This window comes from Balaenoptera ricei, chromosome 6 (assembly GCF_028023285.1).
Source record: "Balaenoptera ricei isolate mBalRic1 chromosome 6, mBalRic1.hap2, whole genome shotgun sequence".
NCBI classification, from domain to species: domain Eukaryota; kingdom Metazoa; phylum Chordata; class Mammalia; order Artiodactyla; family Balaenopteridae; genus Balaenoptera; species Balaenoptera ricei.
The window spans coordinates 24,535,255-24,607,343 of record NC_082644.1 but is presented as its reverse complement, the minus strand read 5'-3'; the positions used below and the strand labels follow the sequence as shown (position 1 = coordinate 24,607,343).

Genomic DNA, 72,089 nt, shown 5'->3' with positions numbered 1-72,089 from the left:
AAATTGGACCCTTATCATACACCAATCACAAAAACTAACTCAAAGTGGATTAAAGACTTAAACATAAGACCTGAAACCACAAAACTCCTAGAAGAAAGCATAGAGAAAAAGTTGCTAATACTGGTCGAGCTTCTGCACAGGAAAAGAAACATTCCAAAAATGAAAAGGCAACCTATGGAATGGAAGAAAATATTTTCAAATCATATATCTGTTAAGGAGTTAATATCCCAAAGTATGTAGACAACCCATACAATTCAATTGCAAACAAACAAACAAACAAAAAAACAATGAAAAAAATGGGCAGAGAAACTGAATAGAAAATTTTCCAAAGAAGACATCTGAATGGTCAACAGGTACAATGAAAAAGTGCTCTACATCACTAATCATTAGGGAAATAAAAATAAAACCACAATGGGATATCACCTCACACCTGTTAGAATGGCTATCATTAAGAAGACAAGAGATAGTATTGTAAAGATGTGAAAAAAAGACCCCTTGTACACTGTTAGTGGGAATATAAATTGGTACAGTCACTATGGAAAACAGTATGGAGGTTACTCAAAAAATTAAAAATAGAACTACTGTACAATCCAGTAATTCTTCTTCTGGGTATATACCCAGAGGAATTTCAAGTAGGAGTCCAGAGAGATATATGCACTCCCACGTTTATTGCAGCACTATTCATAATAGCCAAGATTTGGAAACAACCTAAGTGTCCATTGATGGATAAGGGGGTAAAGGAGATGTGGTATATATACATATATATTTTTTATATATATAAATATATATTATATATATAAAATATACAAATACATAAATATATACAAATTTATATATTTTATATATATATATTATAGATATATATATGTAATTATTCAGCTGTGAGCAAAAATGAAATTCAGTCGTTTGGGTCAACATGAATTGACCTTGAGGACATTATGCTATGTGAAATGTCAGACAGAAAAAAGAAAATATTGTATTATATCACTTATATGTGTAATCTACCAAAGCAAAAGCATAGAAACAGAGTATAAAGTTGGTTACCAGGGGCTGGGGGGTGGGAGAATATTTGTCAAAGCATATAAACTTCCAGTTATGAGTAAGTTCTGGGGATCAAATATCCCCAGATATAATCTCCTGGTGAATATAGTTAATAATAGTGTATTACATATATGAAAGTTGGTAAGAGAGCAGATCTTAAATGTTCTCACCACACAAAAGAAATTGTAATCATGTGACATGATAATGGTATTAGTTATGGCTCTGGTGGGAATCATTTTGTAATATATAAGTATATCAAATCAACACACTGCACATGTTAAATTCACATAATAGTATATGTCAATTATATCTCAATAAAACTGAAAAATAATAAAAAGTAAATGTTGTGCCTTAAAAAAACTAAAAACACAAATTTACTTAGCCCCTACTGTGTGCAGGAATAGGCCTGGGACTAAATGTAAATATAAGAATATGTTTGTAGTCTAGAAGAAGAGAAAGAAAAATAGGAAAAGTGCTGTGAGAACTGTAAGGACAGTTGTACTTACTTAAAGCAGATGGGAAAGATGACCTAATTCAAATGCAAAAGTGATGAAAAAGGAAGTGGGTTTCTAAAGGCTCCCATCTTGGGGTCCTGGCTAAGCTTCCTGCATACAGTGGCCCCTTGAGTCCTAACTGGGACTTTATGTGTAAAATGTCTGCAGAATTGGACTAACGATTACAAGCATGTTATGTAAGAGACACGTTTATATAAGTGCAGCCAAAGTGTTTTCACACTTCAGTCATGTGAATGCTGGGGCAAGGCTCTCTGTGGTCCAAGGAATGAAGCCAAGTCAGTTACTCTCCACCCACAACCCCATTCCCTCAGTTCTCCACGCAGGCTTTAGTTGAAATGACAACATGGGAAGCAAAACACTTGTTGAAAATGCGGTATGCTGAAATGAAGACAAAGCTGGTCCTTATTTTCCTCCAGCATGTCAAGTCCTCACAATACTCATCATACTCAATCAGACCTTCACAAATTCATGAAAGTAGAAATGGGTGAAGGGGAAGGAAGAAAAGAAGAGAAAGGTGTTGGGGTAAGATATGTAGACTTAGCTGTAAAGGTGGGAGCAGTAAAACAAGAGCTAAACCAGATAAAAGAGCTGGAATGCCTGCTTCCTTCCATGACAGGGGTAACTGCTGCATTTCTGGATCCCAGGCAAGACCTTGGATTGTGAAGCTGCTGCTTTACTTAGTTGGTCACAGCATTAGGTACCCCTACAGTTTCTCCACAGTCTGCTATGATATAGTGAATATGATCTCAGGTGGCCTCAGCCTGCAGCAGCTTGAAGGAGGGTTTTGGTTCCCTGGCCAGAGACTGAAGTCAGGCCGTGGCAGTGAGAGCGCTGAATCCCAGCCACTAGACCACCAGGGACCAGGGCCAGTGACAAGGCCCTGGCCCATCAACTTTGTAGAAATAAATTTCCACAAAGAGACAGAAAGAAGTGAAACAAGTAGAGTGTTTATTAGAAGGAAAAATAGTACCTGTAATAGACACACAGGTGGGCTCAGAGAGAGTCGCACCCTTGTGGTAGTTTGAATCACTTATGTGGGACATTTCTGGGTTTCCTCTGGCCAGTCATCTTGCTTTGCCCGGCCCTCCCATGTGTGTATGCACATCTCTTAGCCAAGATGGAGTCTAGCGAAGAGACCTATGGGTAGGTTGACACTCCCTTTTTTACTTCCAAGGACCCTCTCTGCGCATGTATAGTCGGGAAGGTCTCCTTGACCTTGAAAGTGAGAAATATGTGGTCGCTATCTCAGGGCTCAGCCTCTCCTATTATCCTCCTGCTATTGTCTTCATCTTGGAGTATCTGTCCACAGGGGACAAACTCCAGCTGCTCAACCTGAGGCTCATCTATCTTCTGCCTCAAAAAGAGTAGCAAAATGAGAATCAAAAGACCTGATGTTTAGCATCATACAGTCACTACCTAGGCAAGTGTGTATCATAATTGGGGCTCCATTTCCAGATGTGTAAAATGAGGTACTTGGAGCAGACAATACTCAAGAGCCACTCTGGCCACATAAGTTGTGATTTCATCAGGATGGTATACTTCAATCAACAGAGACTTTTTGTAATGAATAAACCACCATTTCCTACTTGTGTGGTTTTGTACAAGTTACTAAACTTTTCTGAGCCCTAGTTTCTTCAGAGTAAAATGTGATTAACGGTGCCTGTCCGGGTGTCGGAAGGATTAAATGAGATAATGCATATACTGCACTAGCATAGCACTAGTAGCATAAAAGAGGACAGTTCCCTTCCCCTCACTGGGGTCCTTTGGTGGATGCCTCTATGAGAGTTTCTATTCAATCCTATCAGAACTTTCATAGGGGGCGTTGCACAGAGGAGCCACAGTGAAAGAAGGAATGGGGCTCTAGTCCAGCTGCCCAGCACGACCTCAAGCAGGTCCTGAGCATCAGTGAGCTTCATTTTCCTCTTGTGCAAGATGAAGGTATGACTACTTGTCCTGCCTACCTCTTGAGGCTATTGTGAGATGAAAGAGGATAAATATGGAATGTTTTATGAACTCTGAAACACCATTCCAATGTCAGTGTGAGAGGAGAGCAGGCGATAAGAATCTGCACCACCAAATGCCTAGCTGGTGTTAGGGAAAACTCAGGGCTCATGCATCCTCTAATCCACTTAAGAATTTGGATACTGAGCTTTATTCTTTAATGCTTAGCTTATGAGACTTCTAAGAGGGGACAGTCTCTCACAGTGTTAACTCTAGGGGGATTTACATCAATACTGTCTTCCTTTTGCCCAGGCAAGTAGGAGAGTTAAGCATGATGTATCACCTTTATATCATGTCTTTAACAGACTCTGTTCCTCTGCACAGAAATTTTAAATTATTACATTATAGAAAGTAGGGGTACATACAACTGTAGTATCAAGGCTAAAGAAGATTCTTTTACATTATTCTGTTTCTCTGCTTCCTTTCTTTTCTGAAGCACTAACTGTGCTTCTAACATGAAAAGTGTGTTCTAAGAAAACACATGGAAAGGAGTCCCAAGTTTGCCCCTTCATGATCTCCAGATCTTAATTCCACCCATTATTAATTTTCCTCACCAGTCTCAATTCCATGGCTTCTCAGGAAAGTGCCAATATATTCTCCATGCATGACCCTAGGAAAAAGTTACTCCTTTTAAATGACAAATCACAAAAGAAGAGCAAAGGAAGCCATCATGTGTACTTTCCATCATTAGTTCAAATTTTTTGTTCCTTTTAGGTACCAGGATGAAGGAGATTTGCAGTTAGGCAGCAGGAATATAAGCAAATGTTCAAAAGGATTTTGAATCTTCAAAAATGGTGGCTGTCTCCTCAGATATGTTCTTAGTCAAATAGGGCAGGGAAATAAGCACCTGGTAAAGTAATTGGATCTCTAGGATGGCATAAAGAGGACTGACTACTCATAAAAATAAACCTAGAGCTCAATCAGAATTGATGCATTTACTTGACTGCCTTCTGGTTATTTTGACATTTCCTTCATATATACATATGCATATATTTAAACTTCAGTGGAAATTATGTAATGATGATATAAATAGTGTCAAAGTGTATAAAGAAAACATAGTGTCTAAGGTTGAAGTGATGTAAAATTAAAGATGTATGATGACATGTCTGTATTATGCAATGAATCATCATCATACAGCAGGATTCTAATATTGGATTCATACACAGCACTACATGTCTACACTGAAAACTGGAAAAAAAATTACCAAGCTATTGGTAGGTTTGCAAATATCTAGATATTTGTTATCATATAACCAACCTATCTGAAAAACTTCTATATACTCTTGATGTAATAAAAACAAACTAGAAATCATAAAGTGTTACACTACTACAGAATTCTTTTAATTCCCAATTGCAAAACCAAACTAATACCAAAAAAAATAATATCTATGCTTACTGATAACTGGGCAGTCAAATATATTACACAAGAACAGGTATTCTTTACATCTTTCCACAGCACGTCTTTGCAAAACAGGGGCTGATCTTCATTGGGATGTAGCAAATTATAGGGACCACACAAGATCATTTATCCAGTCCCCTATCTTAAGTCACCACATGATAGGTTGTTAGCAGATTTTTAGATTAAAAATTTCAACCATTAAAAAAAAATCAACCCAAATTTGTAGCATTTAGGAAAATAAATTTTATTTGATTAAATCTCCAAGGACAAACATTTTTACAATGAAATATTTCAAAACACAGAATGATTCCGTAGGCACAGCAAAAACAGGCACCAAATATAGAGCTCTTTGAAAAACTCAAACAACAGAAAATCAAAACCAAAACCCAAAACAATAACCAAAAAATCTTACGGCCTCTCTAAACAAATCTACAAATTTATATTCAATGCAAACTCTGTTTTATAAAAACAAAACAAAAAAACTTGAAAATACATTGTTTCCATCTAATACAGTTATTTTTCACTTCTTAAAAATAAAGCCATATTTATAATGGAGAAAAACATTAAAATAGAAAAAAAATAATTCTTCCTCTACAATCATGTTCTCTCTCTTGTTTAAGATGACTGAGGAACTTCCCTTGTGGTCCAGTGGTTAAGGGTCCATGCTCCCACTGCAGGGGGCATAGGTTCGATCCTTGGTCTGGGAACTAAGATCCTGCGTGATGAATGGTGAGGCCAAAACCAAAACAAAACAAAGCAAAAAAAGATGACTGAGATTTTTAGTTTTAGAAGATAAACAAGCACCCAACAAGAACCTATGAGACTGAGAAATAAGAGATTAGATTTGGGAATAGAGTACAGTCCTGGTCGCTACATAAACCTCCCAGCTGTGATCTCCTTGTTGAGAATTCAAATTCTAGGAATTTACAATTTGGATTATTTGTATTCACTAGTTAGTTTGTAAGGGAAAGCAAAAGAGGAAGGAGGAGCAATTCTGGGACATGTACAGTCACAGCCTTCATGACTACAGTGTCCTGGTATAGGACAGTCTTACTTAGATCCAGAACACTGAGCATTGGAAGTTGAACTGCCAAAAATGTGAAGAGACAAAGGTGAGTGGTCACCAACTGGCTGCCACATCCTTCCAAAGTCTTCACATTGTCAAATATCATCCAAGCAGATGCCTTCAGAACAACTTAAAGAAAATATAAATGGGAAGCTAAGGCATCAGTTGGGCTTGCCTCCTGATCAACTCTTCTAAGATGACACCACAGTGTCAGAGCACAAGACACAGCACTACAAAACTTCAGGTTCCGGGAAATTCACAAGCACAGAAATCACTCAAGGACCGTGGAGTGATAGATGCTGAACACACATGAGGTATTGTCTCCCACATTTTTACTAGTAAATCCCCATACAGAGAAGTGGCCCTGCACTCTGGGTTCCAAAGCCATTTCCTGGCACACTTCTTAGAACTGTGACTTCTGAAGGGTAAAATTCTAAGCATTAAGGAAAGCTTTTACTTGTTACCAGAGTACAAACCGAGCCAGAACAATTCTGAGGGGAATTCACTTTCCACTCAGACATCAGCACAGTTTCAGAAACACTATCAGGTTGAGTAAGCATAATGTGAAACATTTCTTTTTATTATTTTTAATTATTAGCTTTGAAAGTTTACTTTTGCGGAGCAATATAACATTTCAAAATGCTGCTATATCATACCTTAGAAGGAAGCAATATCAAGAAGCTACAAATAATCCCTAAACCTCAGCATGTGTATAACACTCTTCATTTTACCAAGCCCTTTGAAAATTGACCTCATTTGATTTCAAACGCCTCCTATGAGGGAGCCAGGGCAAATACTATTATCCCATTTTTACAGATGAAGAATCTAAGACGCTCAGACTGGTTAGGTAAATTGCCAATCCCCAGCCCACATTATAAATAGAAAAACAAGGACTTGAACTTCACCTGCACAACAGCATGGAATAGTAATGGTTCACTGTATCTCATCTTCCTTAACAAAATAATAGTAATAGTAATAATAATAACAAAACTTCTCTCCTTGACCTCTGGTGACTTTCAGTTCTCACAAACCACAACTAATTTCAAAGTACATCTACATACAGGCAAATTATAACATTTTTCTTTAATTTCTATTCTAATATTGCACAGAAAAAATGTTATCAACAAATGTTTATCGAAGGCTTGTGATGGCATCAGTGTTTATGACAATAAGATGAAAATTTACATTTTACTTACATAGCACTGAATATTCATATATATCAAACTGTGTAAAATGTTTGATACATTTATATGCATATGTTTAATACATTTATATACATTGGTGACTGCATTTTTCACTTTTCATCTAAATATTTTGGCATTTTATCATAGAAAAATCAAAGGATAGAAGGAGGAAAAAAGCTGCTATTCTGAATCCTCTACTCTTCCACGGGGAACATTGGCTTAATAAAAAGAGTTTTATACTTCCAGGAAGGAGATGCATATAATAATATTAGATTCATCCTAATAAATGTTTTTAGGAGATTCATTTAGTTCCTCAACCTCTGAATCTGGTAAAAGTAAATATGGGCTCTTATCCAGAGGACAAATAGGCTCAACAATCTTTAAAAAAGAAACTAAAATGAGGAAAGTTTTAATGGTGAAAAGTCAATTGGAAGATGGAGGAAATTTGCAAGTGAAAAATTTAAAAATAATATTAAGTGGGTCTTGAGGCTGCATGGGTGCTTGGGGGCATAGGAGGGAGGCAGGGGAGATCAGGAGAGGCAGGTGAGAGGAGCAGGAGACAAGAGGAGGGCATTTGCTCCGCCCACTCGAGTCCAGGAAGCCTTCTGGGCTCCCAGATGAGGTCCCTTGTCCTCTGAGACCAGGGGTAGGGGGCACGCCTGGGCCCCTTCTGTTCCTTGAGCCTAAGCCCCACCCCTCACAGTCCCCGGGGCCTTTTCCAGCCCTGTGGGTCCTGAACATTGGCCCTGCCCACTGCCCAAATCTTGCCCTTGCATAGGCCCTGCCCTCCACAGCCAAGGCCTTCCCCCCCCCCAACTTTTTTTTCTTTCTTTTCCCTCCTCCTCTTTTTTGCTATTGTGGTACTGATGTACCTTACAGTTGTTGATTGATCTATATTTTTATTTATATATTCTTTCTAACATATCTGTTAGTTTCCCAGTTTAATTTTATTTTTTAATTTGTTATTGATTTTTTTTTTCTTTTTTATTGCCACCCCATGTGGCTTGCGTGATCTTGGTTCATGAGCCCTGGGTCAGGTTGAAGCTCTTGTAGTGGGAACTCCAAGTCCGAACCACTGGACTAACAGAGAACCTCAGACCCCAGGTAATATTCATTGAAGTGAGGTCTCACAGGGTTCCTCATCTCAGCACCAAGACCCAGCTCTACCAAATACCCTACAAACTCCAGTGTTGGAAACCTCAGGTCAAACAACCAGTAAGACAGGAACACAATCCCACTCATAAAAAATAATTCAAAGTAATGATAGTAAAGATGATCCAGAATCTCGGAAATAGAATGGAATCACGGATGGAGAAAATACAAGAAATGTTTAACAAAGATCTAGAAGAACTAAAGAACAAACAAACAGAGATGAACAACACAATAACTGACATGAAAAATACACTAGAAGGAATCAATAACACAATAACTGAGGCAGAAGAACGAATAAGTGAGCTGGAAGACAAAATGGTGGAAATAACTGCCAAAGAGCAGAATAAAGAAAAAAGAATGAAAAGAATTGAACACAACCTCAGAGACCTCTGGGACAACACTAAACTCACCAACATTTGAATTATAGGGGTCCCAGAAGAAGAAGAGAAAAAGAAATTGTCTGAGAAAATATTTGAAGAGATTATAGTCAAAAACTTCCCTAACATGGAAAAGGAAATAGTCACCCAAGTCCAGGAAGCACAGAGAGTCCCATACAGGATCAACCCTAGGAAAAACACACAAAGACACATATTAATCAAACTAACAAAAATTATTTTCAAAGAAAAAATATTAAAAACAGCAAGGGAAAAACAAAAAATAACATACAAAGGAATTCCCATAAGGTTATCAGCTGATTTTCAGCAGACACTCTACAGGCCAGAAGGGAGTAGCAGGATATACTTAAAGTGATGAAAGAGAAAAACCTACAACCAAGATTACTCTACCCAGCAAGGATCTCATTCAGATTCAATGAAGAAGTCAAAAGCTTTTCAGACAAGCAAAAGCTAAGAGAATTCAGCACCACCAAACCAGCTTTACAACAAATGCTAAAGAAACTTCTCTAAGCGGGAAACACAAGAGAAGAAAATGACCAACAAAAGCAAACCCAAAACAATTAAGAAAATGGTAATAGGAACATACATATCAATAATTACCTTAAATGTGAATAGGTTAAATGCTCCAACCAAAAGACATAGACTGGCTGAATGGATACCAAAACAAGACCCATATATATGCTGTCTACAAGAGACCCACTTCAGACCTAGGGACACATACAGACTGAAAGTGAGGGGATGGAAAAAGATATTCCATGCAAATGGACATCAAAAGAAAGCTGGAGTAGCAATACTTGTATCAGATAAAATAGACTTTAAAATAAAGACTGTTACAAGAGATAATGAGGGACACTACATAATGATCAAAGGATCAATCCAAGAAGATGTAACAATTATAAATGTTTGTGCACCCAACATAGGAGCACTTCACTACATAAGGCAAATGATAACAACCATGAAAGGAGAAATTGACAGTAACAGAATAATAGTGCCTAAATGAACATGGGAGCACAGATATATCTTCAAATGCCTAATTTCAGTTCAATAGGATGAAATAGGATTTTAGGATCATGGTAGCTCAATTCTAATTTTTGAGGAAGCACTGTAGTGTTTTCTTAATTGCTGTACCAAGTTACATTCCCATCAACAGTGTATATGGGTTCCCTTTTCTCCATATCCTTGCCAATCCTTCTTACCTCATGTTTTTTTGATGATAGTCATCCTGACAGGTACAAGGTGATATGTCATTGTGGTTTTGCTCTGCATTTACCTGATCATTTGTGATGTTAAGCATCTTTTCATATGATGGTAACAATTTGTACATCTTTTTGTAAAATGTCTATTCAAGTCCTCTGCCCATTATTTACTTGGGTTATTTTGGGTGGGTTTGTTGTTTATTTGTTTTGGGTTTTTGCTGTTCAGTTGTGTGAGTTCCTTATATATTTTGGATATTAACCCTTTATCAGATATCTGGCTTGCAAATATTTTCTTCCAATTTATAGGTTGCATTTTCATTTTGTTAATTGTTTTCTTTGTGTGCAGAAGCTTTTTGGTTTGATAAACACAACTTATTTTGGCTTTGTTGCTTGTACTTTTCGTGTCATATCCAAAAAAAGTCATTGCTAAAAACCAATGTCAAGGAACTTTTTCTCTATGTTTTCTTCTGGAAGGTTAATAGTTTCAAGCCTTACATTTAGTCTTCAATTCATTTTGAGTTGATTGTGTGTGTGTGTGTGTGTGTGTGTGTGTGTGTGTGTGATCTAAGATAAGGGTCAAATTTCATTCTCTTGCATGTGGGTATCCAGTTTTCCCAGTGCTGTTTATTAAAGAGGTTATTCTTTCCCCATTGTGTATTCTTGGTGCCCTTGTTGAAAATTATTGGCTGTAAATGCTTGGGTTTATTTCTGGGCTCTATAATCTATTCCGTTGGTCTATGTGATTATTTTTATGCCAGTTCCATACTGCTTTGATTACTACAGTTTTGTAATGTAATTTGAAATTAGAAGTATGTTGCTTACAACTTTGTTCTTCTTTCTCAAGATTGATTTGGCTATTTGGGTTCTTTTGTTGTTTCATATTAATTTTAGGTTGTTAATCTATATCTGTGAAAAATGTCATTGGAATTTTGATATAGACTGTATTAATTTATATATTGCTTTGGGTTGTATGGCCATTTGAACAATATTAACTCTTCCAATCCATGAACATGTGATATCTTTCCATTTATTTCTATCCTATTCTATTTCATTCATAAATGTTTTATTGTTACTAGTGTACAGATTTTTATCTTCATGGTTAAACTTATTCCTAAGTATTTTATAGTTGTTGATGCTATTATAAATGGGATAGTTCTCTTGATTTTCTTTTCAGATAGATTATTGTTATTGTAGAGAAATGCAACAGGTTTTTGTACATTGATTTTTGTATCCTGCAAGTTTATTAGATTAGTTATTAGTTCTAACATTGTTATGGAGTCTTTAGGGTTTTCTACATATAGAATCATATTATCTGAAAACAGGGACCATTTTATTTCTTTCTTTTAAATTTGATTGTACTTTATTTCTTCTTCTTGTCTGATTGCTCTTGCTAGTATTCCCAGTAGTATGTTGAATAAAAGTGGTGAGAGTGGGCATCCTTGCTTTGTACGGGATCTTACAGCAAAAGCATTTAGTTTTCCCACATTGATTATGATATTAGCTGTGGACTTTCTCTAAATGGTTTTTATTGTATTAGGTAAGTTCATTTACACTTATTTTGTTGAGAGTTTATATTATGTATTGAAGTTGAACTTTGTCAAAAGGCTTTTCTGCATCTATTGAGATGATCATGTGGTTTTCAACTTTTATTCTGTTAACACAATTTATAACATTGATTGACTTGCATATGTTCAACCAGCCTTGCATCCTGGTATAAATCCCACTTGGTCATGCTGTATAATCTTCTTGATGTATGGTTGAATTGGGTTTGCTAGTATTGAGGGCTTTTGTATCTATGTTCATCAGAGATATTGGCCTATAGTTTTTTTCTTGTGGTGTCCTTTTCTGGCTTTGGTATCAGGGTGATGTTAACCTCATAGAATGAATTTGAATGTGTTCTTTTCTATTCAGTTTTTAGAAGGGTTTGAGAAGAATCAATATTAATTTTTTGAATATTTTGTACATGTACCAGTGAGCCATCTGATTATGGGTTCTTCTGTGTTGGGATGTTTTTGATCACTTCTCCAATTTCCTTATTTGTTATTGATCTATTCATGCTTCCTAGTTCTTGCCAACTTTCTATCCCAGGGACACATGGGATTTCCAACTACCCCATGGGTCCAGTCCAAACAGCACAAATATGGTGGTCTCACCTTGTCAGTGGTTTTATTATCATAACAACAGCATGACTATTTCAAGGACTGCTCTGGCCAGAAAAAAAAAAAAATTAGTGAAGCTGGGGGCACAGAGGTGGGGAAGGTATAGGTGAAGGAAAATGGATCTGGAGTGGCACATGAGCTGGGTTCAGTACATTTAACCTATATTTCCACACTTAAAATGTAAATCCCAATCCTCTAACGGTCAACCAGCTTACTTTTGTCTTTTCTTTCATTCATCTATGTATACCTGCTTCCTTGCTTGCTTGCTTCCTTCCTCCCTGTCTTCCTTCCTTCCTCCCTCCCTCCCTACCTCCCTTCCTTTCTCCTTCTTCTTTCTAGTATTTATTCACGTCTCCATTTAATTAGTAAGCAGCTTGATAAGCGATTACAGTGATTCCCACTCCCAGCCCCTTCCAACATGACACTTTGCTAAGTGTAAAAGTTTATTCAAAGTTTAAGTACCTTGCTAGTCACTAGTAGATGGTCAACAAATAGTGACTAATTTTCATAGTCACTTATTGATTACAAAAACATGTGACTATATAGGCTTTTGTTGTACTCATCCTGTGTACAAGCTCAATGGGGAAAAAAGAGTGAGAGAAAAGACAAAACTATCTAATTGTGGGAAGACTACTGTCATAGCCTTTATTTGAAAGAAATGACTGCTTAAACTATTACCAAGACTGAACATTAATGAGTCCTATTAAATTTATTGCAACTAAGAAAAATGTTTATGGTAAAACACAAATAGAAGAGTCTAAGAAATTAACTAGAAAAATGATGAAGGAGAGCTGTTATCTTCCAGAAATCTATTATTCAAGTAGATACAGAGTAAGAATTAGACGATAAGAGATAAATTTTTAAATACCATAATTAAATGGAATGTAATAAATCAACTAAAACTTAAAGAATTTTGTTCTTCGAAGCTCCTTTTTTATAATTCACTGTACTTTTCCTTCATATCAAGTACCACAAGTGGAGGTTTCAGTTCAAAATTGACAAGTCCATTTTGAAAGGGCCACAGAATAAATATTTTAGGCTTTTCAGGCCACATACAGTCTCTATCACATGTTCTTATTGGTGCATTTCCTTATAGCCCTTTAAAATGTAAAAAACAAACAAACAAATAAAAAAAAACTCTATCTCACTGAGTAGTACAATAATAGGTTGCAGGTCAGATTTGGCCAATGGACATTGTTTGCCAAACCCTACTTTTTAGTCCATTAAGATTTAATATAATATACTTAGGGTTAAGTCTTTTAGTTTGATATTTATTTTCCATTTGACTCATCTGTTCTTTATTTCTTTATTCCTCCTTCCCTGACTTCTTTTGCATTAATAGAGTATTTTTAAAATATTTATTTATTTACTTTTTTGACTGCCTCAGGTCTTAGCTGTGGCACATGGGATCTTCGTTGCCACATCTTTTTAGTTGCAGCATGTGGGATCTAGTTCCCTGACCAGGGACTGAACTTGGGCCCCTTGCATTGGGAGCGTGGACTCTTAGCCACTGGACCACCAGGGAAGTCCCAAGTATTTTTTTTTACCATTCTATTTTATCTCCTCTATTTAGATTTTTAGCTATATATTTCAATGTTTTTCTTTTAGTGGTTTTCTTATAAATTTCAATATGCATCCTTGACTTTTTGTCACCCTCTTAAATTAGTGTTTTTACAACTTCTTGAACAATGTGCTACTTTTAATGCTGTTTTTGGTCATTTAAAAACTTCTATTAAATCATATGTTATCTCTAAAATATATTATTATTTTAAGCAGTCAGTATTTTTTTTTTCTATTTGCTCACATAGATTTACCTTTTCTTGTGCCCTTCCTTTCTTCCTACAGTTCTGTAATTCCATCCAGGATCAATTTCCTTCAGCCTAAGGAAGTTCCCTTAATATTTCTTGCTAATACGGGTCTACTAATATAAATTCGCTCAGCTTTTATTTGTTTGAAAATATCTTTAGTTTATCCTCATTTTCAAAGTCTTTTTTGCTCAGCATTCCAGGTTGTAGGCTTGCCTTTCCTCTTCTCTTTCTTCCTTCCTTCCTTCTTTCCTTTCTTCCTTCCTTTTTCAACACTTTAAATATATCTTCAATTTTCTTCTGTATTCCATAATTTCTCTTGAAAATTCAGCCTTTAGTCCTATGGTTGATTTTTTTGCTGATAATGTGTCTTTTTCTTACCCCTCTAGCTGCATTTAAGATTTCCTTTTTGCATTATTTTTTAGCAATTGGACTGTGATATGCCTACATGTGAGTTTCTTTATATTAACCTGCTTCAGAATTCTCAAACTTCTTGAATCTGTAGTGTTTTAAAATGTAGATTTTATTATTCAGATATGTTGAGGCCAACAGATAAAGGAATGATTGTTATTGAAAAGACAGTTTGTTACTCATAGTTCCCAAGAGGAGGAGACATGCCATGCCATGCAGGGGCCACATGGGAAAACATCAGGGTTGGTCAGGAGGCAAATGAAATGAGGGAAAAATATGGACAAGAGCTTTTATTGTGATTTCCATAGGAAGGAATAGGCAAGGTAGGGTAAGAAGAATTAGGACTAGCTGGTTGAAATAATTTCAGTGGGCTCTATCTCAAAGAGATATCTGCACTATCATGTTTACTGCATCATTATTCACAATAGCCAAGATATGGAAACAACCTAAGTGCTCCATTGATGGATGAATGGATAAAGAAAATGTGGTGTTTATATATACAATGGAATAGTATTCAGCCTTTAAAATGAAGATTCTGCCAGTTGCAACATGAATAAACTTATAAGATATTATGCTAAGTGAAATAAGCTAAACATAGAAAGAAAAATACTGTATGACTTCAGTTATATATGGAATCTTAAAAAGTTGAACACATAAAAGCAGAGAGTAGAATGATGGTTACCAGGGGCTGGAGGGTAGGGATAATGGGGAGCTATTGTTTAAAGATGACAAAGTTTCAGGATAAATAAGTTCTGGATATCTGATGTACAGCATGGTGACTATAGTTAATACTGCATTGTATACTTAGAGTTTTCTCAGAGAATAGATCATAAGTGTTTTCAACACACACACACACACACAATTGTAACTATTAAAAGGGATGGTTATATTAATTAGTTTGATTGTAGTAAGCATTTCATAATGTATACGTATATTAAAACATCATTTTGTATATCTTAAATACACATAATTTTTATTTGTCAATTATACCTCAAAAAAGCTGGAAAGAAATAATAATGAGTTTGCCATAAGTATTTTTTAATGTAAAAATCATACTTAGCTCACCAGGCTATACAAAAACTTATCTTTTATAATCTGATCTGTTGTTCCTATTCTTTTTCCTCTGTGTGCTTCAGCTTTGATATTTTCTATTGTTCTTTTTTTTCAAATTTACTAATTCTGTCATCTGCTTCATCTGAGCTGCTGTTAAATCCATCCAATGAATTCTTAATTTCATACATTTTATTTTAAGTTCTAGAATGTATATTTGACTTTTTTTATAGTTTACAGTCCTCTGTTAAAATTCTCCATTTCTTCCATTTATTTTGTCCATCTTTTCCCACTGTTCTCTTTAACATTATTTATAAAGGAAGTTAAAGTCCTTATCTGCCAACACCAACATCTGGATCATCTTTGAGTCTGTACTTATATTGCATGTTTTTATTTCTTCCTTGTTGGTCACATTTTGCTGGCCATTGGGATTCTCATAAATTGTTTTTATGTACAGGACATGTTTACAAGACAGCCATAGAAATTGAAGATAATGTTAAGCATCCCTGAGAGGGTTTACCTTTCCTCTGTTAAATGGATCCTAATAAAGAATTGAGTTGAGTTGGTGTAGGGTATATTTTTAGTTAGATGCAGTGTCCACTACTTTGTGCATGCTCCTTAGACATTGCTCTTTCAAGTTCTTAATTAAGAGTCTGGCAGATATCTGTCTCTGCAGAAGAGTGCAGGTGATTCTTGTTCTGTCCTTTGGAGATTTAAGCTTAATTCTTTAAAATCCTACCCAGGCAGCTTCAAAATCCAGCAGATGCCATGTGGGGGAGATTAGCCACATGGGTAATGCAAGACCCTTCTTTCTAGTACTGGAACAAGACAAGAAATTGTCTTCAAAATACTGGTAGACCATGGAGGATTTCACCTTGCCTTTCCACCTCAGTCTTCTCCCAGAGCATGGCATCCCTCCACATTTGATTGAGAATCTGACAGATCTTTTACAACCTCAGTTCCTTAAGTTTTGCCCATCAGGGGTTTTGTGCTTATTTTTCTTGTCTTTCAGCTCAAAAAATTCAAAATATGGCAAATATCTTAAGGTGAGGACCTCTTGGGTTCTGTTGAAAGATTTTCTGTAGTAAGACTTTGTCTCCTAAGCACCATGAGACTTCAGAAGATACTGCTTATTCCCAAGCTCCCCAGCCTCCTTGACCCCTCCAGTTCTTATGAAATGTCTCATTTGGAGAAGAGGTCTTGAGTTTGAGATTTTAGTCTGTCACACTAGCTCCCTAGCCACCAAAAGTTCTCTTGGTTTTTATTTCACACAAGAAAGGCCCTGATGAATATTGTCTCCTTGACCAAACTCTAGCCTAGCCAGGTTCCTCTGAGCTCTATTTTAGCATCATTGTGAAACCACTAGGTGGCGTCTTGGAGGGCTCTGAGGAGCTCTGGTCCTTTATGTCTCAGTGCAGAAAGAATTCAGTGAGAGGCAAAGTGATAGATAAGAAGTGATTTATTAGAATAGGATGCTTGGGAGGTTTACAAGCTGGTGGGTGAGAAGATGCCATGCCCTGAGAACTTAGCTACAGGCTTAAAATCAAAGGAAAAGTGGGGAGAGGGAAAGGCCAACTTCCTCCTCATTCTTGAGTAGACATCACACTTCCATCATCAGCTCCTCCTCCAGGTTGGACAGGGGAATTTTCTTGTCCTTACTTAGTCAAGCCAGGACTGTCATGGCACTATGGAAAACTTATTTCAGGTCTCAGTACAATGAGGGTCTTTCACTTTGAAAATTCACCTTTCCATAAATCATTGTTTTTTATGTGTGCAGAGAGCATTTCCTAGGGGTCATTAACTTACTGAACTCACTGGGCAGGATGTGGGTCTCATGCCACTATTGTTTGATTGTTTTGAGGCATGTCTCATGCTTCTGCTGCATGATTTTGTTGCTAAGCAAGCCTGCTTGCTTTTGTGGTTAAGCAAACCTACTTTCTTAAGTGATTATTAACTTACTGTGGTCTCCCAAAGCCCCCTAAAGCTCCCTCTCTATCTACAATTCCCTAATGGGATTTCTGAGCTATATGATTATTCTACTCTGTCCCTATCAATTGGGCATGTTCTCTACAGCACAATTTTAGCAAGAATCCTGCTAAGTCAGTTCATCCAGGATCCCCCACCCTCAATATCTGATCACCCTCAATATATAATTAGGTTCTTCACTCTTACCATCCTCAGGTAATGTTTGATTACCCTGACCTACCTTCAGCAAAGATCTCATTAGGTCAGTTTATGTTTCCTTTTAGTAATTTTCCATCCACTGACCTGCACTCTGCTTCTTGGCTATAAATTCCCACTGTTCCTTGTCATATTCTGAATTGAACCCAATCTCTGTCCCCTAATGCAAAACTCCACAACAGTAATCCCTATATCCATTGTCAACTTTTTAAAAAGTGCACAACCTAAAAGTTGAGAACTATGTTTTATTCAGTGGACTTTCTGAGGACCTTAAGCCCAGGGGCAGCTTCTCAGGTAGCTCTGAGGGACTGCTCCAAAGAAGTAAGGGAGGAGCCAGGATATATAGGGGTTTTTGCAACAAAGGCCAGGTAGTCAGAATATCAAAAGATTACTGTTAATTAAAGAAAACCAGATATCTTAAGAAATTTAGTGCTTATCTATGTATAGGAAGATGCAAGAGTCTGGGCTCATTGAAATCATTCCTTTGATATACAGCTTAGCTATCTACGGCCAGTATCCTGTTTTTTCCCCTCCTTAGTCCCCTCAGGGTGCACTGTTGGGGGTGGCTGTAGTGGCTGAGGGCTTGGCAGTGGGCAGGCCCTTTGTCTCCATCCTTAGTTCCCTCAGGGCTCACTGTTAGGGGTGGCTGCAGTGGCTTGATGGTTGCAACATCCTTTGTTTACTGATATGGCAGGCAACATTTTTCATTCACACTATCATGACAGTCCCTCTGAATAAAGTATATCTTACCATTCTTTAACACATGTTTGAATACTTTTAACAGTCCTTTGTCTATATCAAGCCTCATATAGTTATAGAGACTTCGTATGTACATGATTAAATTTTATTTTTTCCTGTTACTCTGTCTCATATCAATTTAGTTCTTAGACCAGCCAGAAGACCCTAGAAGAGTGGAGGAAATATTTTTTCTCCCACACTTTATTGAAAATCTATTTAAATGTTCATCTGTGAGGTAGATGTGAAGTAAATAGAATTATAAATCAGAATTGTTGTCTTCAGAAAGGGTAAAATCTGATTTTGCCCACATGATTAATACACAGAAATGATATGGTATAGAATAGTATGTAGTCTACCGTAATATCATATTAAATAGTTTGTCATGCTTGAAGAGTTTATTGAGGGCTAGAAATGTGAAGGAATGTTACATGAAGAAGGTAACAGTTATCTAAGTCTGTAGTCTATTGTCCAATAGAAACTGTGAATTAATATTTAGCATGTTGAAGATAACAAAAAGAAATTGTCGCACTAGGGGTTTAGTCAGTGCCTTGGGGGGTATCTGAAACCAATAGATATTGCTAATAAAAGGTACCATTTATTGAGAACTTTTCCCTGGGACATAAAATCTTGCAGGGGAGGGAGGGAGAGGAACACTGAACAATGGGACAATTCAAAATATTGGTATCTGTTGTTGAGAAGACAAATGACTCTACTCTGCATAAAATATCATTCCAGTCCTTTGTTTTCTAAAAAAAGAAAAAAATGTAGAAGGACAAAATTCAGTTGTAAGCAAATGTTTCTTAAAAATTATTTTTAATGGTAGACCAGTACATAATGTTTGCATGTAACTACAGAATAATTCTAAGAACAGAGTAACATTATTATTACAAATTTTTCTCCATTTCTACCAATTTATTTACATGAAAAAGGATCCCCAATGCTTACACATATAAAATAAAAATAAAAGTAAAATTGAAGGTGAACCCTGAATCACTCTAGCAATAACTAACTCATATATATGTAGATTAAATTTGAAAACACCAATCCATTCACTAAAAACTGCTTTTCCAATGAAATTTTATTTTTACATTTTACTGTTTATTAACATTTGTAATATATTTGCTTAACTCTGTAATTATAATTATACCTCAATTCAAAATAAAATTTTATCCTGTGGAGTTTTATTTTCACTAGCAGTTAAGAAAAATTTAATTTCAAAAAATATATGTATTTCACAGAAAATTTTTTATGAAATGTGATCAATAAAATATATAAATCTCTTTCAGAATCCTTTGCTGACTTCTGATTGCACATGCATGAACCAAGATTCCAAACAACCCAGAGATGATAGCTGGTAGGCATAAAACAGCTATGTAAAAACAGACCCACAGATAATCCAGATGTTGGAATAAGCAGATGAAGACTTTCAAGTAACTATGAAAAACATGTTTAAAAATCTACAGAGAAAGATGGATATATGAGAAAAGAGTAAGGAGTATCAGGGAGACAGGATAACTGTAATAAAGAACTAAATGAAAATTTTAGATCTGAAAAGTTCAGTCTCTTATATAAAAAAATTGATTGGATGAGATTAATAAAAGATTTTATATAAAGAAGAAAGGATAAGTGAACTTGAAAATGAAATAGTCAAGATCATCCAAAATAAAGCACAGGGAGAAAAGTGATTTAAACTATTTGAGGACTTCCTTGGTGGTCCAGTGGTTAAGGCTCCATGCTTCCAGCACAGGGAGTGAGGGTTCAACCTCTGGTCAGGGAACTAAGATCTCACATACCATGCAGCCAAAAAATAAAAAGATAAATAAAATATTTGAAATATCTCAGGGGATAGTATCAAGTAGTCTAAAGTAAGTATAAATGGAGTCAAAGAGGAAACATGAGTGAAAACAAACAGAAAAAAGTATTTGAATATTAATCAAAATTTTTCTAAATTTGATTAATAGAGAAACTCACATATGTAGAAATTCCAACAAACCCCAAGAAGAATAAATACTAACAAAGAAATTGTACCTTGGAACATCATATTCAAACTGCTGAAAACTAAAGATAAAGAAAAAAGATATGCTACATGCACAAGAACAGTGTAATAATGACAGCTTGTTTCTCATCAGAAAGAGTGGAGATGAGGAGAGGGGAAGAGGAATAATATCTTGAAAATTTTGGAAGAAAATCATCAACTTAGAATCCAACAAAAATATCCTTTAAAATAAAGGCAAAATAAAGACCTTTTAAGATAAACAAGAACAGAGACAATTTGTTGCCAGCAGACATACACTGCAAAACATTGCAAAAAGCAGTTATTCAGATTAAAGAGAAATATTAACAGATGAAAATTCAGACCTATGAAAACTAATAAAGAGCACTGAAAAGAATGATCAATAAAACTTAAAAAAAAACGGAAATGGGCTTTACTAAATTTAAAAACTTGTACTCTGGGACTTCCATGGTGGCGCAGTGGTTAAGAGTCTGCCTGCCAATGCAGGGGACACGGGTTTGATCCATGGTCTGGGAAGATCCCACATGCCGCAGAGAAACTAGGTCCATGTGCCACGACTACCGAGCCTGTGCTCTAGAGCCCACGAGCCACAACTACTGAAGCTCATGTGCCTAGAGCCCATGCTCTGCAACAAGAGAAGACACTGCAATGAGAAGTCCACACATAGCAACGAAGAGTAGCCCCCTTTTGCCACAACTAGAGAAAGCCCGTGCTTAGCAACAAAGACAAAATGCAGCCAAAAAAAAAAAAAAACAAACCAAACAAAAAAAACTTGTACTCTTAGAAAGACATGGTTAAGTAAATGAAAAATCATATACTGGAAGAAAACATTTGCTAACACATATCTGTAAAGTTTGTTTCTAGAATAATATAAAGATTTATTAAAACAATAATCAGAAAACAAATGAAATTTGCTTTGACAAATGGTGTTGAGAAAACTGGACAATCACACTTACCAAAATGAACACAAGATAAAATAGAAAATCTTAATAGCTTCATGTCTACTAAAGAAAGTTAATTCCTATTTAGGAGAGAAATTATACTAATCTTATACAAATTCTCTTAGAATATAGAAAATGGAACACTCTGGGACTTCCTTGGCGGCCCAGTGGTTAAGACTCTCCACTTCCACTGCAGGGGGTGTGGTTCCATCCCTGGTCGGGAAACTAAGATCCCACATGCCACATGGCGCAGCCAAAACAAACAAACAAAAAACAGAAAATGGAACACTTCACAATTCATTCTATCGATATAAGAAAAGAGTACCCTGATAGCAAAATCTGAAAAGAACTTTACAAGGAAATAAAATTACAGAACAACACTGGTCATAAATATAACTGCAAAAAACACTTTTAAAAATATTATAGCCCAAATGCAACAACATAAAAAAAATTACATTATTATTAAGTGAGGTTCATTCCCACAAAGCAAGGTTGCTTCAACATTTGAAAATCAATGTAATTGCTTACATTAAAAGAACAAAGGATAACAGTTTTTAAATTATTTCAGTAAGGTAGAAAAAGCATTTGACAAAATTTAACACCTAGTTTATAAAATATTAACATACTAGGAATAGAAAGGAAGTTTATCAATGTGATAAAGGCATCTGTGAAAAATCACAGCTAAAATTATACTTAATGGTGAAATATTGAACGCTTTTCTCCAAAGACTGGAAATCAAAGATGTTAGTTCTGTATTGAACATTTATATTCCACATTTTACTAGACAGCCTAGCCAATGAGATAAGAAAATCAATAGAAATAAAATGTATGCAAATTTAAAAGCAAAAAGTACAGTTACCTTTACATGGAAAACCATAGGCAATCTCCAAAAAATTTAGCAAGATTACAAGATACCAGAGTAATACACAAAAGTAAATAAATAAATTTATTAGCTTCTACATCGTGAGAAACAATTGGAAAATGAACATTTTAAATACCATTTACAATAGCTTCAGAACATAAAATTCCTAAAAATATATGTTTAAATGTTTAAAATTGCCACATTTATTACACAGACAGAAATTTAAAAAAATAAAACTAAATGAATACAGATATATCATGTTCATGGATTCAAAGATTTGATATTATTAAGATGTAAGTTTTCCCAAGCTAATGAATATATTCAATATCATACAAGTAAAAATCCCAATATGTTCTTTTGTAGAAATTGACAAGGTAATTCAAGAATTTATAAGGAAAAGCAAAGGACATATAGTAACAAAAACAATTTCATAAAAGAAAAACAAAAGGCAACAAAAGCAAAAATAGATAAGTAAGACTACATCAAACTAAAAATCTTCTGCACAGCAAAGAAATCATCAACAAAATAAAAGGGCAGCCTACCAAATGGGAGAAAATATTTGCAAATTATATATCTGATAAGGGGTTAATATCCAAATATATAAAGAACTCATTCAAATCAATAGCAAAAACAATCTGATTTTAAAAATGGGCAGAGGATATGAATAAACATTTTTTCCAAAGAAGACATACTGATAGCCAACAGGTACATGAAAAGGTGCTCAACATCACTAATCATTCAGGAAATGGAAATCAAAACCACAATGAGAAACCAACTCACACCTGTTAGGATGGCTATTATCAAAAAGACAAGAAATAACAAGTGTTGTTATTTGTGAATGTGGAGTAAAAGAAAGCTTGTACACTGTTGTGAGAGTGTTAATTAGTATAACTATTATGGAAAGCAGTATGAACAAATTAAAAATAGAACTACTGTACATTCCAGCAATTCCACTTCTGGGTGGAAATCAGAACACTAACTCAAAAAGATATATGTACCCATATGTTCATTACAGCATTACTTACAGTAGCTAAGCCATGGAAGCAACCTAAATGTCCATCAATGGATGAATAGATAAAAAAGATGTGGTATATAAATATACAATGGAATATTACTCAGCCATGAAAAAAATAATGAAATATTGTTATTTGCAGCAACATAGATGGACCTAGAGAATATCATACTAAGTGAGGTAAGTCATACAGAGAAAGACAAATATCATATGATATCACTTATATGTGGAATCTAAAAAGGTGATATAAAGGTACTTATTTACAAAACAAAAATAGACTCATAGACGTAGAAAACAAACTTATCGTTACCAAAGTGGAAACTGGGAGAGGGATAAATTGAGTATGGAATTAATAGATACACACCACGATACACACCACGATATACAAAATAGACAAACAACAGGATTTTCTGTATAGCACAGGGAACTCTATTCAGTATCTTGTACTAATCTATAATGAAAAAGAATCTGAAAAACATATACATATAACTGAATCACTTGGCTGTACACATCAAATTAACACAATATTGTAAATCAACTATACTTTAATAAAAAAATTTTTTTTAAAACTCAGTTTATCAGGGAACAAAAGGCAAAAGCTTCTAGTTATAAAATAAATAATCATGGGGATATAATGTACAGCATGATGATTATAGTAAATAATAGTTTATAATATTTGAACATTGCTAAGAGAGTAAATCTTAAAAGTTCTTATCACAAGAAAAAATTTATATGTAGTGATGGATGTTAACTAGAATTATTGTGGTGATCATTTCACAATACATACAAATATTGAATCCTTATACTGTACACCTGAAAGTAAAATAATGGCATATGTCAATTATATCTCAGTTTAAAAAAATCTTTTAAAAACCAAAAAGTAAAACGAAAAGTGGGGGGGAATGTGGTTAAAAATGGTCTGACAGAAACAGAATTGAAGAAGGAAAAATACAGATAGAGACAAGGTAAAAGGGGATTCTAGGGGAAACATAGAGGTTATGGAGATAAGTTTTAAAATAAGGAGAAAAAAATAAAATAAACAAAATAAGGAGAAAATAGGAATGAGACATAAGAAAGTGTTGAAGAAGGAAAAAAGACAAAACTGGGTTATAGAAATTGATGAGACAGAGAGAGAGGAACAGAGGGAATACAGATTAAAAGCTTAAATGCAGGGGGGGAAATCAGAAGAATTAAAAGGCTGAAAATACTAAGTATGTTAGGAGATAGAGAAAAATGTTGAAGAAAAAAGATATCTGGAAAAAATGGGGCTTGGAAATAGAAAATTCAGAAATACATTTATTTTTTAAATTAAACATATCATGTCTTGTAAGAAGAGTAAAAAAGGCTTTTTGCTGTTATTAAAAAATAATTAGCAAAGCATTGAGGCTTTGAGTCTTAGCTCTGACATGAATAAGTTCTGTGGCTACTGCTTGGTGGCTTGGTTTCCTCATTCATAAAGTGGAAGAGAATATTGGTCTTTTAAGGTCCTTTTAACACCAAAATTCAACGAAATAAAACAATGAAGCAGAATTTTTAAAAATATGTAAAATTAGTGTTTGGAGTTCATTAAGTTTCTTTTACTGGAATTTAGAGGATGTTTGAAAAACATTTCAAGAATATGCTCACAGATGCCATTTACAGACTACACAGCTAGTGTGGTGATCCATGCAGACACACCCATAGACTTGCACATATAATTAAATTTTCTGGCACTGTTCTCTCATTGTACTGTGTATATTCCAATCTCTAAAGAGTCACATTTTCTCGCTGGCTATATGCAGAGGATCAAGAAAAACTTTTGGGTTATTTCTGGGTTTTTTTGTCCATGCCGTGGGGCATGCAAGATCTCAGTTCCCTGACCAGGGATTGAACCCATGTCCCTTGCAGTGGAAGCTCAGAATCTTAACCACTGGACTGCCAGTGAAGTCCCTTTGGGTCATTTCTAAGTTCAGAGTTGGGAATGGGGAATGTAACATATAGAAATGCATGGTTTCTTAACTGGAGATAATCGCAAACTGGGGGTAAGTAAAAGATTGATAAAGAGCCAGGAAGAACAAAGAAGAGACACAAGTTGAAGGAGTCATGGCTGCCCCTGAGTGCATATTTGCAAGTCTTCCAAGAACTTGACCAGCTCCTAAAATAATGGACATCTTTTTCAATTAAAAAAAGTTAGCTTTATCTTTTTCTTTGTTATTATCAATGCCTTTATAGTCAATTGCTCTTGAAATATGGTTTGAGGTAGACTCAGCAGGAAAAGTCAAAAGCATTACCTAAAAACAAACAAAACAAAAAAACAAACAAAAAAACCCAAATCTTAAATGTCATGATTTCAAGGCTTACTGTAAAGTTACAGTAAAGACAATGTAGTCCTGGCTTTTCTAGATAAATACATTTAAGAAATATATGGAGAATCCAGACATATATGGTCAGTTGATTTGCAACAAAGATGCCAGGGTAATTAAATAATGACAGGATACATGATGCTAAACAATGTAATATGCATATGGGAACACTAAAACTTGACCCTTACCTCATAAAATTTAGAGATCATAAACCTTAATAAAAAAGCAAAAACTATAAAACTTCTAGGAGAATACATAGTAGAATATCATGGTAAACTTCCAACTGGCAAAAGAGTTCCTCAAGAAAGAATTACAAAGAAAAAAAAAAATAAATTGAACTTCATTGAAATGAAAACATCTGCTCTTCAAAAAAGACCGTTATGAAAATAAAAAGGCACATCACAAAATGAGAAGAAATATTTGTAGTAAGTATATCTGAAAATACATACCCAGAAGTCAATAATAATATCAACAATATGATTTTAAAATAGGCAAAATACGTGAGCAAAAGATATACCTATCATCAATAAGCATGTGAAAAACATGTTCAAAATCATAAATCACCAGAGAATCCTAAAGATGCTACCAGAAAACTACTAGAGCTAATGAATGAATTTGGTAAATTTGCAGGATACAAAATTAATGCACAGAAATCTCTTGCATTCCTATACACTAATGATGAAAAATCTGAAAGAGAAATTAAGGAAACACTCCCATTTACCATTGCAACAAAAAGAATAAAATACCTAGGAATAAACCTACCTAAGGAGACAAAAGACCTGTCTGCAGAAAACTATAAGACACTGATGAAAGAAATTAAAGATGATACAAACAGATGGAGAGATATACCATGTTCTTGAATTGGAAGAATCAACATTGTGAAAATGACTATACTACCCAAAGTAATCTACAGGTTCAATACAATCCCTATCAAACTACCAAAGGCATTTTTCACAGAACTAGAACAAAAACTTTCACAATTTGTATGGAAACACAAAAGACCCCTAATAGCCAAAGCAATCTTGAGAAAGAAAAACGGAGCTGGAGGAATCAGCCTCCCTGACTTCAGACTACACTACAAAGCTACAGTAATCAAGACAGTATGGTACTGGTACAAAAACAGAAATATAGATTAATGGAACAGGATAGAAAGCCCAGAGATAAATCCATGCACATATGGTCACCTTATCTTTGATAAAGGAGGCAAGAATATACAATGGAGAAAAGACAGCCTCTTCAATAAGTTGTGCTGGGAAAACTGGACAGCTACATGGAAAAGAATGAAATTAGAACACTCCCTAACACCATACACAAAAATAAACTCAAAATGGATTAAACACCTAAATGTAAGGCCAGACACTATAAAACTCTTAGAGGAAAATATAGGCAGAACACTCTATGACATAAATCACAACAAGATCCTTTTGGACCCATCTCCTAGAGAAATGGAAATAAAAACAAAAATAATTAAATGGGACCTAATGAAACTTCAAAGATTTTGCACAACAAAGGAAACCATAAACAGGACCAAAAGACAACCCTCAGAATAGGAGAAAATATTTGCAAATGAAGCAACTGACAAAGGATTAATCTCCAAAATATACAAGCAGCTCATGCAGCTCAATATAAAAAAAACACACAATCCAATCCAAAAATGGGCAGTAGACCTAAATAGACATTTCTCCAAAGAAGATATACATGTGACCAACAAACACATGAAAGGATGCTCAACATCACTAATCATTAGAGAAATGCAAATCAAAACTACAATGAAGTATAACCTCACACCGGTCAGAATGGCCATCATCAAAAAATCTACAAACAATAAATGCTGGAGAGGGTGTGGAGAAAAGGAAACCCTCTTGCACTGTTGGTGGAAATGTAAATTGATACAGCCACTATGCAGAACAGTATGGAGGTTCCTTAAAAAACTAAAAATGGAACTACCATACGACCCAGCAATCCTGCTACTGGGCATATGCCCTGAGAAAACCGTAATTCAAAAAGAGTCATGTACCACAATGTTCATTGCAGCTCTATTTACAATAGCCAGGACATGGAAGCAATCTAAGTGCCCATCGACAGTTGAAAGGATAAAGAAGATGTGGCACATATATACAATAGACTATTACTCAACCATAAAACGAAACAAAATTGAGTTACTTGTAGTGAGGCGGATGGACCTGGAGTCTGTCATACAGAGTGAAGTAAGTCAGAAAGAGAAAAACAAATACCATATGCTAACACATATATATGGAATCTAAAAAAAAAAAAAAAGGCTCTGAAGAACCTAGGGGCAGGACAGGAATAAAGACACAAACGTAGAGAATGGACTTGAGGACACGGGGAGGGGGAAGGGTAAGTTGGGACGAAGTGAGAGAGTGGCATGGACATATATACACTACCAAAGGTAAAATAGATAGCTAGTGGGAAGCAGCTGCATAGCACAGGGAGATCAGCTCGGTGCTTTGTGTCCACCTAGAGAGGTGGGATAGGGAGGGTGGGAGGGAGATGCAAGAGGGAGGAGATATGGGGATATATGTATATGTACAGCTGATTCACCTTGTTATATAGCAGAAACTAAGACACCATTGTAAAGCAATTATATTCCAATAAAGATGTTTTAAAAAAAATCATAAATCACCAAAAAGTACAAAATACTACAATTATGTGGTATCACCATGGACACTTGACCATCTAAAACTGAAAAGACTGACAATATCAAGTGTAGATGAGGATATAGAAGAACTGGAATTCTCATAACTACCTGCTGGGAGTGCAAAATGGTACAACCATATTCAAAACCAGTTTGGCACTTTCTTATAAACATACAACTTCCCTATGATCTAGCTCTTCTACTTCTAGGCATTTACCCAAGAGAAATTAAAATATACATACACAAAATGACTTACTTATACAAGAACATTCATAAAAACTTTATGTGTAATAACAAAAAACTGGAAACAATCCAAATGTCTATCAACAGGTGATTAGATAAACAAACTGACTCATATTTATACAATGAAATATTACTCAGCAATAACAAGGAATACATTACTAATATGCAAAACAACATGCATAAATCTCAAAAATATTAGGTTGATTGAAAGAGGTATGAAAGAATGCATACTGTTTGATTTCCTTTATATAAAATTCTACAACAGGCAAAATTAAGCTATAGTGATATAAACGTGAACATTTATTCCCTGGTCTGGGAAGGAGGAATGAGGAAACTTTCTAGTGTGATGGAAATATTCTATGTCTTGATTATGGTGGTCAAAACTCATTGGTGAGGAGTGACATCAGCAAAATGGCAGACTAGGAAGCTCTAAGTCTTTGCTCCCCCATGGAGTCATCAATATATAATTAAAACTTTGCTAAAATAAACTTACAGGGGCCCTGGAAAAAGATAAAAAATCTATAGCAATCAAGGAATATTGCCTCCTGGGGTGGACAGGCCAGATCAAGGAGGTATGAATTTGGATTGGTTGGTCTGCATTATCAAAGGCATGCTCCCAGTGGTGTCCATTGCTGTTTCTAAGAATTGGCTAGCCCAAGGAAGGGCAGTCTCTTCCCAGCCAGAAAGGTTTTTTCAGATGTCAAATAACATAATATGTAGAAAATTTAAAATATATATGATACAGACATCTACTGAACATTTCACCCAATGATTATAAGAATATTCATTCTTCTTAAGTGCACATGGACGATACTACAAGGTAGACCATATGCTGGACCATAAAACAAGCCTCACTAAATTTAAAAGGATTTAAAGTATACAAAATATGTACTCTGACCACAATGGAATGAAATTAGAAATCAATAACATATGGAGATTCAATGGATCCAGAATAACCAATCCAATGTTAAAAGAACTGGAATGTTCCTTTAACTAATGTTAAAAGAACAAAGAGAACCCACATTTCCTGATCTCAAACTTACTACAAAATTATGGTAATCAAGACAATGTGGTACGGGCACAAGGATAGAGATATAATTGGTGGAATAGAATCAATAATCCAGAAATAAATCTTCACACTTAAGGTCAATTGATTTTTGACAAGGTTGGGGAAAGTCCAGTCTTTTCAACAAATGGTGCTGGGACACTGGATATCCATGGGCAGAAGAATAAACTTGGACCCCTGTGTATCACAGCATACTTAAAAGTAAATTCAAAATGGATTACAGATCTAAATGTAAGCTCTGGGACTTCCCTGGTGGTCCAGTGGTTAAGACTCTGCGCTTCCACTGAGGGGACGTGGTTTTGATCTCTCGTCGAGGAACTAAGATCCTGCATGTCATGCTGCACAGCCAAAATGAAAAAAAAAAAAAAAAAAAAGAATGTTAAGAAAAAAATTTTAAAAAAAAATGTAAACACAAACTATAAAACTCTTAAAAGGATACAGGGGTAGAACTTCATGACCTTGAAGTAGGCAATGGTGTCTTAGATATGCTACTAAAGGCACACATTATAAAAGAAAATATACATAAATTGGACTTCAACGAAATGCAAAAAAAAAAGCTTTATGCATCAAAGAACACAATCAAGAATGTGAGGAGACAATCCATAGAACTGGGGAAAAAATGTGTAAAAGAATACAGAAAAAACTTTTACAACTCAATAATAAAAGACAAATAACCCAACTAAAAAATGGACACTAGATCTGAATACACATTTCTCCAAAGAAGATATACAAATGGCCCATACACACACAAAAAAAGATGCTCAATATCATCAGCTATTAGGTGAACGTAAATCAAAAGTACAATGGGATATCACTTTGCACCAAATAGGATGCCTATAATCAGAAAGAGAGATAATAAAAAGTGTTTGTGAGTATGTGGAGAAATTGGAATCCTCATACATTATTGATAGGAATACAAAATTGTGCAGCTAGCTTGGAAAACAGCCCAGCAGTTCCTCAAATGATTAGACATAGGGTGACCATAGGACTCAGTTATTCTACTCCTAGGTAAAAACATATATCCACACAAAAATCTGTATCCACGAATGTTCATAGCAGAATTATCCAAAATAGCCCAAAAGTGAGAACAACCCAATTGTCCATCGACTGATAAATAGATAAATAAAATGTGGCACATCCACACAATGGGATATTATTTGTCATTAAAAGGAATGAAATACTGACATATGATTCAACATGATTACAAAAGACCACATATTATATAATTCTATTTATATGAAATATTCAGAACAGCAAATCTATACAAACAGAAAGTAAATTAGTGGCTGCCTAGGGCTGGGGAGCTTAGGGGAAATTGGGGTCGACTGGTTATAGGTTTAGGGTTTGTCTGTGAGGTAATGAAAATGTTCTAAAACTGATTGTGGTGATGGTTGCAGAACCCTATGAGTATACTAAAAGCCGATTGTACACTTTAAATGGGCGAATTGTATGACATGTGAATAATATCTCAATAAAGCAGTTTTTTTAAAAGAAGGTAGTTGGATAGGTGGGTAGGGGTTGGTTGAATGTAGCAGAATGTCACTGGAATAGGTAGAAAGAGCAATCATTGGAAGGTGGGTAGTACTCCAATATGAGTAGATACAGGCAACAACAGTTCAGGTGTCAAGTGCCTGTAACACTAATTTTTAATACATGAGCGTTAGCAATGGTTGTAAGGTGATCATGTGAGCATTTTAATGGGGAAAGAGAGTACTTATAGGGATATTCTGGTCAGTTCTGCTACTAGAAATCCATTTTAGTCTTAATGAATATTGGCTATCAGGAAGCTTTACTTCCTCAAGGTTTACAACAAGGTTTCTCAACCTCAAAATTATTGACATTTGGGGCTGGATAATTCTCTGTTATGTAGGGTTCTATTAAGATGTTTAGCAGCATCGCCAGCTTCTACCCACTAGATGACAGTAGCAACTCTCCCCTCCTCCCACTTATGACAATCAAAAATGTCTCCAGACATTGCCAAATGTCACCTGTGGGCAAAAATCAATCCTGGGTGAGAACCACTGATTTATATGTAGTTTGTTATAGGGTAGGGATAAATGGTATACTGGTAAATATGTAACAGCCAGCTCTCTTGAGGGAAAAGCCTTAGTTTGTACTGTTTGCCAATTTTCATGCTGTAAATACTCCCTCAGTGGCTTATTTCAAGCTACAAATGTTATCAATCTACCTGCAAGATTCCTAAAGATAATCAGCTTTAGTGAGCTGATATAAGCCAGCTTTAGCACTTTACAGATAAGGATCTATAGTGCTTAAGTGAACAGAGTATTCCATCTCAACATATCTGAAACTGCTGATGTCAATGTGATCCCTGGGGCCAGGGTCCTAACAACCAGGAATAGGCCCAGAACTCCAACTTTTGTGGTCGCCTCCCCTTTCAGTGTGGATCTTGCCACCTATTCTGTCTTTTAATCTTGATTAGGATCAAATTCTAATGAGTTTTACTTTCCTTGGAGAAGCTGCCAGAGATGAAGTTTGAGGTGGAAAAGCCTTCCTTATTCAGGCAAGACTGAACTGATGAGATTGCTTGTTTTTTCCTGGCCAGTCAAGCAGACATTGGTTTCAAGACCTCTAGAGAAAGCTGTTAATAATGTAGACTCAAGGTCTTGGCAGATTTATTACATTACTATTAGGTAATAAGTCAACTGAGTTGACTTTCTATAGCCTGAAAAGAATGCATCTAGGGTAGGGTATGTGCAGTAGGCTTGAGATGGCTGTGTAGAAATTTACACAAGGCTCAATCAAATTTCTGTGTAGTGATAGGAAATATAGTAATTGATGTGTGAAGTCAGAGAGCAGAGTTTTTAGAAATAGTCCTGAAGATCAGTTTATGTGCTGGTTTTCCCAGGTGGTTCTTTGAGAATCAGGCTAGATCCAGGCAAATTCTCAATTCTGAGTATAATGCCTTAGCCTTTACAAGTGTGAAGACTGTTCATATGTGACACTTTATACTATTATTAGCCTATTTAAATATCTTGAATGAAAGGTATTGGACAATATACAAATTTTTTTGATAAAATAGTACTCTAACTTTATCATTGATGACAAAATATTCATGAAAACGGCCATTAGTTTTACACTAAAATATCCATTCAAGTAGGAGAAAAAAATCGTCTCTATAAAATTATATAAGTTTCTATGACATATCTAAGTCATATAATAATAGTAAGAAAGCATGACCATATAATCACAAATGTTTATGACAGTGCAAGCTGAGATCTGTATCCTCTTGATTTGGTTCTGATTTCCTGCATTTACCTTTACTTCATTTGTGAATATCCCACACCACCATATTCAATTCATACATAAACTTCTTTAAGACTTAAGGTTTCAATTGATCCTTTTAATTCTGGCTCTTTTATTTAACTATTTTGCCAAGGAAAATAGAAAATAAGTTTTGAGATAAATGTAAACACATTGCAGTATATGCCAATTTTCACCTTTTAAACTTTTCCTTTCTTCTCTATTCAATCATTTGTTCACATGAATGTTTGAGTACCTACTCTGGTACCCAGTTCTACCCTTGGTAATAAGGAGATGGAGGGTATGAATAAGATTTCATCCCCAACTATGCAAGACCACAATCTCATGCAATAGACAGACAGTAAATAATATCCTATTTTATATATATATAAATATATATAATATGTAATAATCAAGAAATGAACACTATTTTGCAACACAAGGAAGTGGCAACAAACCCTCAGAGAGAAATCTGGAAACTCTATGAAGAAAGAGGTACTTAATAGTCTGGCAGTTCCTCAGAGACTTAAACACAGAGTTAGTTACCATATGGCCCAGCAATCCTACACCTCCAGGTATGTCTAAGAGAATTAAAAACATATTGTTCACACAAAAACTTGTACACAAATATTCATAGAAGCAAAAAGTGAGAACAGCCCAAATATACATCAACTGATATATGGATAAATAAACTGGGTTACATTCATACAATGGAATATTATTTGGCAATAAAAAGGAATGAAATATTGACTCATGCTTCAACATAGCTAAACCTTGAAAACATTATGTTAAGTGAGGAAAGCTGGTCACAAAAACCACATATTATATGATTCCATATACATGAGATGTGTAGAATAGGTAAATCTATGGAGACAGAAAGTAATCTAGGGCTGGCTCTGGGTGAGGGTGGGGAGGGGAGTGACAGCTAATGGGTACATAGCTTCTTTGAGTACGATTAAAATGTTCTAAAATTGATTATGTGTACACAACTCTGAACATACTAAAACACAATGTAATTGTACAGCTTAAATGGATGTATTGTATGATATGTGACATATATTAATAAAGCTACTGTAATATATTATGTTTGTAATATACAATATTAACTATTACACACAGCAAGTGCTATATGAGAGTTAGCTGATATTATTATTTTTTATTTTGGGGCGTGCAGCATGGCTTGTGGGATCTGGGATGGAACCCATGCCCCTTGCAGTGGAAGTGCAATCTTAATCACTGGACTGCCAGGGAATTCCCGATTATTATTTTAAATGACAATTAAAACAAGACACCATTTTCCACTTTGTGGTTGCTAGAGATTAAATAGTTCAATAATACACAGCAATGACCAGAATATCCACAATCACCCAACTCTCCTACACTGTAGGTAGGAATGTAAATTTGTGCAATTTCATTAGAGAACAAATATCTTTACTTATTAAGATAATAAATAGCCATACTTTTTGACTCAATATTTTCAAAGAATTTGTCTTTGTTCATTACAACCTGGTTTATATTACCAAAAGACCCAAATAACTATTAATAGATGTCTGGTTTAATAAATGATGGTACAACTTACATGGCCATAAAAAGAAAGAAAAAAAGGGGGGGCCTTCATCTCTAAGTCACATCATTAGGTGAAAGAATAAATTGTAGAAAAGTGCTTACAGTGTGTTGACATTACTGCAAAAAAGCAAGTTTTGCATGTGTGGATGAATATACACACACATGTACACGCATTTACAGACACATTTATGCAGGCAAATACATAGACTTTTCTAGAAAGATACACATAAAAGGAAACTAGTTGCTCCTGGAGAGAGAGTAGAGGCTTGGAAATTTGAGGTCAGAGAAAGACTTTTGTTTGACTGCACACACTTTCGAAGTGCTTGAAATTTTGTCTTTTGTGGTTGTATTTTGATCAAGAGTATATTACATTTTTAACTAAAGAGCTAATTAAAAGGAAGAAGAGAAATATATGAGGCCAGCAAAAAGTTCCAGTCAAATGAAGTTATCCTCCATTTCTCTAACCCAGATAGATTTGGCCTAACTAGATTATAGCAAGGAGGATGTGTGTGGGTGTGCGTGTGTGTGTGTGCACGTGTGTCAAGTTTCCTAATTACTAAATCAAGTGGAAATTTGAAATAAAAAAATATCCTGCTTTCTCCCCTATTTAGCACTAGATAATCTTTTACTCAGTGTTATTAATTCACCCAACAACTATTGACTAAGAGCTTCCTAACTTCCCTGCACAGTTTGACGCTGTGGGAAGTACCACAGAGGTGAAAAGAGCAATAGCTTCCTGCACCTTACATATAATTTAACAAAAGAAACAAGAAAACCCCAAATAACAATACAAGAGCTTAAAGTTAAGTCAATTCCAAGTCAAACCTCTTAAAATGGCTTTTTTGAAACGTTACAGTATCACCAGGAAGTCAGCAGGGGGCACTTCAAACATGTCTGCTCTAAGTCAAGCTCAGCTCATTTCCATCTAGGGATTTGATGCTTTGTCTGAAGGTCAATGTGAAGCCCTCTGCATAAAACATTTGTGGTCTTCCATATTCAAATCTCATAGAAAGTCTCCTTTGATTTCCTACACGGACTTAAGTTTTTAAGTTTGGGTTTTTGTTTTTTTTTTTTTCGGAAAAGGGAAAATAAAAACTACTTATAAACAAATATGGATTATAAATCTGTGGGTTATGTATGTGACATTCTTTTTAGTTTTCATGAGCTGTCTTCTAGGGAAGACCTATATCCTTCTCTGCCCCCACCCCGACCTGTTGTAGTTCCTCTGTGACAGAATCTGTCTCTCTGGCGTGTTCTGATGTGCCCCCCTCACTGTAAAGCCTTATTCTAGGACATGCCATTGCAATGCATTATCTTTTTCTTTTTCATTTAGTCTCTCTTTTTAAAAAAATTGACGCTGTTGGAAGGACCACAGAGGTGAAAAGAGCAATACCTTCCTTCACCTTACATACAATCTACGTAATCTTTATTTTCTTTCTTATTTAATCTTTTATTTATCTTATGTATCTTTTATTTCTCTTCTTAACTTTATTTAGACAAAACTTATTTTATTTATTTATTTTAAAATAAATTTTTATTTATTTTTGGCTGCATTGGGTCTGCATTGCTGCGCATGGGTTTTCTCTAGTTGCAGCGAGCAGGGGCTACTGTTCGTTGTGGTGCATAGGCTTCTCATTGCAGTGGCTTCTTTTGCTGTGGAGCATGGGCTCTAGGCGATCAGGCTTCAGTAGTTGTAGCACACGGGCTCACTAGTTGTGGCTCATGGGATCTAGAGCACAGGCTCAGTAGTTGTGGCGCACAGGCTTAGTTGCTCTGCAGCATGTGGTATCTTCCTGGACCAGGGCTCGAACCCGTGTCTCCTGCATGGGCAGGCGGATTCTTAACCATTGTGCCACCAGGGAAGTCCCTAGACAAATCTTTTAATGTTGATATTACCACATGATTTTTTTCTTTCTCTTCATTTTTTTTGTTTGTTTTCTTGTGTGTTTGGAAGAGGGGAGGAGATGAATACCTCCAACTCAAGAAAACTAAAATCCTTAAAATGTATCTGGCTTATTTAACACCATACTTTTGTCATCTGAAGCAGTTCTCCCCACACCCCACAATTTCTTTGCCTCCAAAGCAAAGAAAGTAACCTGCTCCCTTTACTTAAACCTGGTGGAGGAAGGAGACAGTAGCAAATTGGTAAAATATAATATTTATTTGTACTTTAACTTTTTTAGAACATAACACCCAACTTTACCAGTGGAGAACTATATTCTGTCTGAGTTTAATCTTCCCTTGAACTGCTACTTGGAATTTCTTCAACATAGCTTTGCTGGGTAATGAGTAAAAGAAGAGGTCTGCAAGACCAACATCTCCACTTATCAACTGCCTCAGTCCCCAGATTCCAGAGCTACAACCTCAACCTCATCCTCACCCTCACTGTCATATCATCTCTGTTCAGATACAGATTGGGCTCCTCCCTCCCTTTTAATGCTGGGATATAGGTGGGTAGCAGCAGAAAAGACTTTTATGGCAATATTTAGTAAACATTTTGGTTTTGCTTTTATTAAGGTCAATAGATTTAAATTTTTTATAATTATGATTTTGTATTTATAAATTTTATTTGTATTAGCCATGCTTTTTTCTACATTAAATATAATTTTTGCGATAGAGACCATATTCACTTCAGTACTGATGCTCTTTTAGAGCCCACTTAGACATTTCATCAGACTTATTGAGCAAACCAGCCACAAAATAAAATCTGCACTTAACTATGCATGTAGAAAAAATATCTGCTTCCCAGCCTTTTCTGGTTTGCAATTACAGCAACATTAAAATATCACACATCAAATACATTTTTTGTTCTTCCTTTGGATCTCCAAAAAAAAAACAAACCATACTTCATGATTTGTGGTTACCGTTGTTTAATCTTCCTTGAGTTTCATATTCCCTCATCTGTACAGTGGGAATATCATTAAGTTTTGAAATGATTAAATGCAAAAAGGGATGAAAAGCGCCCAGCATGTGCAAATAGCAGGCCCTCAATTTAAATGACAGAAGATAGACAAGAAAGAAAGGAAGAAAGGAAGGAAGGAAGGAAGGAAAGAAGGAAGGAAGGAAGGAAGGAAGGAAGGAAGGAAGGAAGGAAGAAAGAAAAACTTTCTTACATGTGGAGTTCTGGAGTTTCTGGTCGTTTCTTCAGGTATGCCCATTTACTTACAGTTTTAAGCTTATAACAGGAGCAAATAAGAGTACTTGTTTGTTAAACGTTTATACAAAGCTTAGTATCTTTTAACCTGAAGCTTTTTAAGTCTGTTACAAGGGAAATGTCAATCATGGAAAAAGTCAAGGCTCACACTATTGGTGATAAATAACCTTGCTGAAGTTTGGGCAAGGAACTTCTCTAACACACATGCAAGTCTGTACTTGGAGATCATGTGAGCCTCTGCAAGAGAACGCAGGCACCTGATGCTCTGAGAGCAGCCAATCAAGAGAGTGCCTTGCCGCCACTCCCAGCTGCCCACTGCTTGTCCCCGGGATTGGAGCCAATCTGTCTGCTTTTCTACCACTCTGAGCTGCTATGAGTGAATTCTTCCTGGAAATCTCTGCAACTCTGATGGATATGCAGTGTAACAGTACAGACCACTCCAAAATCTGTTTCATATTAAAAAGAAAAAATTACTGTAACTCTTGACTGCTCTGATTTTGTGTCTGTTAACCCGGAAAATCATTTTAAACATATATTGTAAGCATCACACTTCCCTTTAGCAATTACATAAAATCTTCTTGCAGTTCTCTGAAAGGCATAGCAGTGCAGATTGGTTTGGTTGTCTTAACAAATGATATTTATGTGTGAAAATAGACTGCTTGTGTATTCTATATAAGGTAGTAGACATTTTTGCACTTTTGTTTATATGTTATTTATACCTTGAGCACAGGCAATGCAAATGTACTCACCTTGTGTCATGTTTTAAAATTAGGATTTACTATAGAATTTTTGGAGGACTGCCACATCATAATTATTCATCTGCTGCTTGGTCTGTTCTGCTACTTCTGAAGCTCTTCTGAGGGTTTAATTCTTGGAACATTTCAACATTCCTTTACATGTATTGTAGTATAGACTGCATGTGCACGATGTATTGTTTAATAATTGCAATACAAGACAAATTGTGCTGTGACATTTAACACAGTAGCTTAAAGATAGAACGCTATTCTGTAGAATAACAAACTGAATTATTTGGGCAATATCAGGTATTTTGTTTTTGAGAAAAACTGAAAATATGAGCCTAGTTTAAATTGTATGGCCTTTCATCTTTCTAACATACAAATGTAGATTGTGTGTGTGTCTGTGAGAGAGGAGAGGCAGAGAGAGAGGGAAGGAAGGAAGGATGAGTAGAAGGAAGCATTGAAGGTATTCAGAGAAATAATCCAATAAAGACAGTGAATTGGAGGTTTTGGTTTATGAGCCCATTACTCAGATGTAAAGTGGAGAGTATAGAGTTAATTATCCCTCCTGGCTAATTCAAATTCTTTACATTTAAAAAGATATTTGAAAGTATTCTCAGCATTTTGGACAAAAAATGCAATATCCAAAGTGATTTTATTATTCTTATTATTTTACTTGCATACCTCAATACATCTTTTTAATAGCTTTATTAAGATATAATTTACATACCATAAAGTTTGCCCATTTAAAGTGTACAAGTTAATTTTTTTCATTTATCTACCCAGTTGTACAACCATCACCATAATGTAATTTTAGAACATTTTCATCACCATCCCCCCCAAAAAATCTCCATTTTCCTCCCTCCCTTATTCCCCAGCACTAGGCAACCACTAATCTACTTTAAGATTTGCCTACTTGTGGATATTTTAAATGAACGGAATCATAGGATATGTGTCTTTTGTGACTGGCTTCTTTCACTTAGCATAACAATACAGTTTTAGACTATTTGGCCTCAATATTCTGCCTCTGAGGATAAAATGTAATCTTTGCATTCCTTGATGAGTTTGAGGACTGGGTATAATTTTCATGAGGCAAAAATTAGAAACTAGTTAGAGCAAGAGGACTTTCCACAACCACTTGCCATTTTGCCAATGTTAAAATACCAGATTGTGCAAGTTCAAGCTGCGGAACAACGTGTGTTCATGGGTCCTTACATTGACATTGTCCAGGAGAATTTGGGGGGGGGGGAATAAACAAAAAACAAAACAAACAAACAAAAAACCACTGCAAGTTACAAACGGGATCCATCAAAAGAGGAGTGGGTTTCAGTATTGACCAAATGTAGTTTAACAACTTAACTTCCTTTCCTTGGAAAACTGGTGATTCCAGAGTATTTCACATAAACCTGTGTTTGGTGCTTGTGCCAGGGACCCAGAAGAGCCAGACGCCTTAGGAAAAGCAAATAGGCCTCATAGAGAAATTAAAATTTCCTTTCTGCCCTTTCCCCCTTTTCTTGCTGGCAGGGTTGATCCTCATTACAACTTGCTCAAATATTTGGAAGTGAATTTAGGACCCTCCCCCCAACTTATGATTTTATAGCCAATAGGTGATGAGGTTTATTTGCATATTTCCAATCACATAAGCAGCCGTGGAGTGGAAACAGTGTCAGACTCAATTTCTCCTCCTCCTCCTCCTCCTCCTCCGAGGAAACCTGCCACTTCTAGCTGCCCTGCCTCCTCTTTAAAGGGTGACTTGCCCTGCGCCAGACCGCTGCTCCAGCCTGCTCCCGCCTCAGGCTCAGCCGGTCCATCCGTCTGTCCCTGCTCCAGCCGGGTGCCCTGTAACTCGCACAGAGGGACGCGACCCGAGATGGAGAGCAAAGCCCTGCTTCTGGTGGCTCTGAGCGTGTGGCTTCAGAGTCTGACCGTCTCCCGCGGAGGGGTGGCCACCGCCGACAGTAAGTTTTGCGCGCAGACTCCCCTCCACTTGCAGAATCTGCTCAGCGGCCACTTGCGCACGTCGTGAAGATGGGAAGGAGAAAGTAGGAAGGGGTTGCGATGTGTGCCGGGGACTCTCCTAGCCCGAGCGCTTGCCCCAAAAAGGGTCGCCGGGGTGGGATCTGGAAGGGCCACGGAGGGAATTTTTCCTCCGGTCTCTCTGGGGCGGCTCCCACTTCTCCTTTCTCTCTTTCCCGCGTTCCCGCGCTGTCCCCTCCACTCTGGCTGAGGCTGAGTTCCTGGCCGCCTGGGCTCAGCAGGGAAGGGAGCGGGGAGAGAGTGTGAGGGGCGGGACCAGGGGGGCGGGAGGAAGGGCTCAGATGGCGGTGACCCGCAGCAACCTTTTCGCTCGGCGGGGCCCTGGAATGAAAGGCAAGGGAGCCAGGGTGACCCTGGCTTGGCCTTGGCCGCGGCTCAGTCCCCGTCATTGAGAGCACGGTTAGAAAGTGGCCCCTTCTGGAGAAGCTGGCCCGTGGCCGGGGGTGGGGCGGGGGGGTTGACCGTCACTTAGGAGTACAGGACATTCTTGCTCTGCACGTGGAGGTGGGAGAAGAGGACACGGGACGCGGAGTCCTGGGGACGCAGCGTCCTGCAAGGGTTGGGGCTCCGGGGAAGCTGTTTAGCTTCGACTCTTGTACGCTCGGCTTTTTTTTTAGCGGCCAGCAAACCTAGCGAAGAGTTGACCCTCCTGAAAAACGTGGCAGAGCGACCAGCAGTCTGTGGCTGCTGACTTGGGGGTTGCCAGGTTTGCACTTGGCTACCCTTACTGTCCTGCGAGCTGAGCTCGGCTCCGGGCGCCCTGCCCCGCGGTGCGGTGGCGAGCACTTGGGGTTTCTTGGGCGCCGCCGGGAGGCCACTGGCTGAACCCCAGTTACCTCTCACCAGGGTTGAGGCATCGAGGCCGGATGTGCATTTCTTTATTGCAGGGAAGATGAGTTCCCAGCCCGAGACCTGCCACAGTAGAGGCAGCCTGTGTAACTTGAACCTTGGTTCAGTTAACACACAGCAGCAACTGAAAAGGCAACTGAAGCAAGTCACGAAAGGAGGCAACATTTTCTTTTCTCTTCCTTGGTGGACTTGCAGTTAGGGCGGTGTCCTTTGGTTGTGCTTTCAGGGGGCGCAGTCTGCAGTAGTTCAAGTAATAGTCTAGTTTGTCTCTGACTTTGGTTGCTGCTAAAGGCTTGTTTTATTTCAGCACTAAGTTGTGAAATAACATTTTTGATAGATTAAAAAAAGAAAGTAGATTCCATCAAAGCTGATAAGAAAAGTATCTTTAATGTCAGATCAGTTTGGGAACAATGGGGGTTCAATTAGAAAGTCTTAAACATGAAGTAGCACGTGCGGCTGGATAGTGTTTTACACGGTCCAAGAAAATGGTTGGAACAAACTCCAAATTCTTATTTCAGAAAGTACACCACAGAGTAATGTTACTTAGACTAGAAAACACACACAAATAAGTGTCATCCACAAATTGAGTTTTTTCTAGACTCCCTGAGAGATTCAGGACCCTAAATTCCTGGGCTAGTCAGTGGTCATCTCTCTGGGTTTTGCTTCCTCAACTCTAAAATGAGGAGTTTGGACCAGACTCAAAATTCTCTTAGACCCCTCCAGATGTAGAGAACAAACTTATGGATACCAAGGGGGGAAGGGGGGATGGGATGAATTGGGAGATTGGGATTGACATATATACACTACTATGTATAAAATAGATAACCTATGAGAACCTACTGTATAGCACAAGGAAGTCTGCTCAATGCTCTGTGGTGACCTAGATGGAAGAGAAATCTAAAAAAGGGGGATATATGTATACATATAACTGATTGTCTTTGCTGTACAGCAGAGACTAACACAACAGTGTAAAGCAATTATACTCAAAGAAAAAATTCTAAAAAAAGTTCTCTTAGACCCCTCTAATTCTTTACTCTTTGATGTAAATGGATACAAGTGATTAATGAATTAAATTGGATTTTAATCAACACATGCTTTTCATGGCTGTAAATGCTTTGTAAGGGAGGAATCATTTTGAAGTGGACTTGAAATTAATCCTTCTCATCCTTCCCTCCCACTCTCACTCTACTGCCCCACTCCCCCCCCCCCCCGCCTTTATATTGTGCCTCTCCCAACACAGCAAATTTCTGCCCCCTTTATCCTCCAAATGAATTTAGGTAGGAATGTAAGAAATTCAGAGTAGAAAGGTACCAGTGTGAGGGAATGGCAAGCAGCACCCTCTCTGGGCTCTGACTTTACTTATTCATTCTCGATTTCTAGGGAAAATATGAGGATACAGGCACTGCCCTCAGCTCTTTGATCTTGGAGGCACCACAGTCTCTGCGTGGCCCCATTAGGAAATTTGAAGAGCTCAGTAGCTGCAGTTCTATTTGACTGGCAATAATGAATTTCTAGGCTAACATCTGAGTTAAACATGTTGGGTGATGACAGCAAAGTAGCAGGTACCACCTGCAAAGGGAGCAGAGCTCAGCAAGAGAGTGATTGATTAATAGCTGTGTGGAAAGGTGGGAGTCAGGCACTGGGGAAGACTGACAATGGGAAATTTTCACTTTCTTTCAGGCAGTGTATTTTTAGCTCAGTCCTCCTTTTTTGCTTTATTCTGGGAAGAGAAATTGGGCTGCGCATTTTACGGCCACTATTTTAGCAAACACTTTTTTTCTATAAAAATGAAAAGTAAATCGGCTTGTTAGGTAAGTCAAGCATATTGTTTACATTGGAATATCTGAAAACCTCAATTAATTCAGTCAGATAACAGCACTGATTCCCCCCGCCCACGCCCCGCCTATTGTTTTTTTTTTTTCACTTGTTTTTTGGCATTCTACAGAAGCTGAGCCAATAACTGTGACCATCAGCCTCAGAGAGGAGGTGAATTACTGATGAAGTTCTTTAGGGGTGTGTGTTTGTGTGTGAGAGCGAGAGAGGAAAGAAAAAGAGAGAAAGGAAGTAGAAACTTCTAAGGGAATTGCATTATAATTGAGCTCTTGTATCTCATGTCTTCATAGAAATGTTAATCTTATTTATCTGATAACTGTGAACTGCCTTTAGAGTCTCTTTCCTGGGATGCTCAGTGTTCCTCCTATAATGTACCCTCTATAAATGTGCCTTTAAAGTGCTTTGACTTCTCAGCCTAATTTCATTCCTGTGAGTTATTATCCATATTAAGATAACTCCTTGTCTTTGTTTATACACGTAGATTTTTAGCTATCTATTTAGGAATTTAGGGATAAAGATTATATAGTCAAGAAATGCATTAACTTGTAACTTTCCTGGTGCCCCAAATTCTCTCCCCTTAGTGTTTGATAAGAACAGGTCTGATGGTGTGATGTTACTGATATGATAAGCCAAATTCAGAATAGGGGCCCTTATAAAGGATTAAACCTTATGCACCTCCCCCCTGACACACACTGTTCTAAGGCGGCTTTAATTTCTAAGGGGATCTGGTGAAAGGTCCTTCTCCCCTTAAAGGGCTAAGGGCAGAGTCACTAATATCATTTCCATGTATGAAAAACAATAATTTTTTTAGCAACAGTTGAGTCAAATCAGTTCATCTGCCAGCCAGAAGCAATCCCAGTGTATATATTAGGTCAACTAAACATACTCATAATGACCCATAATGAATTGATGACCCGTAAATCAGGGTCCATCCTTCTCCCTAACTCTTCCTGGCCTAAGTTTGGAAAGCACACTCATTTTTAGAATGCCAAGACATCCTTGAGGGGTTGGAAACACCAGTAGTGTGGAAATACCTGTCAGAACGCCAAAGAGAGGGCAAGACTGACTAAACACCAGTAACATTTATGATTTCAGATAAAGAACAAACATAGAATTGAAAACATCACGTGGCATATAGAGTGGTATTATTTTCTTGTCAAAGGCTTCATTATGTTTTCTGTAACTTAAAATGAAAAAAAAAAAATCCATGAAAAGTGAAACAAAAGTTTCCAAATACAAATTTGCTTGAGAATGTATGAATTTCCTATCATTTTTCTTTACAAGCGATGTACCCAACAGAAAAGGTTGGTTGTGGGAAACTGGAACTCTCAATGAGCCGTACAGATAAACTGATACAAGATCTATAGATTGAATAGACTTTTCTTTTTTATAGAAATATACAAATCCTGCCTTAATAATTTCAAAGAATATTCTTACTCATTTCAAAACCACCAGCAACACGAGAGCCACCATGTTGCACAATTCTAGGAAAAAATAGAATAAAAGTGACTGGTATCCTCTGGAGTTATGCAAGGCAATAATCTTAAATATCAGTTTGGCAAATAGGTGGTGGGCAACATCTGTCTGCCGGATTGTTCAGAGTATTTCTGCTTTAAAAAGCTTGCTAATCGAACATGTTAAAATAAGACTGTTATGAGAGGAAACATGAGTTATTTGATATAGAGCAAATATATAGAGGGTAAAGTTAATTTAGTTTTCAATTTTCTAAAGCACTTTCTAACAGTAAAAGAACTTCTTGGGCAGAATCTGAAAGTGGAATCAGATTAAAAATCTGTAATTTTTTTGACCATCAGATAAATAATTAGGCCACCAGAGTGCTTTCTGGTTAGGAAGGAAAAGGAAGACCCACATCTTCAAATGAGTTGAGAGGCAGAGAATATTCTTGATTGATGAATGGATTTCAAGTGAAATTTTACTATATGGAAATGAAAAAAATGCTTTAAATATCAATAGTCTATCACAGTCTTTTATTTGAATAAATCTTCTTGGAATGTTTAGGTGCTAGGGGTATGTGTGTGTGTGTGTGTGTGTGAGAGAGAGAGAGAGAGAGAGAGAGAGGGATCAACTTGTTGCATGTAATGAATCACTTGCAAGCAACCACAATATTGTTTAAGGAATTTTGGGAAATAATTAAAAAGGAGAATGCTGGTCAGTCCCCAGAAAATTATATGATAACCTTGATTCAAATGCCTCTACTTTCACTGTACTATATCATTCTTATTTTAATTTTTGGTCTGAATTTTGCAATATTATTTGAAATTATGGATTTTCAACTTTTGTGAAAAGAAAGAAGGTTTAGATTAAGAAATTAGAAGTATTTCTAAGCAACCTTATTTATCTTTTTTTTTTAAAGAGTAGATAGTTGTTGTTGTTGTTTTGTTTTAATTTATTTTATTTTATGGCTGTGTTGGGTCTTCGTTTCTGTGCGAGGGCTTTCTCGAGTTGTGGCAAACGGGGGCCACTCTTCATCGCGGTGCGCGGGCCTCTCACTGTCGTGGCCTCTCTTGTTGCGGAGCACAGGCTCCAGACGCGCAGGCTCAGTAGCTGTGGCTCACGGGCCCAGTTGCTCCGCGGCATGTGGGATCTTCCCAGACCAGGGCTCGAACCCATGTCCCCTGCATTGGCAGGCATATTCTCAACCACTATGCCGCCAGAGAAGCCCCAGTTATTTATCTTTTGAAAGTTTTAAATAGCCAAATCTAAAATCTGTAAGTTAGTACCTTCTTGTAGTGAATGGATAGGTTTTTTGACTTCTTTTTTACTTGACCAGAAATTAGATAACTTCCTAATATAACTTCCCTTTGGTGTGCTTGCTTTATAAAAGAGTTTGATTTTATTTGCAATACAATTTACTTAAAGTGTTCACTGTGATATTATATGTACTACCTACAAATACCCTGCGAAGATTTATCAACATTTAGAAGTATTGTCCAGAGAGTCAAAAAATAGGCCAAAGGTCTCTTTCTCTCCTGACTCACTTTGGGATTAACTATGAAGAACCAAAGTGGATTCTTTCCAAAACCATCTTTGCTATAGTACTTTAAGCATGGACTTTGTGTGGAAGACTGTAAAGACAAAATTGAGAAAAGAAATACTGGTGGGAAGAATTAACCATAACTCACACATAGCACAGATATTTCTGAGCAACCCGCTAAAGGATTTTTAAAAACATTTTAAAGTGATGTATCTTGCCATGCTGGTGGGAATCATTCCATACAAAAACTTCCCCATGCTTCCAACTTTTCTTCTTGCTAAAATTTAAAACAATAATGCTAGTGAAAAGGAAACAACCTTCCTTCAAATAAGCCTTATTGTATCAGATTTTGCAGGAAGACAATCTCTTGATGTAATCAGAGATTTAAAGAGGGTGAAATCATATATGAAGTAAGTGGAACTATATAACACAAGTGCCCTGAGCCAGTGTTCTCTAGAAGAACTACAACCAAGAGACCTGGGTTCTGGTCCCTACTCTCTCTCCCACTATTGGCAGCATAACCTCGGCTAACCCACTTAAATTCATATTTTGAGAGAAGATTAATTAAGGAATTCCCAAATAGCAGTTCTCTTACTTGAAACTGTATACACCACACACACACACACATGCCCCTTGACTGAAAAAGAGCTGAAGAAAAGGATAGAAGACACAGAAGAGGTCAATATTACTTAACTCAGTTATTTTAAGGCTGTCTCTGTCAACTTTGAGCACCACTGGAGGATACATTCAGTTTTTTGTTTTTTTTTTTAACTTTAGAAACAAAAATAACATTGGTGGTGCTTGCTTGTGAATCTAAAACATATCAGTCCAGCAAGTAAAACAACCCTCTAATTAACCTCCTATCCAATTTTTCCTTTTCAGGAATTACAGGAGGAAAAGATTTTATAGACATCGAAAGTAAATTTGCTCTCAGGACCCCCGAAGACACCGCTGAGGACACTTGCCACCTCATTCCTGGAGTGACAGAATCTGTGGCTAACTGTCACTTTAACCACAGCAGCAAAACCTTTATGGTGCTCCACGGCTGGACGGTAAGAAAGGCTCCTTAGGAAAGAGCTGAGTGGCATGAACCAAGCCTTCTGATTGGCTTTCCCCAGTTGTTGGGAGCCCAGTGATGGGAACCCAGTGATGGCTTTGCTTTAAACTTGAATAAAGACAATTCTGGCTCGGGGTGGGGATTGAGGAATCTAAAGCCAAAGGTTCATGGGTACTTCCTCTGGACTGTGCCAGCCTTCATTTTACCACTGTACCTAGCTGTGACCTCGAACCAGCCATTCTCCTGGGCCTTTGTTCAAGTACAGAGAAGAATATAGGTTACCATTTAGAGGAGACAGTGGAGAACTGGCATGATCCTGATTCATCCAGCACATCGCCAAAGTCCTTTCCTAAGGAAGATAACCTGTAAGAGGGGGGAGAGGGCTGGAGTGGAGGGAGAAGGTGCTGTTTCTGGTTCTGCTGTGCCATTCTCCAGCTCTGTGATGTGGATCCAGATACGTCTCAACCCTGGGCCTCAGTTTACTGATCTGTAAAACAATGCGATTAGACTAGACGTCCCTCCACTTTCAACGTTCTCCAATTGTAAACTTTTGGGAGCTTTACTTGAGAGGAAAGAGGGCTAGCCAGGGAACTGTCAGCGACATGATAAGAATATGAATAAATATGCTAATTAGTCACTTTATATGGCATAGTTCTTACTTAACTACTTTAGCTTGTTTTCAATATTTTCAATCCTTAGTGAGCAGATTTTACTGTTTATTAAAAAGGACTTATATAAAATTGATGGTTAAAGAGATATTATCTTTCCATTATGTCAGAGCTTGTGAGTAAGATAATAGACACTAAATTCTAATGAGATGAATTAGCTAATGATTGATACTTCCAGTCCTGATTTCTTTTCCTACATAACTTAAGTGCCTTTGTTATTGACAGTGTAGGACAATTGCTATAACTTTTATAGAGATGAAGGCAACTAGTAACAGAATTCACAGGGATGTTTATTTTAATAAAATACATCTATTTACTAGAGTTAACACAGTAAATTACATATCTTATGATAAAATTACATATTCAAATTCCTAACATAGATCTTTTTATATTTTAAGAGGTTTAAATAGGAAAACATAATCTTTGGTGATTTTAGAGACATTTTAGTTGTATGTAGTCTTGGCTGTTAATACTTTTCAAAAATGTTTAAGCTTAATAAACATTTATATGACAGAAATAAATTGAATATCTCAGGCATCTCAATCTTATCCCTGAGAGAATTTTATAATTTAAGAATTTTTGAAAAACATTTCCTTCTCACATTAAGATGACATGACTCACCTAGTATAAGTAGATAGCACCAATTTCTATCATTAGCCCTACTGCCCAATAAGCCCATTTATATTCTTCACATCATATGTCCTGACTTTTTTGAGTGCCTGGGCTCAGAGTCTGGGCCACTGGCTGTGAGACTGAGTTTCATCGTACAGAGCTGGTCGGTCTGTGCAATAACTCATCCAGCCGTGCTGGATAACCGATCTCAGCCATTTCAGTCAACTCCCTGGCTGGTTCAGTGGGACCACCTGGCGCAGGTGGCAAGGAGAGCTTCAAGTTCAGCTGTATGCCTGAGAATCAAAGCTTTTAAAAATTGGTACTGATTTAAGGAAGCACAGAAGAAAAAATTAGGAAATAATACCTTTTCAGAATTGAGGACGGTGGGTCCTTGTTTTCCACCCCTTTGTTGGGGTTACTTATAGCAGTGTCTTACGTTAAATTAAAAAAAGAAAGAATTAGATTGGTTGTTAGGCAGTTACTAAAAGTATCAGTCACTGTAGGAGTAGGTTGGGTTCCTTGCCCTTTGGCAGATTACCTAATTTAGAAACACTGATAGCACAGAAAAACTTGAAATAGGTGCTGAGAGCAAATGAGATTTTCCTGCCTTATCTGAGGTAAGCAGCTCAGCGACTCAAGGGCGTAGGACTAGGGGAAGTGAGGAGGTTTGTTCTGCAGCTTTGACGAACCTGAAAGAATGCTTAGCGTGCAGTGTGCACAGGACACATCCCAGAAGGCAGTCAGACGCAGCCGTCCTGGAGCTTGGCCACCTGCTTGTGTTTAAATCCAGGGTTCTCATTGTGGTGTTGGAGATCCTCACCCCTGGCTGCAAGGAGTGATTAACATTGCATTCTGAAGAAATGACATCATCCTGTCTCAAAAGGCAGCTATAAAGGGTGGCCAGCCTGCAACCTCTAAGAGAGGAGAAAGGGAGGCAGGACCAATTCCTTAGGGTTTTTTGCTGGGTGGGCATTCCAGCTGGTTCCTCCAAAGACCCAGGCTTGAAGCAGCCTCACTGAGACATGTTCAAAGAAGACTTAAACATGTTCCTAATGGGCTCACATCACCTATGTGCCTTTTCTTTTTTGTTTTCTCCTCATGCTGGAAATAGATTATAGAGCTGGCATTTTATCACTGCAAGTAGATTGGGAACCAAAATGGTCACAAGAAGAAATTTTGGAGGTGGAGAGTAACTTCCGGATCATCTGATTCTGGCCCCTTTGTTTTATAGGTAGCCTAGTAAGGTTAATACAGCGCCCGTGTTCATAGAAGTAATCAGTGGAAGAGCTGGGATTGGAACCAAGATCTCCTGAGTCCCAGGCTTGCTTTTTCCTTGCACAGAGCACAACAATTTGGTGAAAAATCGTGCAGTTAGTGTCAGGAGTGAAGAGAGAGCTCATGTTTTAATGTTTTAGCCTAGAAAATAGACTAAATAAAATGGAAGCATAGATTTAAAAGAACACACCATCTAAGATCAAAATTTTAAATGAAGTCCCTTGGTTTGGGAATTCAAGAGTCTTATTTTTGTCCATTGGCATTACTCTAAGAAGAATATAGGTTTTACAAGCTTCCCCTTAAAAGCTGCCTTAAACATGGATTTCAGAATCTTTCTCTGTTGAGTACATAGTTGAGTAACCTTTACTATGGCTACAGTATGATCTGCTCTCAGGTAATATTAGGAGTGGATAGATTTGCGGATTTAAAGTAGGTTGTTGCTGTGTACAGGCTCTTGGCAGGGTGGCATGGAATTTTATCATCTGCAGTTTTTTAATGTGTTTCGATTATTTTAAAGTAAGCATCTTTGCAAAGATGTCCAATGTCTCTTCTTTAATAGCATAAGTCTTTTGACTTTGAATTTGGGGGCCTTTATCAACAAGAAGCAAAGAATTACAGTTGGCAGTCTGCTTATCTCCAAAACAGGACCAATCTAATAATTTGGGAAATGCAATTATTAAGCCACATTAATTGCACTGTGATAATCAAGAATTTTAGAGAATTGTGAAAAAGTCTGAACTGAAACTAATCATTTTCTTATGTATTAAGAGATTGCTAAACAAAGTTACCTTCTGTTGGAATAGATTAGTATGTTTAAAACTATTGTTTTCATTATCACATCAAATGTTGTACGTAAATGACCCTTTATAAGAATAAAGGACATTCACATCTCCCAAATTAATTTATTAGCCTAATTGAAAGTATTTAAACTAAATTTCTTTTAAAATCGTCTGTAATTCTGCAGCAAATTTTTAACTTATTCAGATTGATCTTTCCTTTTAATACTATAAATTATTGAAGTTTTACTGAATTTATAAAGTATGCTTTTAAAATTGAAAGCTTTGGTAAACCTCAGTCTGCCATTCCTGAGCTCAACACAGTCCTTCTTTGGGGTACACAAATTTGCCTCAGAAGGGTCAGGCAGAAGACTCTGAATACTCTTGTGGTTTAATTTTTGTGTCTGAGCCAATGGGCTTCCTGTGGGTTTGTTTCTTTTTACCATTTAATGTAGGTGTATTGGGCTGACATATCTATAACAAGTTGTAGGTGGATATTTTAAGAATGCTGGTATCATCCTCTTCAGGTGACAGGAATGTATGAGAGTTGGGTGCCAAAACTCGTGGCTGCCTTGTACAAGAGGGAACCAGACTCCAACGTAATCGTGGTAGACTGGCTGTCACGGGCCCAGCAGCATTATCCTGTGTCTGCGGGGTACACCAAGCTGGTGGGACAGGACGTGGCCAAGTTTATCAACTGGATGGCGGTAAGACTGGGGGAAGGAGCCTTGTATGTCCAAAACAGATCTCCTGGCTACAGCTGAATTAACGACTGGTCGTTGCTCTTTTTCTCTTAGATATAGATATTTTCTGGGTCAACTCATATCTTCAGAATAAGCCTGGACATTATTTTCCGTCTAAAAGCATCACTATGATAAGAATGATAATGCTATAAAGCCCATAAGGCGTAGTCCTGCCCTGCCCTGCCCTGCCCTGTCCTTTGATATTTTCATGGTGAATGGATTTGCTGAGACCAAGAACTAAATGGGCAGAACGGACAAAAGCTTGTTATTTCAGGGCAGAGGGAAGATGTCATGTTCAGCCAAATCCTTGCCTACCAGTTGGCTGGAACATGGAAATTTTATCCAGGGTTTGACCTGTTAGAATACCAATCTCTTTGAGAAAAATATTAATAGTACTTATTCCTTAGTGTGGTTTAAGGATCCAGATTTTTGTTGAGGGTTAGGGGAGTGATGGAGATGAACTAGGGAAAAATGGCAGGAAAAGTCTGTAGGATATGAGGTGCTGAGAGTGAGGAGTTTTACTCCCTCTGACTCTCTGAGGCCATTCTCTGAAAATTACCTTTGGAAAGTATCTCGGGGTTGAAAGGAAGCTAATATTCTCACAGGACCAAATTATTTAAGTCAGATGCTTGGAGGTAAAAAATAAGCTGTTTATTGGCTGCTCATTAAAAGATAAAAGTTCTTTTCTTGACTCTTTTGCTAACCAGGAGAGTGAATTTGGACAAATCAGATCACCTTCCTGGACCTCAGACTTCTCATCTGTTGAATGAGGAGGCTGGACTCTATGTGTCTGTGGTCCCTTCCCCTGTAATATTTTCTGATTTTAAGTCATTGCTTGGCTAACCTGAAAGAATAAAGTGATGCAGGGTATTTAGAGTAGAGAATAATGAGTTAAATATATATTTGTAGATGTATGTATCTCTTCAATATATATACAAATATCTATATATAAATATACACATATACATATATTTTCAGATGTATGGAAATTCATGTTTCCATACATTTCTATTTCAGATGTATGGGAAAACTTTCTCATTTAAATATGTTATTAAGGAAAGAGAAAATCTCAACACTATTGTATATGTTCCTCTCATCTGTAACAGGAAATTAAAATAAGTAGAATTAATTTTCAGTATTGCCTATATTTTCAAAACAATATATTTTATTTATTTGGCGGGAATACTGTTAAACTTTTATTTTATTTCTTTTAGCATTGATATTTTGCCAAGAACTGTAAAATATCAAACACCTTTTTCTTTTCCTCTTCCAAAGGATGAATTTAATTATCCTCTGGACAATGTGCATCTCTTGGGATACAGCCTTGGAGCCCATGTTGCTGGCATTGCAGGAAGTCTGACCAATAAGAAGGTCAACAGAATTACCGGTAAGAAAGCAGTGCCATTTTTCTTATAACAAAAGACTTGAGATGCCTGTCGTTTTCTGCAAGAGAATCAGACTGTTTGTCAAACAACCATATGTGAGTGGTAGTCTTCTGGGTACGCCTGGCCATGTGGTTATCTCATGGTAGGGCTCTTTTTCTGGAGTAAGATAAAATACAGACGCTTGCTCTCATGAGCTTACCGTCTAATGGCAGTAGAAGAGAAATGGTGCAGAGTTAAGCACAGAGAGCCCCGTGGTGTCTCTGAGAAACCCATTTCCCTCCTCCCTCTGCTCTGTGCTTTGATAGTTTATTGCACACACATATGTCGCCTCTCACATCAATACTGGGAAAAATGAAAAAGGACCAACACCAGAGGCCATTTGGAAAAAGGAGTCTTGTCATCTGGGCCAATAGCAATTGGTTGTTTGGCCTGTGTAGAGAGGAAGAAAGAGCCCAGCACTATTTAAAGGCCTTCTAACCAGGCTCAGAAATAATTTATTGATACAAAAGGGAATCAAGTCATCCTGAGTGAAAATTGTTATTTAATGGCTAGTTTGAGAAACTCAAATTTTATTTGAGAAGGAGTTAAGCTGCTTTTATGAATCTCAGTAATTTAAAAATCCAATCACTATAGAATAGGAGGTGCTAATAAGAATCTATGTGGCTGCCATTTACATTCAAATGATGAGCAATGGAATGATAAGGTGATACTGGAGGAGACTAAAACTAATGGGAATTTAAAAATCTCTGAGGACTTTTTTTTTTTTTTTAATTTACTTATTTATTTATTTATTTTTGGCTGTGTTGGGTCTTCGTTTCTGTGCGAGGGCTTTCTCTAGTTGTGGTGAGCGGGGGCCACTCTTCATCGCGGTGCGCGGGCCTCTCACTATCGTGGCCTCTCTTGTTGGGAGCACAGGCTCCAGACGTGCAGGCTCAGTAGTTGTGGCTCACGGGCCTAGTTGCTCCGCGGCACGTGGGATTTTCCCAGACTAGGGCTCGAACCCGTGTCCGCTGCATTGGCAGGCAGACTCTCAACCACTGCACCACCAGGGAAGCCCTCTGAGGACTTTTTGTTTTCCCACTAAGGCCTAGATCCAGCTGGACCTAACTTTGAGTATGCAGAAGCCCCAGGTCGCCTTTCTCCGGATGATGCAGATTTTGTAGACGTCTTACATACATTCACCAGAGGGTCACCTGGCCGAAGTATTGGAATCCAGAAACCAGTAGGACATGTTGACATTTATCCTAATGGAGGCACTTTCCAACCAGGATGTAACATTGCTGAAGCTATCCGTGTGATTGCAGAGAGAGGCCTTGGAGGTAAATATAATTTAGAAGTTAATTAAATGTAAGTTTTTGCCTTAACTGTTATTGACCAAGTGTCCTACCCATTCTCCACAAGTACGTAGTTTGAATACACACATTTAGCAAAGATATGATTTTGAAGAAGTCTGTCACATTCAGCATGACCACCTCAGAGCCTCAGTGCTTCCTGTGGTCAGACAGACATTTCATCTTATATTATATTGCAAACTACACTTATATTGTAAACTACTGCACTTGCAGTAATAAAAGGAAAAAAAAAATGGTGAGATTTAGACAAGAGAACTGCACTGCCTTTGAAAGTGTTATCTGGCCACACGTTCAACTTTGAATACAGTTGCAAAACAAGTAGAGTTACTTTGAATTTTACTAAAAGTAAAGGACATGTTAATTAGTCCAAATTTCTTTTGTCAGCCTTTTAAAGAGATGTACAAATCAGAAACAAATCACCATTCCCTAAGAATAAATATTCCAAATTTTTAAGAAGAAAATACAATTTAATATTAGTTTTTAATATTTACTTTAATAATCATGTTAGCTGTGTTAATTTTATGATTTGTTTTAAGGGACCTTTGCATACCTTGTGGACAATGGGGCCTACCTGTAGTCAGTATGCTCAGGTGTTTTGGGCATACATTATAGAATTTACAACATAATGTTACTAATTTCAATTGTTATAAAGCTTATGGTAATAGCTGCACATTTATGACATTGCTCATTATTTCTATAATTCATTTAATGTAAAAATCATTAGCAGTGACACACCCCTCAATTATACATAGTATCAATATCTATGATAAAATACTATTAATTTAACAATTATGCCTGCCCTTTATGATGTGGTTTCTAGAAGCATTTAGAAGTATTATATGCTTTCACCATAAGAGAAAGTTGTGATAAACTGGGGGAAATCAACTTCTATCTTGGATGTCTCTTATTATAGCTTCATAAACATATTCACAAATGGAGACAGCAAAAACATCAAAAGTTCCCTATAAATTTGCAACTTTGGCACTCTTGGGGGTAGGTGAGAAGCTGCTGCCAAGAGTACCTCCTTAAATAGGACCTACAATCAAGGGGGTCATTTTATTCTAACACCACACCTCAACTATTTTAGACATGCAAGACGAAACACTCATTGTGGACTGTCACAGAGTTGAAATGTTCTTTGTGTCTCTTTTTCCCCAGATGTGGACCAGCTAGTGAAGTGCTCCCACGAGCGTTCCATTCATCTCTTCATTGACTCTCTGTTGAACGAAGAAAGTCCAAGTAAGGCCTACCGGTGCAATTCCAGGGAAGCCTTTGAAAAAGGGCTCTGCCTGAGTTGCAGAAAGAACCGTTGCAACAACTTGGGCTATGAGGTCAATAAAGTCAGAGCCAAGAGAAGCAGCAAAATGTACCTGAAGACTCGTTCTCAGATGCCCTACAAAGGTAGGCTGGAGACTGTTGTAAATAGGAAAATTGATTTGATCCTACTTTTCTTATCATGCTTGTTGCATCACATGTACTGATTCTGTCCATTGCAACAGAGATGATAAAATGATGTTGCTAAACTCCGATCCCTCACTTGTGTTTCTGTTGGTAGAGAAGGAGTTGTACTAATCCATTTTACTGAAGCTCCTAATTCCCATTGCCAGTAAGGCCCAGGGCACAACTGCACTGCCCTATGCAGCAGCCCTGCTTGCCACCATCCTTTGTACTTGTGACCATTAGCATGGGCCACTGCATTAGCACCAGGCTCCAAGTTAACCTGAAACCATTCATCCAGGGTCAGCAAACTATGGCTCATGGGCCAAATCCAGCCCACCACCTGCTTTTGTAAATAAAGTTTTATTAGAATATAGCCACACTAATTCATTTCCGTACTGACTAAGGCTGTTTTCATGCCTCCACAGCAGAGCTGAGTAGTTGGGACAGAGACTATTTGGTCCCACAAAGCCTAAAATATTTACTATCTGGCCCTTTGTAGAAAAAGTTTGCAAACTCCTAAAGTCTGCTTTCAGTGAAGGCAAGAACCACCTGTATTTGAAAATATAACTATTCCTGGAAGGGAAGTCTATACCAAACTTTCTAAGATATTCCCATTGTGCCATGAATTTGTTCACAGTTGAATTTCAAACTTGGCAGCTTGTTCAGAGCAAGACCTGCAGGAATTGAAGGGAGACAGGAAGAGGAGATAATCAGATAAATCTAGCGAGAGGGACTAATATCAGAAAGGCTAGTTTATGTGGAGTCCAGGTGGAAATATGAGGGAAGAGATGGCATTGAAGAACAGTTTCCCAGGGTAAAATATATCTGATAGAGGCACCCATTTTTAAGGTGGTTTGTTAGAATCTAGAGGTGCATTTGGTGGTCCAGAGGTTTGGAGCATCTATAATTCAAGGAAACTTTTTAAGCAATGAGGGAATCCTTAGTTTCCTTGACTTTTCAGAATGGGGAAGTGTGTGTCAGATATAGAGGAGACCATAATCTTCTGAAGAACTGGGCAGGGCTCACTCACCCCCAGCATCCTGCCTCAGTGTCCTCCGGGGACACTTCAGGAGTCAGACTTCCCTTGCTCTGGTCTGTGGCGATGCCTGCAAGGGCTCCATTTAACCCAAACTGTTTCTCTTCATCCTTTACAGCTGTGTTGCAAGCCTGCTGCCTTTCCTATCCCTTAACCTCTCCCACGTCCCATCTACTCAGGGTTTTTAGTAGAGATGGGGAGAGTAGGAGGAGGTGTGGAAGTTTAAGTACCTGCTTCTGGAGGCTCTCCCTAATACAGAACACTTTAGGAACTGGCTGTCTTTACAGCCTCACTAGTGATTTAATGAAATAATGTTATTGTGAGCCTATTATTTACTGACTGTGTGCTAGACAGTGGAATAGAAGGTACACGTGACCCTCTGAACTGAAGGAGCCTACATACAGGGTAGGGAGGTCAGACATACCCAAGAAACATGAAGAAACACGGTCACATACAGTGACAGTAAAAAATACCAAATATGCTTGTTCCAGATGCTAAGGGACAAAACAGCCAAGGAAAGGTGGAGTTCATAGAGAAAGCTTCATGGGAATTTTGGCCTCTTGGTTTGATCTTCCTAGTACCCCATCAAAGTTGACTACTTTCTGGGTCGGCTTTAGCAATTCAGATACACCTGGATTCTTCCTATTCACTGCAACCACACTTTAATGCAAGGGAGTAGAATTCAAATTCTGAATTTTCTAGTAGTGAGCACTGTACAGACATGAAGAAATCTTTCCAAGCCACACATAATTATAGTCATGTATGAGCACTTGCTGTTGATCATTAGTAAGATACTGTCTGTCGTTCAGAATTGCCTGCTTATTTGGGCTGTAGTGTTTCCATAAAGACTGATCAGAGGTTGTTCTGCTTTTCTCTCTACAGTCTTCCATTACCAAGTAAAGATACATTTTTCTGGGACTGAAAGTAATACACACACCAACCAGGCCTTCGAGATCTCTCTGTACGGCACTGTGGCCGAGAGTGAGAACATCCCCTTCACCCTGTGAGTAGCTACAGAACATGACCTCCAGCACGTGGGTTTATCATAGCACTGCTACCTGCTCTAACCATTGGTCTGAGGAACAGAAGAGGCATAGGACACCTAGAAAAACACATATTTAACAGAAAATTTTTAAAACAGCTATATGGCAAAAGATGTTCATTGCAGTGGTACATATAGTAGCATAAATTAGAAGCAAAGCAAGTGTCCAAAACTGAGGCAATGGCTAAGTGAATTGTGGTTTAACAAATCAATAAAATCAATCTAGCCTCTAAGAACTGTAATTATAGAAAACTAGGTAAAACATGGCAAAAAGTGAAAGATAAAACATGAAGTGAACAAAGAAAAACTAGAGAATTGTATTATGTACACTATGACTGTAACAAAGGACACGTTCACATATCAATACAAATTGAAAGGGAATATATGAAAATGAAAATAATATCTCTAAATGGTGGACTTATGAACTTTTTTCTCTTAAGAATTATATTACATAGTTCATATTGTTAGGATAAAAGTTGGAATACATTAAAGGTCCACATTAGTGTAGATATCGTTTAAAATACACTAAATGCCATTGACATGCATCTTGCGTATTTTGTTGGACATTTTTTCCATTTGAAAAATATTTCCTGAACAGTAAAGCTATTTATATCTTAGGAGGAAGAAAAAGGAAAAAAAAAACAAAAAACCCTGCTTTCCAGAACTAACCAAATATGTTGATTTTTTATTCAGGCCTGAAGTTTCCACAAATAAAACATACTCCTTTCTAATTTACACTGAGGTGGATATTGGAGAATTGCTAATGTTGAAACTCAAATGGATCAGCGATTCATACTTCAGCTGGTCCAACTGGTGGAGCAGTCCCGGCTTTGCTATTGAGAAGATCAGAGTAAAGGCAGGAGAGACTCAAAAAAAGTAATTAAATTTATTTTTCTCCATTCTTTTTTTTTTTTTTAATGGTCATTTTGCTTTCATCTCTAGCCTACAAAGGTAGCTCACATGTTTTTTTTTCTCTTTTCCTTTAACATCTTTATTGGAGTATAATTACTTTACAATGTTGTGTTAGTTTCTTCTGTATAACTAAGTGAATCAGCTATATGCATACATATATCCCCATATCCCCTCCCTCTTGTGTCTCCCTCCCACCCTCCTTATCCTACCCCTCTAGGTGGTCGCAAAGCGCCGAGCTGATCTCCCTGTGCTATGCGGCTGCTTCCCACTAGCTAACTATTTTACATTTAGTAGTGTATATATGTTAATGTTACTCTCTCACTTCCTTCCAATTTACCCTTCCCCCTCCCCGTGTCCTCAAGTCTATTCTCTACGTCTGTGTCTTTATTCCTGTCCTGCCCCTAGGTTCTTCAGAACCATTTTTTTTTCTTTTTTCTTTTTTTAGATTCCATATATATGTGCTAGCATACGGTATTTGTTTTCCTCTTTCTGACTTACTTCACTCTGTATGACAGACTCTAGGTCCATCCACCTCATTACAAATAACTCAATTTCGTTTCTTTTTATGGCTGAGTAATATTCCATTGTATATATGTACCACATCTTTCTCCATTCATCTGTCAATGGACACTTAGGTTGCTTCCATGTCCTGGCTATTGTAAATAGTGCTTCAGTGAACATTGTGGTACATGACTGTTTTTGAATTATGGTTTTCTCAGGGTATATGCCCAGTAGTGGGACTGCTGGGTCATATAGTATTTCTAGTTTTAGTTTTTGAAGGAACCTCCATACTGTTCTCCATAGTGGCTGTATCAATTTACATTCCCACCAACAGTGCAAGAGGGTTTCCTTTTCTCCACACCCTCTCCAGCATTTACTGTTTGTAGATTTTTTGATGATGGCCATTCTGACCCGTGTGAGGTGAACCTCATTGTAGTTTTCATTTGCGTTTCTCTAATGATTAGTGATATTGAGCATCTTTTCATGTGTTTGTTGGCAATCTGTATATCTTCTTTGGAGAAATGTCTATTTAGGTCTGCTGCCCACTTTTGGATTGGGTTGTTTGTTTTTTTGATATTGAGTTGCATGAGCTGCTTGTACATTTGGGAGATTAATCCTTTGTCAGTTGCTTCATTTGCAAATATCTCCCATTTTGAGGGTTGTCTTTTGGTCTTGTTTATGGTTTCCTTTGCTGTGCAAAAGCTTTTAAGTTTCATTAGGTCTCAATTGTTTATTTTTGTTTTTATTTCCATTTCTCTAGGAGGTGGGTCAAAAAGGATCTTGCTGTGATTTATGTCATGGAGTGTTCTGCCTATGTTTTCCTCTAAGAGTTTTATAGTGTCTGGCCTTACATTTAGGTCTCTAATCCATTTTGAGTTTATTTTTGTGTATGGTGTTAGGGAGTGTTCTAATTTCATTCTTTTCCATGTAGCTGTCCAGTTTTCCCAGCACCACTTATTGAAGAGGTAGTCTTTTCTCCATTGTATACTCTTGCCTACTTTATCAAAGATAAGGTGACCATTTACGCATGGGTTTATCTCTGGGCTTTCTATCCTGTTCCATTAATCTATATTTCTGTTTTTGTGCCAGTACCATACTGTCTTGATTACTATAGCTTTGTAGTACAGTCAGAAGTCTGGGAGCCTGTGTCCTCCAGCTCCGTTTTTCTTTCTCAAGATTGCTTTGGCTATTCGGGGTCTTTTGTGTTTCCATACAAATTGTAAAATTTCTTGTTCTAGCTCTGTGAAAAATGCCATTGGCAGTTTGATAGGCATTGCATTGAATCTGTAGATTGCTTTGGGTAGTATAGTCATTTTCACAATTTTGATTCTTCCAATTCAAGAACATGGTATATCTCTCCATCTGTTTGTATCATCTTTAATTTCTTTCATCAGTGTCTTATAGTTTTCTGCAGACAGGTCTTTTGACTCCTTAGGTAGGTTTATTCCTAGGTATTTTATTCTTTTTGTTGCAATGGTAAATGGGAGTGTTTCCTTAATTTCTCTTTCAGATTTTTCATCATTAGTGTATAGGAATGCAAGAGATTTCTGGGCATTAATTTTGTATCCTGCTACTCTACCAAATTCATTGATTAGCTCTAGTAGTCCTCTGGTAGCTCTTTAGAATTCTTTGTGTATAGTATCATGTCATCTGCAACCAGTGACAGTTTCACCTCTTCTTTTCTGATTTAAATTCCTTTTATTTCTTTTTCTTCTCTGATTGCTGTGGCTAAAACTTCCAAAACTATGTTGAATAATAGTGGTGAGAGTGGGCAACCTTGTCTTGTTCCTGATCTTAGAGGAAATGGTTTCAGTTTTTCACCATTGAGAATGATGTTGGCTGTGGGTTTGTCATATATGGCCTTTATTATGTTGAGGTAAGTTCCCTCTATCCCTACTTTCTGGAGGGTTTTTATCATAAATGAGTGTTGAATTTTGTCAAAAGCTTTTTCTGCATCTATTGAGATGTTCATATGGTTTTTATTCTTCAATTTGTTAATATGGTGTATCACATTGATTGATATGCGTATGTTGAAGAATCCTTGCATTCCTGGGAAAAACCCCAGTTGATCATGTTGTATGATCCTTTTAATGTTCTATTGGATTTTGTTTGCTAGTATTTTGTTGAGGATTTTTGCATCTATGTTGATCAGAGATATTGGCCTGTAGTTTTCTTTTTTTGTGACATCTTTGTGTGTTTTTGGTATCAGGGCGATGGTGGCCTCACAGAATGAGTTTGGGAGTGTTCCTCCCTCTGCTATATTTTGGAAGAATTTGAGAAGGATAGGTGTTAGCTTTTCCCTAAATGTTTGATAGAATTCGCCTGTGAAACCATCTGGTCCTGGGCTTTTGTTTGTTGGCAGATTTTTAATCACAGTTTCAATTTCAGTGCTTGTGATTGGTCTGTTTATATTTTCTATTTCTTCCGGGTTCAGTCTCGGAAGGTTGTGCTTTTCTAAGAATTTGTCCATTTCTTCCAGGTTGTACATTTTATTGGCATAGAGTTGCTTGTAGTAATGTCTCATGATCTTTTGTATTTCTGCAGTGTCAGTTGTTACTTCTCCTTTTTCATTTCTAATTCTATGGATTTGAGTCTTCTCCCTTTTTTTCTTGAGGAGTCTGGCTAATGGGTTATCAATTTTGTTTATCTTCTCAAAGAACCTGCTTTTAGTTTTATTGATCTTTGTTACTGTTTCCTTCATTTCTTTTTCATTTATCTCTGATCTGATTTTTATGATTTCTTTCCTTCTGCTAACTTTGGGGTTTTTTGTTCTTCTTTCTCTAATTGCTTTTGGTGTAAGGTTAGGTTGTTTATTTGAGATGCTCCTTGTTTCTTGAGGTAGGATTGTATTGCTATAAACTTCCCTCTTAGAACTGCTTTTGCTGCATTCCATGGGTTTTGGGTTGTTGTGTTTTCATTGTCATTTGTTTCTAGGTATTTTTTGATTTCCTCTTTGATTTCTTCAGTGATCTCTTGGTTATTTAGTAGCATATTGTTTAGCCTCCATGTGTTTGTATTTTTTACAGTTTTTTTCCTGTAATTGATATCTAGTCTCATAGCATTGTGGTCGGAAAAGATACTTGATACGATTTCAATTTTCTTAAATTTACCAAGGCTTGATTTTTGACCCAAAATATGGTCTAGCCTGGAGAATGTTCCATGAGCACTTGAGAAGAAAGTGTATTCTGTTGTTTTTGGATGGAATGTCCTATAAATATCAATTAAGTCCATCTTGCTTAATGTGTCATTTAAATCTTGTGTTTCCTTATTTATTTTCATTTTGGATGATCTGTCCATTGGTGAAAGTGGGGTGTTAAAGTCCCCTAATATTATTGTGTTACTATCGATTTCTCCTTTCATGGTTTTTAGCATTTGCCTTATGTATTAAGGTGCTCCTATGTTGGGTGCATAAATATTTATAATTGTTATATCTTCTTCTTGGATTGATCCCTTCATCATTCTTTGTCTCTTGTAATAGTCTTTGTTATAAAGTCTATTTTGTCTGATATGAGAATTGCTACTCCAGCTTTCTTTTGATTTTCTTTTGCATGGAATATCTTTTTCCATCTTCTCACTTTCAGTCTGTATGTGTCCCTACATCTGAAGTGGGTGTCTTGTAGACAGCATGTATACAGGTTTTGTTTTTGTATCCATTCAGCCAATCTTTGTCTTTTGGTTGGAGCATTTAATCCATTTACATTTAAGGTAATTATCGATATGTATGTTCCTATTACCATTTTCTTAATTGTTTTGGGTTTGTTTTTGTAGGTCTTTTCCTTCTCTTCTGTTTCCTGCCTAGAGAAGTTCCTTTAGCATTTGTGGTAAAGCTGGTTTTGTGGTGCTGCATTCTCTTCACTTGTGCTTGTCTGTAAAAGTTTTAATTTCTCTGTCGAATCTGGATGAGATCCTTGCTGGGTAGAATAATCTTGGTTGTAGGTTTTTCCCTTTCATCACTTTAAATATGTCCTGCCACTCCCTTCTGGCTTGCAGAGTTTCTGCTGAAAAATCAGCTGTTAACCTTATGGCGATTGCCTTGTATGTTAACACTAACCCTTGCTGCTTTTTTTTTTTTTTTAAACTAGGAAGAAATGAATGTTTCATTAATTTTCAGACTTTTTTTAAAATAAATTTATTTATTTATATATTTATTTTTAGCTGTGTTGGGTCTTCGTTTCTGTGCGAGGGCTTTCTCTAGTTGCGGTGAATGGGGGCCACTCTTCATTGCAGTGCGCTGGCCTCTCACTATCACAGCCTATCTTGTTGCGGAGCACAGGCTCCAGACGCGCAGGCTCAGTAGTTGTGGCTCATGGGCCCAGTTGCTCCGCGGCATGTGGGATCTTCCCAGACCAGAGCTCAAACCCGTGTCCCCTGCATTGGCAGGCAGATTCTCAACCACTGCACCACCAGGGAAACCCAACCCTTGCTGCTTTTAATATTTTTTCTTTGTATTTAATTTTTGATGGTTTCATTAATATGTGTCTCGGTGTGTTTCTCTTCGGGTTTATTCTGTATGGTACTCTCTGTGCTTCCTGGACTTGATTGACTATTTCCTTTCCCATGTTAGGGAAGTTTTCAAGTATAATCTCTTCAAATATTTTCTCAGCCCCTTTCTTTTCCTCTTCTTCTTCTGGGACCCCTATAATTCAAATGTTGGTGCATTTAATGTTGTCCCAGAGGTCTCTGAGACTGTCCTCAATTCTTTTCATTCTTTTTTCTTTTTTCTGCTCTCTGGCAGTTATTTCCACCATTTTATCTTCCAGCTCACTTATCCGTTCTTCTGCCTCAGTTATTCTGCTATTGATTCCTTCTAGAGTATTTTTAATTTCAGTAATTGTGTTGTTCATCACTCTTTGCTCTTTACGTCTTCTAGATCCTTGCTAAATGTTTTTTGTATTTTCTCCATTCTGTTTCCAAGATTTTGGATCATCTTTACTATCATTACTCTGAATTCTTTTTCAGGCAGATTGCCTATTTCATCTTCATTTATTTGTTCTTATAGGTTTTTACCTTGCTCCTTCGTCTGTAACATATTTTTTTGTCATTTCTTTTTTTTCTCTCTCTCTCTTTTTGATGGGTGGTGCTGTATTCCTGTCTTACTGGTTGTTTGGCCTGAGACGTCCAGCACTGGAGTTTGCAGGCAGTTGGATAGAGCCGGGTCTTGTTGCTGAGATGAGGACCTCTGGGAGGCCTCACTCCAATCAATATTCCCTGGGGTCTGAGGTTCTCTGTTAGTCCAGCGGTTTGGACTTGGAGCTCCCACTACAGGAGCTCGGACCTGACCTCCAGCCTGGGAACCAAGATCTTACAAGCTTTGTGGTGTGGTTAAAAAAAAAAAAGAAATCAGAAAGAAAAAAAGTAGCAGTACCATATCAAAGGATAAAAACAAAATAAAATTAGACAGATAAAAAATATATTAGGAAAAATAAAACTATAATTGAAACAACTGCAACAAGGTAAAATAAAACCACATAGAAAAAAAAAAAAAAGCCTTGGCTATGGGGGTGGAATTTAGGCAGGGGGTGGAACTTAGGCAGGAACAAGGTTTTGGGTAGGGCGGTACCTAGGCGGGTGGGGAAGTGACGGTTGAGCGTGGGGCAGGACCTAGGCGGGGTGACGTTCAAGCGTGGGGCAGGGCCTCTGCCTAGGACGTGCGCAGAAGGGGAGAGGCAGCACATTGGAAGGAAGGCCTCTGCTGAAGTGTAGAGAACTTCAGAGGTAGAGAACACCTCTACCTCTGCGGAGTGTAGAGGTGGGGCCCTGGTTGGGGGTGTAGGGGTGGGGCTTGGGTTCTGCCCAGCAGGAGGGAGGCTCCAAGGGCAGAGGATTAGGCCCCTGAGCCCAACAGGCTTCCCAGTGCCTAAGTGGACAGGGAAAGCACTGGCCACGTTGCCTTCCATTCCTTCACGTTCCACGACCACTGTCTCCCCCAGGGTCTCCCCCATTCCCTGCTGGACCCCTAACCATGGGTGGGTCCGCTGGTGTAGGAACTACTCCCCTCCCCCAGCCATCCCTCAGGGGTGCCGGAGGTCCGGCCTTTGCTTTTGCTCCCCCTTCTCACCCTCCCACTCCCTCAGGACCAGCATGGCTAGAGGGGGCCTCAGTGGGTAGAGGATCAGGTCCGGGATCTCAGCAGGTTCCTGGGGGTCCAAGTGGGCAGGGGAAACCTGGCCATGCTCCCTTTTGATCCTCTGCCCCCCAGTGGTTCCCCAATTTCCCCCTTCCGGCATGGGATCCCTTCCTCTCCCCCAGCCACCCCTCAGGGGCACCAGTCCCATCCTACCTCCACTTCTCATCCCCCTTCATTCCCCCCATTCTCTGTGTTCTACCTGGTCACTGGGGGTTCCTCCCATCCCCTTACATGTCCATGGTCCCCCACCGGTGCCTGGTAGGTGCCCTAGTTGTGAGGAGATGTGAATTCTGTGTCCTCCTAGTATGCCATCTTGACTCCGCCCCTCTCGACTCCGCCCCTCTCCATTCATTTTCATTCACTCTAATGTTATTACCTAGAAATAGTATTTATGGAGCCTCCAGTGTTCAGGTGAAACTTTGGTAAGCTTTGTCTTTAAAACTACATTACCTAGATAATTACACCTATCAATCATTTTTTAGGAGTGTTATTTTATTGTCATACTAGGGAAGTAATGGTATTTCTGCATTTCATGGGAAGAAAACCTAAACTCTGAATTGCCGCAGTCATTGAGTGAGAGTTGAGATTAGAAGTCAAGAATCTCAGCTTCTCATTTAGCACTGATTCTTGCAAGCACAAAACACTTATGCAGAGAAACTCAGAGATGCCACTTGGACATTCAAAGATTAAAACTAACCTCCTCAAGAAGGGCAAGATTCCAAGATAATCTCTCATCCTCTCTTCCCAACCCCACTCCACATAGATAAAATGAATTGCATAGAGAGCCCCATAAGATTTTAAAGTTTTATACTAAATGTACAGGGATTTTGCAAACTGTAGTATACTATTATTGTAAATAAAATGACTCTTTAAATTAGGATTGATAAGGAATTCCCTGGTGGTCCAGTGGTTAGGACTCAGTGCTTTCACTGTGGAGGGCCTGGGTTCAATCTCTGGCTGGGGAACTAAGATCCCCTAAGCCACGAGGCATGACCAATGAATGAATGAATGAATAAATAAATAAGCGTTGATAATGTATTTCTCTTTTGTCATTTTCTTTTATAACCAAAGGGGGAGAAAAAGAGGTTGTGAATGGAGAGGCTATACAGAGTATTTGTTTCTCCAGCAGGGCCAGTTGAAGGCTAGTTTGTGAATTCCCTAATGCAGACACTAAGAAGTGGTAAAGTTGATCTTTTATCATTTTTTGGTGAAAATCTTGTGATTTTAAGCCTGCTCCAGGCTGTCTGTGTGCCTGTCTGTACTGATGAACTAGCTTTACCGCCGGACAGTGGGTTAAGCCCTCAGATAACCCTCTGATTTGGATGTGTTGCTGACCTGAATGGGCTGAGTATAAACAGGTATTGTTCCAATATGGTGTGTTCACGTCCATTTTCTTCCACAGGGTGATCTTCTGCTCCAGGGAGAAAATGTCTCATCTGCAGAAAGGAAAGTCACCTGTGATATTTGTGAAATGCCATGACAAGTCTCTGAATAGAAAGTCTGGCTGGTGAGCATCATGGGCTAAGGCTCTCTGGGTATCTTGAACTTGCTCTCTGAGGGATGTTGCTTCATGCATTGTCCTTCACCCCTGAACTAAAGGCTTGGATTGAGTCTTGCGATCAGAGCCTTCGGGTGGCCTTTCTCAGGCCTCCTGCATACACGTTAGACCAGTGCATTTGCTTTTGGCAGTACTTCCTCTATTTTCTTTTTCTTTCTGTTCTTTCTGCCAGCTCTGACCTTCACCCCAGGTGCAATTTTTAGATTTTATTTTACATCTTGAACTACCACAGAATCTTCACTTCTGCTTTTTCCTGTACTGCCCCCTTTACAGACCCTGTGTGCAGGGGATACAACACAAGTTAGTAGCCGTGATTGCGGCTGTGGGTGCAGCTCCTCCCAGGACGTTCCCAGGGGAGCAAAACGTCAGCTGCAGCCCGAGTCCTTCTTGATTCTCCAAGTGGCAGCTGATTCCAGGACAGAGAGCCAAAGGGGCAACCACCAAGCATCCATCTCAAAACCCCCAGAGACGGAAAGCTAGTGGACTTAGAGTTTAGGAGATGGTTCTCTTTTCCATCTCAAAACAACGGCCTGGCTCTTTTCTACCTGACCTTTAAGGCTAATCCACATGGCAGCTGTCAGCTGAATCATTCCAGAGTGTCAGTACTAAGTAGAGACTGAACATGTGACCTTCCCCATCCCCTCCTGAATTCCCAAAGTATGCCACTTTCATTCCTCCACTCATTCCCCTGCCAGAAGCCAAGTGCTGATGGTTTATAGGTATAAAGGGGGAAAGCTTAGATCATATCATAGAAGCCAGTGACACAAGAAACAATGGGAAAGGCTGGTCACAACATCATCTGGAAATAGAAAAGCCAATTGCTTTCGGTTTGTCCTCTCCCAGTTACATTTATAGACCAAAGTACAGAATAAGAATTTTCTAATCAAAAAGAGCATATTAAAGACCCTATGTGGAATATCTCTATTATTTTTAATTTCCATTTTATAAGATAGTTTATCCACAGATAATTATGGATTTTGAATAGATTAGAAAAAATAGGCAAAAAGATAATAAAATCATTGTAACTATCACCCAGGGACAACCCCCAACTAACATTTTAATTTGTATCCTTTCAGATTTTCTCTATTCACATGTAATATTTATATTCTTTTATTTTTTTACATAATGGCATTATGACATATGTGCTTTGAGTGACAAGGTGAAGCCATCTGGATTGAAAACATTAATGTAAGAGCACTCAAGATAAACTTGAAATGGAGAATAGCTACTGGTATTGAGCCAGGGAGAATAACTAAATTTTTATCTAAGTGGAGACTTCTACCAAGAGATTCATTGCTTTGTTTTTCCTCATCACAAATCTGAGGCAATTTCACATTTGCTTTAACTCTTTGAAAGGGACTCCTATATGAAGTTTTATACATTGCTTTTACGTTACATATAAACATACACAAACACACCTCTGCATACATTCTCTCCAAATCATCCACAACTCTAAATATATAATGTGAATTTAAAAACAAAACTCGAAAAATTAGGAAATAACTCCAGCTGTTTATAAAGTATTTCTGGTCATATTGGTCATATTATTTATATAAGTTATAAGACTTTATCTGAGATAGTTACAATACATTCCTCATCTGATTATAAGACTACTGGAACAACAGACATTTAGAGAGCTTTTTTTTTTTTACATCTGATCTTTATCTAGGAGGTAATTATGAATCAGACTAATAACCCTCTGCAGTTTGTTGCCTCTGTGACTAAATTAATCAATCAAATAAAAGCTTCTCTTTCTCTCACTTTCTGATATAACTCTTTAGAAGTCTCAAGAAAAGAAAAAAATAGGTATTTTATTTAACAAGTTTTAGAAGTAAGAAATCTTCCTAAATTTTGAAATCATTTGGTTCAGTCTTCTGAAAATGTTACTCCTTATCAGGACATGGCTAAGTAAATATTAGAGTGTCTTTTATTCCTATGAGCCTGCCACTTCCTCTGATTCAGTTTATTCTCACAACCTTTGTTCTGAACTTCCAGGTGACTACTTTTTCACCGTGAAAGTAGTGGGGGGGAGGGGGGGAGGGTTATAAAACACTAAGCAGGTAATAAATTGCCGTTCTTCCTCTGTTTTCTCTCAGAAACTGGGCAAATCTACAGAAGAAATAACAGCCTATGAATTCTACGAAGAATGAAGTAACTTTTACAAAAGACGCCCGGTGCTTTGGGTGGTTAAAGATGGATTTTCCTGAGTATTAATCCCAGCTCTATAGCCTTGTTAGTTATTTTAGGAAACAGTCTCAAATACTGAAAAGTGGCTAATTCAATTTGAGGAGTAGAGTGGCCAAATAGCACATCTTTCAACATTAAAAAATAGCAGATATGAAAAGCACTGCCTTCTGTCCTTTGAGAAAGAAATAATTGTTTGGGCTCATGGTAAAATAATCAGACCTCTTCATGTAATAAGTTTAGCCGTAGCCTAAAATCGATTAGAACCTCACATTTTAATTGTAATTCTGCATTTTCTAGACTGACAACCTTTTCAAAGTTTTCTCCAAGTCTAAAATAGAAAGTGATTTTTTGTGGCATGAGTTGGACCCATTTACTTATCAGTCAAAATACCTACTTTCTTGGAATGATTCTTCTCTTGCCATTGGGATGTAGCCCAGGAGTTAACCAGGAACTAGTGACTTGGAGAGAGGAATGGAGAATAGAGTTGATAAAGCACTAATGCTTTAAATACTCCCTGCGGTTGGTTGCATCATAAATAAGTTACAAATTAAAGGACATATAATATTGAGATCAATTAAATCTTAATAGGCTTTACTGTTTATTGCTTAGTCTTTCCCCTTCCTTTTCTTGCTTTGTCTCAAGATTATATTTTAACAAATTTCCCTGGATAGGCGTTTAAAATGAGCCTGTTATCATCAGCTGACACATAATTTTAACTACAGAGAAAGAAAATGAAACCATAATTTTATTATCAGATTTTCAAAATTATATTCATTGATTTGAAGTCCTTTAATATACGATGGTTACTATTTAATTTTAGGCTTATTTCAGCCATGCTTCAGTCAGACTTTGAGCATGTCTCTTTCTTCCCTAATTTTGATAAGAAAATATGTGTTCAAGGTCAAATTTTGCATCATGCAAACTCTTACAAATTTTAGACAAAGACTGTTTTTACTAAGTAAAGAAATAGAAGAGTTACAGGATATATTCATAGGCAGTGCTTAAAACCATCGTGGGCAGTTAAAAGGATCCTCCATTGTTATAATCACATGGAATATCATGAGAGTTGTTGTTGTTTTTAACAACTAGTCAAGAGTGAGTGAACAATTATTTATAAACTAGATCTCATATTTTCAGAATGCTTTTCTATATATTATTATAAAATGATAAAGAAGTCAAATATCTCAGAGGCTATTGCTGGGAATCCAAACTGTGAATGTGTGTGGGTGTCTGAACACATATTCACGTATGAAGCCCCACATATATGATTATTCCTCAGCGTGGCTTGGAAGGTAAATGATCAAGAGATGTATTGGAACATATTGGAGTAGAAATTGTTCCAGTGGTGCCAGAACTTAAGCCCTTCATCTGAGAAATATGGTTTTGCCTGTACAAAATAGGACGAATGTTGTGATTGACATCAGCCAGCTTGGAATGAATTCTCTCTAAAAATAAAATGTTGTGCGACAAGTTGTTGGCATCCCCCTTTATTGTTAATTCATTAATTCTCTGGATTTGGGTTTTGCGCAAGGGTGCATCAACTTAAGAAAATATGAATCAAATCAGTGTATGGCCCTGGGAACTCTGGCTTCTACAGCCTTCACTATATATATCAGCAATGCTTTGGCTTTAAATGTTATTTATTAGCTGTAAATATGTGTGTGTATGTGTAAAGGGAGTTTGTACATATTGGAAAGGTCATTGTGGCTATCTGCATTTGTAGCTGTTTGGTGCTAACTTTGTACATGTCTTTATCAGTGACAGTCTCACTGAGCCAACTTACTCTTATGAAGTAATACAATAAAATGGGCTTTAAAAAAACACAAAACTTACTTAACTATGTGAAGAAATGGAATCTGCTTTTAATAAAATTGATGAAATTTTATTACAATACTAAGTCATTATTTTGTATCATTTAAACCCCTCCAAAAAGAAATTTATTCTTAGGGCAGATTCATTGAGCAAATTTTTACTGAGTAATCCTATGTTTAGTAAATAATATAGCTTCTAAAAATTACAGTGCATATTATATATTTTTTATATTTACATGTGTACAAACCCTTAGAGATCCTTTAAATTATAGAGAAAAATGATACAGAATTTTTCCTAAAAAATACACAGGACTTTCCTTGCCTGCCAGATACTTTTTCACAAGTAAAATGTTAGATTAATATAAAAATATCTTTCATCATTTTCTGGAATAGTGTTTCTATTTCTGAGGTCTGATCATTAGCTACAAAGTCAGTGGCATGTGTGCAATAAAATGAATTATTTGGGATGAGAGGGTGCATTTTTAGACCTTTTCTTTGAATTGTCTTGATAATGAGAAAGAACAACATACAGGGTCTTCCCTGGTAGTCCAGTGGTTAAGACTTCACCTTCCAATGCAGGGAATGCAGGTTTGATCCCTGGTCAGGGAGCTAAGATCCCACATGCCTCGCGGCCAAAAAACCAAAACATAAAACAGAAGCAATATTGTAACAAAATTCAGTAAAGACTTAAAAAAAAAGGGACTTCCCTGGTAGCTCAGTGCTTAAGAATCTGCCTGCCAATGCAGGGGACATTGGTTCGAACCCTGGTCTGGGAAGATCCCACATGCCACGCAGCAACTAAGCCCATGCACCACAACTACTGAGCCTGCGCTCTAGAGCCCACAAACCACAACTACTGAGCCCGTGTGCCTAGAGCCCTTGCTCCTCAACAAGAGAAGCCACCGCAGTGAGAAGCCCACGCACTGCAAAAAAGAGTAGCCCCCTCTCGCTGCAACTAGAGAAGGACCATGTGCAGCAATGAAGACCCAACACAGCCAAAAATAAATAAATAAATAAATTAATTAATTAAAAAAAAAAAGAACAACGTACAGCCCATCCATGTAACTAAGTAAGGATTGGTTCTTAGAACAATCAGTACTTCTTAGTACTCCTGCATCAATTTCTAGAGCAGGGATTGCCCTTCTGGGACTCAGAATAGCTTGCGATTAGTTTGACTTCTTGGCCCACACGTTCTTTATTTAAAGTGTTATGGATTATACATTTTGTTTTTCTAGTTAACTTAAACTAAAATAAGTATGGTTTTATAAAATCTGTAATGACCTCTTAAGAAATTTAGACAGTTAGTTACTAATGTTCTAGACACAGCCTCTGTTTTGTTCATTAGGGAAAGTCTTTTGGAACACAGAATTATTATATCTGAATGACACCATCCAATAAGGTATGCTTATCAGCTACTTCTGGGATACCCCAAGCCTCTAACCTACCTTATTAGCATTCAAACTGTGCCCACTTAACTTCAGAAATGCAGTATCTGTACCTGATTGTTCTCATTTCCACTCTTTAAGTGTCAAATGATTAAGGAATACAGTCAATAATATTGTAGTAACTTTGTATGAGAACAGATGATTACTAGACTTATCATAGTAATCATTTCATAATGAACTCGAGTTCAGCTGATGTTCCCCCTTGAGTCTTTGGCTGAGTACTGATCACTGTATATATATATGTGTGTGGGGGGGTGGAGATAATGAACTACCAAAGGTTCAGGAAAGAACCATCCAAAAGG

At 37.4% G+C, this 72,089-nt stretch overlaps 1 protein-coding gene across 1 annotated transcript; it reads left to right on the top strand.

The window, feature by feature from the left end:
• Nucleotides 1-39,803: 39,803 nt before the first annotated feature.
• On the top strand, nt 39,804-70,001 carry LPL (lipoprotein lipase). Its single transcript, XM_059927043.1, has 10 exons — nt 39,804-40,104; nt 46,743-46,912; nt 50,776-50,955; nt 52,267-52,378; nt 53,462-53,695; nt 54,887-55,129; nt 57,087-57,207; nt 57,940-58,122; nt 66,189-66,293; nt 68,441-70,001. Coding segments are annotated over exons 1-10 (1,437 nt in total). The 5' UTR covers nt 39,804-40,016; the 3' UTR covers nt 68,442-70,001.
• Nucleotides 70,002-72,089: the final 2,088 nt, after the last annotated feature.

Excerpts from the sequence above, each read along its gene's own strand:
- LPL (XM_059927043.1), top strand. The coding sequence starts at position 40,017 with ATGGAGAGCAAAGCCCTGCTTCTGGTGGCTCTGAGCGTGTGGCTTCAG. Across the intron at positions 46,913-50,775 it reads TGGTGCTCCACGGCTGGACG|GTGACAGGAATGTATGAGAG; the intron begins GTAAGAAAGGCT and ends CATCCTCTTCAG. Across the intron at positions 50,956-52,266 it reads AGTTTATCAACTGGATGGCG|GATGAATTTAATTATCCTCT; the intron begins GTAAGACTGGGG and ends CCTCTTCCAAAG.